Raw genomic sequence first — 72,089 nt, 5'->3', positions numbered from 1 at the left:
CGAACATCCAAGTAAGTATACACTTCTTCCTCGTCATCTATGACCAATTAAAGAAAGAGTGAAGTACTTGTTGAGTATCTCGCGGTTTTTTTTTTACAGTCAATGTTTGAACAGTCCCTAAAATCGATATCAGTTTTAATCCCTTGATGTTTAAATTGTCTCTTCAAGTATTGACGTTGGACACAGTCCATTGGGCTTGGTTTGTTTATCAAGAGGCTGATGACATGGGGCTGGCTGATGGGGACTAGCTTAATGAATGACAAACAGGCAGAAGGGGGAAGCAATGGGGGCCACACCGAGATTAACTACGGGTCGAGACTCTAAACAAAGGCATATACATCTTTGGTAATCACTTGATGTGTCCCAATATATGTATCAAGTAACAAATCTGCAAACATTTTGGACTCATTTGGTCGTCGAAGTTGCAAGAAAATCTCTCTCTCTCTATTCGACCGATGTCGGAATCATATTGAGATTTGCCCATTCTTGTATATCCCTCATTAGGTTGGGAAGATCGGCTATGGAAGCATTCTGATGTCCCTAGCAACTACATTCTGTATAGCTGAGCTTCAGGAGAATAGTGAAAGAATAGACACCCTTAGTTGCACAACATGTGAGTGCTTTTAAATGCCTCACGGGCCTCACGGTCCCCATTTTTTGAAAATTATCCCATTTTCAAAAACTATGTTACTTCAGGGGGAGCCGTTCTCCCAACCAACTTTTTGACACAAACCAGACCCAAATCTCACTAAAGAAAAAAAATGTTGTTTCTGTCTGCCTTTCAAAATGCCCATTTTAGACCCCTTCCTCCGAAAACCCCCAACCAGTTGCCCCTGATCTTTCGGTGCTTGAAAACTCAAAAACTAAAGTACAGGTCTAGTGGCGATCGACACCATCATCAAAACACGATATCATGATTTTTAATTAAATCTTCGGCTTCGTTTCTTGAATAACCCGGTATTCTTTAAACCTTTATTGGTAATAAACACCGAGCGTGGTATTGGAAAGTTGTTATGGGTTTGCGCTGAAGGAAACATTACACGCCTTCCTTGTTTGTTCAAAGTTCCTCACTTTGAAAGATTATTTCCCCAATGCTCGCCTACTACTTTAAAGGCACTGGACACTATTGGTCATTATAATTACTCAAACTAATTGTCGGTATAAAAGCTACTTGGTTACGAGCAATGGAGAGCTGTTGCTATAAAACTATATGCTGTAGTTTTTGAGGATTTCTCACTCAATTAATAATAAAATACTTCAGCTGAAGCCTTTTATTTATGCATCTGAAAGCACATACAATTTGTGCAATAAGTGTGTATTTTCTTTCATTGTAATGTTTTACAACTTCGATGACCTATTGAGCCCAAATTGTCTCACAGAGTGTTATTTTATGCATATGCTGGGATACACGAAGTGAGAATACTGGCCTTTACTTTTAACTGTTTACCAAACTTGTCCAGTGCCTTTAAAAGCACAAGCCCCACTTTCTGAGAGATTTTTGTTTCATTAATAGAAAGAAAGAGGTGAAAAGACCGGACTCCAGTTACACGTCTGTGTGTTTACTACCTGAGTGGCTTTGTCACCTGAGCCATTTGTGGTACAGAAGACACAATACCAGATTAAGTTAATGCGTAGCACCCCTCCGGTACTGTCAGAACCATGGTGTGTATATTTGGGTAGTCATAGCGCTCTGTGTCACTTGGTGAAATCAGTTCACTGTAAAGATGAGTGCATAGTGTAGCACACTGTCATTTCATCTGCTGAATGGATACGTTAAAAATGAGAGTGACGAGAAGATGAAATGGGTATCAAATAATTTGCAGATCTATGACTTCATTCTGTGAATTAATTGTAATGATGACGTCATTAAAATGAGAGAAATTTGTTCATTTGTTGGAAAGGCTGAAACCACGGGCATGTTCTATTGATGACAGAGTGCCAATGACAAGAGGTTTCACCCACATTGTGTAAGACATTGTTTTGAAAATGGCATCAAACATGTGGAAGGGTCTACCGGAGCTTCACGTTGCAATTCGCCGGGGACAATTCCACGATGCACGGCAGCTCGTCTCTGCCGGTGACGACGTGAACATCGGGGATGGGACCCATCGTACACCCCTCATCCTCTGCGCCTTACTTGAGCAAGCAACGTGGGGTGTCGGCATAGCTCGGATGCTGCTTGAGATGGGAGCCCTGGTGGGTCTCCCAGACAAACAAGGACGCAATGCCCTGATCTACGCCTGCATCTACCGCCGACTCGAGCTGGTTGAAATCTTCCTACGAGCTGTAGACTTTGACCTGAATCATCGGGACCGCTTCGGGAACACGGCCCTGTTCTACGCCGCGTCAAGTGGCAACATAGATATTGTGACGGAACTGGTGAAGAAATTCAAACACTTTGGTGAGCAGCTTGACAGGGGAAATAAATGTGGAATGACGCCACTTCTCGAAGCTTGCCGACTAGGGCACAAGACGGTTGGGAGGATATTGGTTGAGAACGGCGCAGATGAAGAGCACAGGGACAGTGTTCGACACTGGAACGCAATGGACTGGGAGCAGGAACACGAAAGACAAGTTGAGGCGGCTGATCGAACCAGGAATCGGTCTTATGACAAACCCTGGCTGGCGGATAAGAAGTCGGCGAGTAACTCGGTACCCGGGAAGCCTCGAAGGAGATCTGCCAGTCTATCAGGGGTCCCCGATGGCGGTCAGCAGGGTCTGAGTGACGACGGTGACTCCACGTCGACAGTGAGCACCGATGGAGGTTCGACACCACATCGTGCCCGTTGCGTGGGACTCAGGAGGCTTACTCGAGCGAAGACCATGTCGGCACTGCCGAACATCAACTCAGCTAAAGTAGTAGGACTAACCCGTACGTGGACGGAGGAAAGCAACATGAGCAAGGAGCTCATCACCGCTAAGTTCTACCCGTCTCCTGTGCCGTTTTCCAACCCAAACCTGACCACAGATGCCGAGAGGACTCACAATGCGTATGGTCAATGGAGAATGACACAGAACCTCCGACCGGTAGAATCGAGTGTTTCTTCAGGCGGTGAGCCTCATGATCGCGCAGCTTGGCAAGGAGAATTCAGACAGATATTCAAGCGCTACGAACATCAAGTGACGGAGTCATTCAGAAAGAAGGCCAAAGTGAACCCAGTCTTCTCCAATCATTTCAGATTACAGAGTCAAATTTCGGTGAATCCCTCTATCGCCATCGAGGAGGACAGAAAGGCCCCATCGAGTAGACTCAGTCGAAGACAATCGTTTCTCGATAACGGACAATCGTTGAAACGATTCCCGAGTGTGAATAGCATCGATACTGCTTCAAACACATCGCGGAGGACAAATGTTAACATTGGAGGGTTGAAAGGAAAGCGAGACATGGAATCGAATACATCGTCAGTCGATACTAATGCAGCTGCCAAGATGGTCATGAACGCGTTCCGGAGGAGAAAGTCGAATGCGTTCGTGGGATCCTCATCGACGATTGGGAAAGGCTCTGTGGATGACGATACCGAATCCCGATCGGGTACTAACGGTATCGATAAAGCAATTATAAACGGGAGTAAATGATAACAAAACTTATTCATAACATCTGAGAAACAATTACCCTTCAAAATAGCTGAAAATCAGATTCAATCTTACGTATTTTAAATTTATTTTTGCCCCAGCATGCATCACTCCTTGAGTGGTGACTTGATTTATTAACACACGACGAACAATGTTATACAAATACAAGTGTTAGAAGGACTCTCACAATCTGTAAGTATATGTTACAACAATGGCGTCAAAATACGAATTAGAAGCCCCGGCACTCCGGCTTAAAACCATTAGATTTTCAATGAGCCACCGGGGTAATTTGACAATAATGACGGCGGGATTATCCCGCTTAGTCCGGTCTATAGATTGGATCTCCGTGAGATTACCATCATCATTGAATTGTATACCTTTTTCCGGGTCATGCTCTAACTTAGAGTCTGAGAACATTGCCGCCATCAAACATATTGAAACATAAATTTACTTTGGTGTCCAGGGCCTTGGCCTGCATTTACAGGCAACTTGGAGGCAAGTAACTGCAATGCATGCTACACTGGTGGCACATGATAAATTTTCAACGATGTCTTACGATGTCTTATGATATTCTTATAAAATAAGAATATTATGTTAACATTATTCAAATATGAATGGATTCTCTTCTTGTAGATTGCTTTGAACTGGTTGCCTGTAAATTGCCTCTTGTGACAAAGTGACATGACCCGTAAACAATATATGGACACATACTAACTTTCGTGAATATGCATGACTTTTTTGTGTCAAACTGATCGAGAATAATAATAATAGTATTTCTTTGGGGTAAATCCCATTGAAGTTCCCAATACAGGTATTCATGATAGACCTACATTGGTGTTTAGATAAAAGGCACTATAGTCGGTTACACGGGCATATTCACTGTACAAGCTCAGCATCGATGTTATCATTGATGTTGAGGTTAAATTGATAAGAAATACAACAACGATTGCCACTGTGGTTTCCAGGTTGGGTGTGATTGGTTTGATGTGTTTTATTGTACATATCTGCACCGGCAGATAGGGGAAATATTTGGGTGAAATGTGCATTTTGAATTTGGCATACAGTCAGAGTATGGTCATGGATAGATATTTGACTATAAGGGCCATCGCAGGTTGAGTTTTGAAAGTAAAAATTTGTTTAGTTGTCGTCTTTCATTTCTTCCACTTCATGTTATTTATTTGAGTTTGCAGTGGTTTGCTTTGGACAGTTGTTTGTGTAAATTGTATAGATTTAAGTATAAATTTGCAATGTGCAATATGTCTTGACTTAAATTGTAAATAACGCTATAAAAAGAAGAAGCATTATTTTAAATTCTAAAAAACATAACTGATGTTGTGAAAGTCTTCTCTATGTGTTACAAATTATTTGTTTTGAGAAAAACATTTTCTGGATCCCCTTGCTCCAACTATCTATTTCTCACGAAGAATCAAGGCAATAGAATTTACCTTAAAGGCACTGGACACTATTGGTAAATACTCAAAATAATTGATAGCACGAAAACTTACTTGGTAACTAGCAATGAACAGCTGTTGTTAGTATACCAAATTGTGAGAAACAGCTCCCTCTGAAGTAGCGTTATTTAAAGGATTTGGGTACTTTTTGTAACACAAAACACAATGTCCACATATTTACATTAAACTTACATCGTTTGAAGATAATGATAGTAGAAATCATACCTTAAAATATTAGTTGCTGAGGTGCTGTAGTTTTTGAGAAATGAGTAAAACAATGTCATGAAAATACTTTTTTACATGCTAAAATAATTTTCATCTCATGATCGCTGAGACGAAAATTATTTTCATGACATTGTTTTACTCATTTTTTTCTCAAAAACTACAGCACCTCGTGCAACAATTGTGTTTTTTTCTTTCAATTTTCTCTCGCAACTTCGATGACCAATTGGGTCCGAACTTCCACAGATTTGTTATATTATGCATATGTTTATGTTAAGAGACACCAAGTTATACTAGTGGTCTTTGACAATTACCAAACGTATCCAGTGCCTACAGGCCTACATGCACTGAACAAAGTTTCCTTCTTAAAGGCAGTGGACACTATTGGTAATTACTCAAAATAATTTCTAGCATTAAACCTTTCTTGATGACAAGTAATGGGGAGAGGTTGATGGTATAAAACATTGTGAGAAACGGCTCCCTCTGAAGTGCCATAGTTTTTGAGAAAGAAGTAATTTTCCACGAATTTGATTTCGAGACCTCAGAGTTAGAACTTGAGGTCTCGAAATCGACCATCTTAAACGCACACAACTTCGTGTGACAAGGGTGTTTTTTTCTTTCATTATTATCTTGCAAGTTTGATGACCGATTGAGCTAAAATTTTCACAGGTTTGTTATTTTATGCATATGTTGAGATACACCCACTGTGAAGGCTAGTCTTTGACAATTACCAATAGTGTCCACTGCCTTTAGGTAACATAATATTGTCAATTTGTACCAAAATATTTGTACTGCAAACCTTCTGGGCGTTTTCACTGCGAAACGGAGAAGTTACTAATTATAAAAGTTCTATTTGACATCAAAGTTTGCCTTTATGGTATCTATAGTGAAGTCAGAAGTCAACTTTGTACTGACTGTCCAGAACTAAGGACGATTGTATAATGTGTACACAAAATGACATTTTATGGCACCTTAAAAGTATATAACATATTGGTGCCCCCCCCCCCCCCCCCCCCCCCCCCCCGTTATGTCAACTTAATCGGAGGCAAGTCTACTGCCTATTTGGTCTCCAAACACGGTGCATTATTTTATTTACATTAAGGATAATGAATGTTTGCTTGATTTGTGAAGACATCATAACATATTTATTTATAGAGCTTTGACGTATGGGGCACGATTTTTTGTTTCATGTAACCATAGGAGACACAGACCATGTTCAGCTGGAATGGTTTTGTGTTTGTAACAGTAATCAACACCGTTGTAACTGAAATGTATGCATGGACCAAATTCATAGAATAAGAATACTGTTTGTGACATGATATTATGTGCTTGTTTATTAGCTCTGTGGAATTGGGCGCCTGCATGGTTTGACAATAATGGCACAGTTAGATTTTATGTGCTATTATGGGCAATCAATTTCAAATTAATTACTTATAAATAAATTTTTAATGACAGATAATAAAAATCAATATATTATTTAAAGATTGTTAAAAACATTTCAGGATTGATTTTTTTAAAAATGTATTCTTGTTGTGACGCCAAGGAATCCCATGAAAGCTAACTCGATCATTGTATACATAGCTAGAACCCTGCTGGAGAGTACACAAGGCGTGTGAGGACAAACCCAAGTAAATTATTTCAGGGAAAACCCACGCAGTCAAGTAGGGACTGAAAACACCATCTACAAAGTTCCCCGGCGTGATTCGAACCGGTGTCCTAGTTGTGGAAGGCGAGGAAAGATACAGGTGCAGTACACGGACCTGACAGTTAAGGGGGAAGTTATCCATTGACTCTTGAATTTCCATCCTCTACTCAATTTGATATGAGGGGTGCTAAGGCCCGGCGAGTTATTCTCCCTCGAAGTAATTTTTTCTTTCTCCAAACTTCTGGGCACACCTCTCGGCAAATAAGACCATTTATTTCAGGGCCTATGTCGTCCAAAATACCTCAAGTTGGAAGTCAACAACCCCCAGGTCACAATTAGGCAACAATATTTTGTAAAGCCATTTGCCACTTTCGGTAAACAGTGTTGTCCAAAGGGCCCACACTTCGTGTATCACAACTTATATATAAAATAACAAATCTGTGAAAATTTAGGCTCAATCGGTCATCGGAGTTCGGGAGAAATCAACGGGGAAACCCACCCTTTGTTTCCGCACGTTTCGCCGTGTCATGACATGTGTTTTAAATAAATCCGTAATTCTCGATATCGAGAGTTGATAATTGTTTTAATGTTTTCTCAAAAAAGAAAAGCATTGCATGGGATAATATTTCAAGAGAAATCTTTCACCATTTTGTTTTCTCCAAAGTTGGGTGCACCCACATTGTTCGGATGCGCGCAAGAACCTGATCGGCTAAATAGCGTTTACTTCCGTTTGTACGGCAATTGGCAATAAATGTTACAGCGCAATTAATGAACAAAGAAATAAAATACTTGAATAACAAGCACGAAATAACCCATCTTCAGTCTAAAAGGCCGTACAATAAAGTTTAGTGGAAGTCCATCTTAAGAGTTGTTCAGTGTTTTTGCTCTGTTTGTTTTTGACCTGCATGATATTTGCTCGGTGCGAAGCGAAAACTTTCTCCGTATTTGCTCTCGGGTTCTTTCTTCAATCACGGAGTCTCAAATCAAAGAAATCCTTGAGCGAGAAGCCTTCGACTGTTGTATGCGTTTATTTACCAAGGCCTGCGGCTGTTATATGCATTGTTTGCTGAGCTCAGGGATGCTGATCTGACTTTACTTGGTGTTTACCACGCTGGTCTCAGTGTGTGTACACGGCAGATCAACTGATTTCATCCGCAAACTTCAAGAAAATTCATGCATTTTGTTCCGGGTGTTTAAATTGAGTAAATCTGTATTTTGTAGAACGGCCTTCAGAGGGGGCGTGTTGTGGATTAACCACATGAAATCGTATTGGGGACTCGGTATAAACATAGAGCAAGGAAGAGTAAAAAATTAGTCTGTGCAAATAGCCACAAGCGCCTGCATGGTACATCCAATTGGAGGAGATTAGCAATGCACGGCCTTTTTTAGGAACTCTTTGAGTTACGTTCGGTCGAAGTATTGTAGGACCTACATGAGTTGCATTATACATTGTAAGTTTTCAATAGAGGGCGGTATATAAGATTAATGGTATACTCTCAACACACCCTTCTCCTTCCATGGTGTAGAATGCTTACCCTGAACTCATTCCTGCTTTGAATTGCTGTGGGAGACAATATTATACAGATATCACATGGTTGAGGGTGAATAGCGACGGATTTACCTTCACCCTAATGCTGCTCTCACACTGTGGAAAATACGCTAGTGAATGCTTATGAATGGAAATATTTGACAATCGCTCAAACTTCGCAACAAACCATTCAGAAGCGTTGTTAGCAATTTATGGTTAACAAGTCATTTTCCACTCCTTACGAAGATCGTTTAATTTAGGAAGCGCTTCAGAAATTTCAGCGAATGATGTGAAGGTCATCCCATCTATCATAAGTATTGGTAAGCCATTGGAAATGTTGGTCAAGCGTTAGCAACGTTTGTTACAGTCTATTCGTAAGACAATGGAAAAGCATTGGTTAGCATTCAAATAGATATTCTCAAGATATTGGTAAGGAGAGGTCGAGGGACGACCGAGGATGACCAAGAAAATATTCTTTATCCAATCGCTCTTTTGGGGACCAATTCATCGCGGAGTTCAAATATTCATATTTGCAAGAATATTGGCCACAGTGTGAGAGCAGCATTACCAGCCCTCACTTCCCCCATCCTCCCCTTTGATTTGTCGTTATTAATTGTGTTTTAAAACATTGATGGACTACTGAGGCAACTACACAACAAAGACAAACAATATAAAATTCTTCTCAGACTGGATTTCACATTGGTATACTCTAATTTACCAAATACCAATGTCCTTGATATAAAAAAAAATCAATCACAAATTTTGATGATGCTTGTACAAAGCTTCCCCCCCCCCCCATTTCTACAAATAAATATCGAACCTACTCTTCTGTATGACTTAGTCTATGCCTTTTACGAGGTAACTTTCATAGAAATGTTTTTGTTTAAACTGTGAATTGAATGGAAGGAAACTCTACTACACGTACATCTTTATTCATACCAATAAAACTTAAAGGGAAGGTACACGTTTGGTAATTGTCAAAGACCAGTGTACTCACTTGGTGAATCCATCATAAGCATAAAATAAAAAGCCTGTGAAAATTTGGGCTCAATCGGTCATCGAAGCTGCGAGAAAATGATGAAAGAAAAACAACCTTGTTGGACGAATTTGTGTGCTTTCAGATAGGAATAACAGACTTCTAGCTAGAAGTCTTTTATTATTTTAAAGGTGTGTTTTATTAATTTTGTCATATTTGCTTCCTGGCGTTTCCAGGCATGTAACAAAACTCAGCTCGTCATAATTTGCTTCCTCGTATTTCCGAACGTACAACGAAAGTCGTGTGTTGGGGCGGGGGGGGGGGGGGTAACAAAAGATATGTAGATGCTGCGAGGTTTCAAATAAAGATTAATGTCCCACGTGTAAACTTTTATGGTGTGGTTTATTCAGTTTGTCATAATTTACTTGAGGATGGATGCATGTCCTAAACAATGGAGCTGCGTTAGTGGGTGCCGTTCCCCCGTCCCCTGCCCCTTCCTCTCCCCGTCCCACGTACTCTAATGACTGCCTCCGTTCTCCATGATCCCGTCACATAGCAACAGTTCTTTGCTTATACAATCTGAAAAATCAGTCGTGCCGGCAGCGCAGGGCAAATTTTCAGATTAAGGGTAAAAACAATTCGGTGATTTTATGGCTTTATGATACTATGATACAGAACATAACAATAGCGACAACTCATCAGTGCGGACCTAGTAAATCAACCAAAGTTCGAGATATATTGAGAATTTTAAGTCAAAAAGCTGAAGTATCTTCCATGCCGGTGTCGCATGCAATTGTGTCCTCTATGCAATACTATCCGAAGGACATTATTGCATATGCAGTTATGTCAGCCGGACGGTTTTGCATATGCAATCGTGTCCGCCCGGACGCTGCTGCATAAGGCAAATGTGTCCGCCCATACAAATTTGCATATGTAGGTGTGTCCGCCCCTGTGCAAAACCGTCCTTGCAGTAAATTAAACGCCCTTGGTCGACGGAACACGTTCGCCATTTTTTTTACAAGCAAAGTGCATGTCATGAATGACATGGGAAATGGTCGGCCGTTGGTTATTCGCTGCATGCCATCATAAAATTTGTGAATATTCATGCTGCTGATGCAAAGCTTCAGTGCATGCACGCTCGCTTACGCGCGCATATGTACATGTCTGTACACAGGAACACTGTAGTACAAAACCAAAGTGCAAGGCCGCCAGGGCTAATGTCCACCCGACTGTTTTTGCATAGCCCCGGACACGATTGCATATGCAAAAGTTTCCGGAGAGGACAGTATTGCAAGGCGGACACAACTGCATCTGACACCGTCATGGGCATATTTCCAAATTTGGGTCAAACAATTTTCGGTGATTTTAAGATTTCAAATGACACAGAACAAACTCCTGATAAGACATTTCATCAGTGCAGACTGCCATGCCGACAAGGGCAAATTTTAAGATTTGGGGGTAAAAAAAAGCTTTACGGTGATTTGCTAACATTGCTCATTAAGTGATTATTATTAAGTGTTTCTTTTTAAAACTTTATTCAAATATTTTTACCACACCATCCTCAACCAAATTTTATAAATCCTGTACATGTATAACTAAAATCTTGCTAAACATGAACAATTCTTAATTAACAGAAACAGGTTACCATCCAAACTTCTATAAAGTTAACATTGTTGCAACTGAGGCCCCACTAATTTTTAGGCTTTGCAAATACATTTGCTTAGCAGTCACCGATTCCCACTTGCCATTGTTTGGCAAAGCAATGATGGTGCCAAGACGTCATGTATAAGTGTTCCAGAGACTAAACATTCTTCAGACACAAAAAGCAAACAAAGCAAATGGATGGATGAAAACGTAAAAGCTTTTATTTTTTAAGAGACAGGCTTCTGACTGGCACCCAAAACAAAGATAGTGACACAATCGGGAGGCTGATAACATAGGACTTGATAGCTCAGTTGGTAGGATGCCTGCATATGGCAATCTGGAGGTCGCAGGCTAAGTCCTGCTCGATCATTAGTCTTTGTTCAATTAATCCAACAATTATTTTTTTTGTTTAATATGGCAGTGTAAGGCTTTAATCAACTTACTAAGGGGGGGGGGGGGGTGCATATATCAAAACTGTTATTATTTCACTACCGAGCCTATGTTGAATTTACATTTTAAATATACTTCCCTAGCAACTGGATGAGGTCACACCCTAGAATGCACAAGGCACACCCATAGTAAATATTAAGTGTCATGACCTATACATAAAGTAATGCTATGTAACCGACCTTTGACTCTTCAATATTCACAATGTGTCAAAGATCATCTTAATCTCACATCAACATTCACGTGATACATCCTCCACCTTGATTCTCAATTTTTACAATCATTTTAAATGAAATTAATAAAAAACAATTATTGCAATTATTGCAATTATTGCACTTTCAAGATCTAACAGGGAGTTCACCAACTGGATAAATTTCCCTACTGCGCCACCACTTTTTCGCTCATTTTTACAAAAAGCGATAGATATCTCATTGAGGTAAATTAGATGCTATATAATTTCATATCAAATGAAAAATTGGTAGCGCCATACAGAAACTTTTCCTACCCCCTTAAAGGTTTAATACAGGATAGGTAAGGATAAAATGTTTTGGTCTGAAAGCTTACTGATTATGAAGTTAATACTAAAACCATTTTTTGTAGCCACACTCAAGAAAACTATCTGAATGAAGAATTCAACAACTGATTTTGATTCTTACAACCCAAATTAAGGACAAAGTGTTTACATGCTCGACAAATGTGCATTTTCTCCCACTATTTTCTCCCGACTCGCACAACAGATTAAAGCCCGGTTCATACTTCCTGCGAATGCGATACGAATGTTGACGTCACAAATTTGCAATGAATAGGTTGCAACAGTTGAACGGTGCTCAACTCCTACGAAACATTTGCTGTGAAAACAGCCATGTGACGTCACAATTTGCTTTGCATTCGCTAGAAGTTTGAACCGGGCTTTAGTCTAAATTTTTACAGATGGTTAATCACACAAAACACAAACACTTTCTGTGATATTTAGTTAGCTCTACCAATCCTGTATAATACCTTTAACTAAATTGTTTTGAGATAAACAACCACTGTAACTGAATTGTTTGACCATTCACGCAAGAATTTGATTACCTTACCTAACAGCTCAGAGTTCAATTTTACAAACTCAATTAACATAAATATTTCACATTACGGGAAGCTTCATTAATGAAAGAGGCTATAATAAAACATCCTTTTCATCTGACAACTAACACCTGTTATCTCCATGTAAATCCTTTTCAAAAAAAGTGGACTTAATTGAATCAAGCACAAACCTGTGGTGCTGACTGCCAGGGCAGATTAACTACTCATCAATTCAAGACACCTTTGTCAAAGACCAGTCTTCTCACTTGGTGTATCTAAACGTATGCACAAAATAACAACCCTGTGAAAATTTGAACTCAATTGGTCGTCAAAGCTGCGAGATAATAATGCAAGAAAAAACACCTGTGTCACACGAAGTTGTGTGCTTTCAGATGCTCGATTTCGGGACCTAAAATCTAATTCTGAGGTCTCGATATTAAATTCAAATATTTTAGTGGAAAATTACTTCTTTCTCGTTAAACTATGTTACTTCAGAGGGAGCCGTTTCTCACAATGTTTTATACTATCAACAGCTCTCCGATGCTTGTTAACAAGTTAGTTTTTATGCTAACAATGATTTTGAGTAATTACCAATAGTGTCCAGTGCCTTTAAACACAGGACTCAAGTAATTTAATGGAAACACGCCAACTGGTGAAAAGGATTTATAATTTTCGAGTTTTGGTTATGAAACTTTAAATCTTTAATCAAGTTTTCCCGTAATGATTTTAAAGCAAAATAAATTATGCTTATTAAATGAATTCTCTTTCATAGAAAACAAATTTTTTAAATATGAGTGAAGTAGATAAAGACAGGCTAGTAGCATTTTGCCTCCAGGTTGTTTTGTTTTCTGTGTGAGCCATGATGACAAATGACACTTCCGTCACAGGTTGTTTTGTTTTCTGTGTGAGCCATGATGACAAATGACACTTCCGTCACAGGTTGTTTTGTTTTCTGTGTGAGCCATGATGACAAATGACACTTCCGTCACTGCACATTTGTTCCAATGCAATCAATGCATCCAAAGAAATCATTGTGCCTGTGAGGTCGGTGCCAGTATTTATCCTTACAGATAAAAACAAAAGACCAATCTAGTAGCAATATGTGTCCATAGTGCCCCTGTGAATAGAGCTTTATCACGCTGTCGCCATCTTGGTCATGTTTCCTGTTTCCAATAAGAGTAATGAATGCTAACATTCATTGCGCATGGCACCAGGCTATTATTTTGTCCAGCCTCAGTGTGGTTACAACATTCATGTCAGCTAGTGAATATGCATTAAAAACATAAATACAGGGTTTCTCTGTGACATGGAGTAAAATCAAGATGATAAAGGTCTATTTTTTTTCTGTGCAAGCCATGAACATGAAACCCAACGACTAACAGCACTTTAAGACATGCTGTTCTCTTCTTCATCTTCTTGGGAGTATTGCTCAAGGCGTTTCCTGAGTTGTCTGGATCGGTCCTTTAGACTTAGATCAGTGTCTGTCGACATTCCAATCAGAGCATCGTGTAGAGTCTCTAACATCTCTTCATTCAGTAAAACAAATTGGTTAATTTCTGCAGGAGTGAAAAAGAGAAAGAAATATTTGTGTATTTATTTATTTTCTTACACTTCACACTTGCAAAGCGCTATTAAGAATTAAAAGATACAATCCTACAAATAGAACAGACTGAGAAACTAAAAATAAATACAAATATTTGAAACTGAATAAAATACCAAGCTATTTGGTGGCAAGGAAGAACAGGAGACTAGGACCTCTACAAGGCTGTCCTTCCATACAAAATTGTCAACAAAAACCCTGCCCTCCTGATGATAAAAAAAAACCATAACAAAAATGTTCCGCCAAAAGCTGTGAAAAAAACAAAAACAGGAAAATCACTCGGATGGGATTCAAACCGAAGACCTGTGCATTACCAGAGCAGATGTCTTTATATACCACCAAGTAAGTCTAGTGGTTAGAGGCAGTTAAAAATTACCTTTTAGTTTAGTGACAAGTTTTTCCAGTATATTTAAAGCTTCTCTTCTTATTGCTATGTACTTGACGATACCTGTAAAAAATAAAATAAGAGATCAATTAAGAATGACACAAAACAGCATGATATAACTTCATGGTAAGGGAAATTTATCTCATCAACTAGGAACATTTTTAACCAAGCTTTATTTTCTACTGGAAAGCTTTCTGTTTTAGTTAGCATACAAACGTTCTGGTCTGGGAACAGGATCAGCTGGGCATAGCTCGGTGAAGCATATAGGCTGGAGACGGGACTAAACCTAAACTTCAGAACCATCACTACTTAAGACCGATACATATGGTGCTACTGCAAAACTCAACTATAACTCCCACCCTTTAAAGTTTCAAATCCTACTTAAAATGCCAAAATTGCTTTAATCATCTACTGTAGATGTTGAAAGCAAACTCAGTTCATAAGTCAGAGGAAAGATTGAAACTTGACTTACCTAAACATTTGCATAGATCGGGGATGATTCTTAGAAGGATACTGGACACAAACTTGCAGTCGATATCTGAGATATCAGGAACTAGGAACATCAACCTGTTAAAGAAAAAAACGCGACGACTGGATTATTCCTCAAACTTTCTCAACTCCCTGGGGAGCAAACATCCCCAAGCTGTTGTATATTACAGTGGTGAGAGTCACTGCTGACAAAATGTCTGATATTTGGATCTAGATTTAAAGACACTGGACACTATTGGTAATTGTCAAACTCCAGTTTTCTCACTTATTGTATCTCAACATATGCATAAAATAACAAACATGTGAAAATTTGAGCTTGATGGTCATCAGAGTTGCGAGATAACTATGAAAGGAAAAAACACCCTTGTCACATGAAGTTGTGTGCTATCAGATGCTTGATTTTGAGACCTCAAATTCTAAACTTGAGGTCTCGAAATCAAATTCGTGGAAAATTACTTCTTTCTCGAAAACTACTATTTTCTCGAAAACTACGTCACTTCAGAGGGAGCCGTTTGTTACAATGTTTTATACTATCATTCTCTCCCCCTACTCGTTACCAAGTGAGGTTTTATGATGACAATTATTTTGAGTAATTACCAATAGTGTCCACTGCCTTTAAGCAAATAAACATCGACGCTTACCTGTCCAAGAATAGACCTAGAGATTTGAGGATGGTTACTTGGACTTTAAAGGTGCTGTTCTGCAATCCATCCGACAGGTAACGGCAGAACTCTTGGTGGTAAAGATCTATGTGAGAAATATTGGAGGGGGAAATATACAATCAGTAGATTAAAATTTTTTGTAAAGAAAATCAAGCACTTGAAGATAACCAAATTATCATCTTTTAAATAAATGTCATCAGTGGTCGATTAGACAAGATAGTACAAACATAGCACTAGTCCAAGGAGTTATTGAACACGAAAGGCTAGTCCTCAAATAGGATGAGTAACTAGCCCTTACTTGAGAGAAAACTATTTTAACTTATTGTGAACTCCACTGGTGATGTCTTAAACATTTTATATATCGTGAAATATTAACATTCTAAGCCTAAATTAGGATGAATTTGAAATCTCTTACTAAAACAATTATATCTTGTTTTTGCCCTTATACTGATGCATAATCAGTACTTTCCCCGAGTTCTGTAAAAACAAAATCCACAGTGAGATTCGAATTCATGACCATTGCATTGCTAGAGCAGACATCTATTATTATTTCCAACATTTATATGTTATGTGCAAAGAAAACTGAGCATGAAAACTTCATCAGTATTGTACCGTTCGTAAGTCAGTATAGGAAGGGTAAATTCTGCATGGAATTGGGAAGACATGTCTTTCACAGTAATTCGGCAAAAAAATGATACTGTGATGCAATTTTTATTGTCTGGAGCCATTTTACTTCTTAAAAGCTTCTAATGTGTTACTAAAAGAAAGCACTATGTGTGCCTGGAAGACAAAGAGCATTCTGCCTTAATGCCCCCTTCCAGGAATATAACAACTAATGCAAGAAAGGCAACTGGTAAAGATGTACAATGTACAACTTTGTGGACTATTTTAACAATTTAAATCAAGATTCCAGATTCCAAGTATTTACTGTCATTATAGAATAATGCATGACATCTGTCTTTCCTGTGTACAAGGAGAACACATACTTGGTATAACATAAGACAACACTAGATCAAGACATAGAAAAAATAGACAACAGGAATACAAATATTACAGACAAATTATGAAAACTAGAAGAAGAAAAAATATTGAAGTTAACAGTTCAGAATCAAATGGATTACAGCATAGTAAATATCACAGTAATTTTGATACATGATAAAAATACAGAGTACAAAACATCTCAAACCAGAGGTTATTCTCATATAACCCTTACACTACATGTACTCGATATTACATTGTATGCACTCTAAAATAAATGAGAATTGAATTTAAAATATATTTGATGTGCGAAAAGAAGGGCGACTGTCATGCCCGCTGTAGCCATTGTATGCCAGAGCTAAATGGCAAAATTTGAGCACTGCGTAATAAAAAGAGAGGGGTCTGTCATAATCACCTTGGGTTAGTCGTTCACGCAGCCACGCTTTACCCAGACTCTCATATGCACATTCCTGAAGTTTGAGTTTTGCGTCTTGTCTCTCTCGATCATTCTCATCGTCAGAATCAGAGTCATCCTTCTTCTCCTGAAAATAAAAATGGTCTTTTTTTAACAAAATATTTCTAGTCCAACTCTTTTCCAATTTTTTTAATTTTTTATAAATGACAAAAATGATATGATTTCCTTTCTCAATTCTAGTTGTGAAGACTAGGAGCATCAGAAAAGCAAACCTAATTACTGTACTTGCCAAGAACCCAAAGGAGTGAAGACTAGGAGCATCAGAAAAGCAAACCTAATTACTGTACTTGCCAAGAACCCAAAGGAGTGAAGACTAGCAAGCAATTTTCAGTTTTAGATGTGGGAGGAAAAACCCCAGAGAATTATTCTGAGGGTAAAACCCACGCAGTCAGGTAGGGACTGAAAACCCAATCCACATGGTTTTGAAAAAAGGGAACTTCCATAACTTACCTTTGATAAGAGTGGGAAGAGGATGTCAGTGACATCTTTGAATCGATCAATGTTATGAGCCTGTAAGATGGAGGAGAGACATTGAAGAGCAACGATCTTATAATCAATCCGCTCCTTCTTGCTCTCTCTGAAGACTGCCGTGAGAACCGTCTCAATGGTGGGCTGCTCCGGGTAGGCATCATCGGGACTCTCAAGAGCATTCCTACATGATTCCGACAAAGAATAATAATAACATTAAGCACTCATAATGCGATGCGATCTTGTTCGTTATTTTGAGGCGCATAACGATTAAAGTAGTCTGGCAGGTACACTGTAAAAAATTACCGTAATTTTACAGTGAAAAGTACGTAAATAGCTACGGTGTTTTACCGTAACGAGATTTTTCCATGACTTTACGGTGCAACCCCGTAAATACCGGCTCGCAATGCACCATGGGATTGTTTAAAAATAATTACCGAAATTTTTACGGTGAAAAGTACGGAGGAACCCGTAAATAATGGCTCGCAATGCACCATGGGATTGTTAAATAAAATCACCGTAATTTTTACGGTGAAAAGTACGCAAACATCTTTGGTGTATTTTATACAAAAAATAATTTCCTTGACTTTACGGGTAACCCCGTTAATACTGGCTCGCAATGCACCATGGGATTGTCTAAAAGGAATGACCGTAATTTTACGGTGAGAAATGTGTATATTTCGACGGTGAATTACCATTCTCGCTTTTGCTCGCCAGCCTTTTACGGCCAAAATCCGTATCTGGGCACACCAAAAGAACTCTAGGGATCATCGCGCACGCGCAATGCTTATGAGGAAGTTCAGGCGGGGCGACTAGAGTAACTAGATTAACCCACTTTTTGTACTCTATTGTACAATCCCGTGCTCATGGTGTATTACTTAAAGGTATGATACATCATTGGTTTTGGTTCTGGAAACAATGAGTTCATTCCAATTCCAGTCGTCTAGTTTTCAAAATCCCCATCATTGGTAACCTGTTAAGGTTTCTATTTCATCAGTTATTCTGTGAGGATGTTTATATTTTGTTATGAAGACCACTAAATGCAGCGGCTGAATTCGAACAGTGCAAATCGAAAGCAGTTGTTGCCTTTTGATGGTGTTCAGAACTTTTCTCGAATATCAGCATTTAAGATAGAACTATTTTGAAGGGAGATTATTATCTCATTTGCAGTTTTATGATGAAAATTACTTAGAATTATATTTCTTGCCAAATTATTTTGATAATTACCAAAGCTGTATCGTACCTTTAACATATGGTTATTTTCCACTTTTTTAAATACATTACCATTGGAGTAATTGTACTATTGTAATAAGCCATTACAATTACGGTCAGTTTCCACTTTTTCAAATACGGTCCCATGGCAGTAATATCAACGTGTAATATACCGTACAACTCACGGCACTCTGTAACCTCGTGTACGGTTTCACACCGTAATCTGACAGCTTTCTCACCGTAAAAATCACGGCACACCGTAACTTCGTGTACGGTTTGCAACGTAAAATTTACGGGAATCGGTTGGCATCTCGCTGCACAACCGATTCCCGTAAATTTTACGAGAATTTTTTTACAGTGTAGGTGATGTTAATGTGATTGTGCCCTTGATGAAAATTTTTTTTTTAAATTGCACACATTAAGGGTGCGTTCGATAAGCTTCCCTGGGTCGACTCTGCAGTGCTCACTTGGGTGAGCCCCTGACAAGAGCTAATCGAACGATCACTCACCCTCTAGGGGTGACATCATGCACCTCAGGTCACCCCCAAGTGACCCACTCCACAAGCAGGGCACTGGGGGCTGACCCGAGTGAGCCCCGTCAAACATATTCGAACGTACTGGGGTCGACCCAGGGAAGCTAAACGAACCCACCCACTGAGTATGTCAAAAGAAGGGTTTTCTGCTATAGGGTCATCGCAGACTCAAAATTGTTTTTATAATAGTGTAAGTGGCTTCTTATGTAGCACTCAGGTTGTCACTCAGTGACGCTCATGGCATCAATATTATAACTCCTGGTCACTAAGCCATTTTATTTAATTCCTTAATCTATCTCAGCTCCCTGCGAGTATACAGCCTGTGCTGCCAAATATGTAGCGCACTAAACTATTAATCACAGGAACCATCTCTGCCTTCACAGATACCCATTTACCTCAAAAGTGAAGAGAAGCAATAATATTAAAGTGTCAAGCAATGGCAGCCCTTTTAAAAAAAAATTTAAAAATTTCCTGTTTTCTACCTATATCAAAAAGCGAATAATTGGGTTCGCATTCACATTCACAGATTACTTACCTGCATGATGTGCAGACCGTTGAAATAGATCTTAACAGCTCATCCTATAAAAATAAACAAATCAATAAATATATCAATGAAAATGAACAAAGTTTTTTTAATTTTTAATTTGACTATATTTAAAAGATGTTTAATAAACATTTTATAAATTTGCATGGTGGATAAAGAATGTTACTTGGTTTTACCCTTACACCTATGTGCAAGTACTGTATACTCAGTAATGTCCCAAGTTCTGTGATATTGTTATTACTCGGTGGGATACAACATCTGCTCTAGATTGGCAAAGTCCTGGGTTTGAGTCCCATCCAAGTAATATGCCTGTGATTTTTTTTCCAGAACTTGGGAAAGAACCTGTAAGCGCACAATTCCGCGGTCGGCAGAGCCATAGAATTAGGCCCTGGTTTGTTTGCCGTACTTACTTTTCCATTCCACGTCCTGCCAGAGAGTCCAGCGACCAGGGCCGCCAGTAACCGGCCAAGATGAGGCGGTTGGAGCCTGGAGCCGAGCTTCTTAGCCACGGTGCTCATTGCTCTGGCTGCCTGGGCTTTGCGAGGCCAGGATTGGGATCCCAATGCTTCCTTGGTCTGAGTGACGATCTCCGCTAAGTATAACTTGATTCCACCCTCAGTCCCTAAAATGAAAAGTAAAAATATAACCAGCAATAAATTTTTGTAGAAATGAAAACAAGGTTTTTGGTGTAGATATCTCCAAGTCAGCAATTTTGTTTTGCTTTGAAAGAATCACTACATAAACAAACACACACCATTAAAGGCTTCAAATCTGACTTCCAGTTTGTAGAAACAAAAACAAGGTTATTTGGTTTGTGGTTACACCATGTGGGTATCTACTGGGTAGTTTATGTTCTTTTGAGAACTTGTCTTGCTTTATATTCTACTATCTTTTGAGTAAGCAGCCTTTTTGCTTTCAAAGAATAATTTCGTAAATATGTCTTTGTACAAAGGTTTGATATACGTAAAGTGAATGTTGGTTCTAACGGTTAGCAAATTTGAAACAACCAACAATAATAAATTTTGAAAACTTATGACGTCATTTTGATAACATCATCATGCTGTAATTGATGCGGTTTTCATCTCCTAAAAAAATATCTTGCTAGATGTGAAATTTCAATGTTATATGGGCTTTGAAAATGTGTTTTTTTTGTTAGTGGAAAAGAAACGGGGAGAAGAAGATGAAGAAGAAGTATTAAGAAAGTAAAAAAAACACACCGAAAAACAGGTGTCCAAGCGGAATGCCGAGTGGAATGCCTAAATAAACTTAGTACTACTAAGCACAACTTTTTTAAGCAAAAAAGAGTAGACACTTTAAGGAGTTGGTCTCGTATCAAGCTGCAAGAAGGTTAGAAATGTACACACAGGTACAGGTAGATGTAGCTTGGTAAGTAACTTTACCTGGAGTGGAGTCTAGCCAGACCTCTTCCCATACACAATCTTTCTCCTCATTTCGTCCACTCACTGCATTAAGGAAATAAAACAAATACAGCAAAGTTTGTCAAACACCAACTTCAGAATAAGTTCTCTTGTTTCTATTGTGCTGAACTGCATCGTACAAAATACCTTTGGTTTTTGGAACGGTTTGATTGTTTTAATCATATAAATGTAGTTGTATACATTACAATAAAATTAACCTGAGAAAATTTTATTTCAAAAGGTGGGCGCCTTTTTAAGATATCGCTGAAACTTTTTTGGAACTATGTCCAAGTAGGAAGAAAAAAAACCTTGAGGAATACACAATCTGAGAAGCTCTACCACGTACAGTAATCTTCTTACATGTACATTCAAATTTGGGGAAATAAAAAATGACATCTCTTTCCAGAAACGCAGTATTTCAAAGTGAAATACAATGTAACAAAGTTTTAACATGGTTGATCACACAAAACATGAACACTCTCTGCGACTAATGTTGTCAGCTCAACCAATCCTGCATAATACCTTGAACAAAAATACTACCACTAGAGTCTTACCTTTTTCCTTCGTGGCGTGCATCGCAAGGAACACCAACGGCATGGCGAGGGCATTGTGTCTCTTAAAAGCATCTGAACTGTGCCTGGACATAGCTTGTAACGTCAACCCACAAGCCGTGTGTAACGCTTCATCTGAAATACAAAGCATACAATCACAAACTTATCAGGGCCATAGTTCATACCAGCCAAGATTTTCAGATTCGGGATCTAACATTTTTGGGTGGTTGTAAATGTTCAAATGTTCTAGTGTGGACTATTGAAGACATTTTATCAGTGTGGACTGGGTTTATAAATAAGCAAAATTTTAAAGGAACACGTTGCCTTGGATCGGTCGAGTTGGTCTCTGAAAAGCGTTTGTAACTGTTTGCTATAAAATGCATATGGTTAAAAAAATGATTTAAAAGTAGAATACAATGATCCACACAAATTTGCCTCGAAATTGCTTGGTTTTCCTTTCACTTTGCGAACTAACACGGTCGGCCATTTATGGGAGTAAAAAATTTGACTACCATAAATGGCCGACCGTGTTAGTCGACGAGGTATAAGGAAAACCACGCAATTTCGAGTGATACTTGTTTGGATCATTATATTCTACTTTTAAAATATCTTTCTAATCATATGCATTCTATAACAAACAGTTTCATACGCTTTTCAAAGACCAACTCGACCGATCCAAGGCAACATGTTCCTTTAAGATTTATTGAGAAATGTTTGAGTTTGGGTTTTTGGTCCAAAAATCTGCCATGCCGGCATGGTAAAATTTTCAGATTTGGGGTCAAATTACTTTCGGTGATTATATGGTATCAAATGATACAGAACGAGCCACGTAAGACATTTTTATCTGTGTGGATGGGGAAAAGACCCAAAGTTTGAAACTTACTGAGCAATTTGCAAATTTTTTGTTTTGGTCCGAAAAAACCCAAAATAACCTGTTATCACAAAACTTTCAGATTTTGGGTAAAAAAGGTTTGCTGATTTTATGGTTTCAAATGATAAAGAACTCAAGACATTTTATCTTTGTGGAATGGATAAATAAGCAAAAGTGTGAGATTCATTGAGAATTTTGTAAGTTTGCGTTTTTGGTGCAGAACAAAATAAAACCTGTCATGCCAGCATGGTTAAATTTTCAGATTTGGGATCAAAATATTTTCAATGATTTTTATGGTTTCAAATGATAGAGAACGGACTACTAAAGAAATGTTATCAGTGTAAATACACCATTATGTTTCTGGCTATCATGTACTCTTACCGTCTTTTTCTGTGTACCAATTCTTCAACTTTGTTATCAGTTTCTCCACACTGCTGTCTTTGGCAACCTGGGGGGGGGGGGGGGGATGAGAAACACGATAAAATCTTCAATGCCAAACTCAAACTATAGTCTTGAAAAAGACAACTGACAAGGTTAAAAAGAAGATGTAAAGTCGTTCTCAATATTAGTAGTGAAAACTTGGGGTGGATGGGTGGGTCAAAATAATCTCAAAAATTGTTTGTCCGAAATGTTATAACATTGCCTATTCTGAATGGTCGGTCCTTGGACAATCATTCCTTGGACATGTAACATAAGGTTCCATAAAATGTTAAAGTACATGTAGCTCTGATCATTGTTGTTCATATTCTTACCTTAATTAGATGACCGATTGCTGCTGCGTTTGTTTTCCTGACCGCCAAGCTCTTATCATTTAGACCCGTCAAAAGTGCACTAAGAAGCTTTCCTGAAACAATCAAGTGAACAGTTAAATCGATCAACTGGCCGTCTTGTGCCCTTTCTCAAACTTGGGCTTGGTTCCAGGCGCCGAAGTATGAGCCTGAAGACCGGGTCATAGTCAATGCCTTTTCACTGTGTAACACAGCGTGCAGAGCCCAAGACACAGACGGACGGACATAAGTCAGAATTTTCCAAATCGAATTCATGTTTATCTTTAGCCATGTTACCAATGGAGTTTTTCGATTAAAGTACCATGACTTTTCTGCAGAATGACAAAATTAAACTTACCTGCAAAGGGTGCCAGATCCAGAGGGCATTGATGACTCAGAAGAATAAGAAAGTTAGCGCAACCAGCCTGTAAAAAAAAGTTGACATGGGGAATTAATAATACAAATAATAAAAGCATTTAGTAAAGCGTCTTTTCCAGTGGTTACTAAGCACTACAATAAAACATACAAAAACCACAGAGGAAACACATTAAACAAATAAGTTAGTTTGTAGATGCTTTTTGAACTGGAAAATGGAATTCATATACGCTAAGCACGGGAAAGTCTTTGTTAGAATGTTTTTAATAAGGGTCACCTAATTCTACAATTTGTAATTCTACTTTTGTGCAAAAGTCGCTGTATTCAGTACAAAAAAGAAAAAGAGATTTTCACTGGCACAACTTTTTTAAATATCGTTTTCATTTTTGATGGGATAAAATCCAAATACATTACAAATTTAATAAAAGCAGATTAGTAGTACTCCTGCCACCTCTGCTGCCACCTAGAGTCCTCCGAAAGGTCACCCATCGGACCTACCTTAGTTCCCATGCCGATTCCACTGCGGATGAGATCACACACTCTGGGCACCAACTCCACCAAGACTTCAGAGTCTACATACTGCGCACACTGTAATCAAATCAACAATACAATGAGTTTATTTATATGAATCAAACAATAAGCAAAAGGTTGACACTATTTAAATTTACATTGTAAGTTTTTACAAAGTTAAAAAATTTAATAATAAACGGGTAAAAGCATACACACACTCAAAAGCATATTTACGAAAGTAGAAAGTAGTTTGTGTTTCAAAATTCTTCTTTTTGTGTATAAAGTTGTACATAATCCTGTCCCAGTATATCTCCAAGATCTCTTAGCCCTTCATCTTCACTATCATCAGCCTCCCAACGCCTTCGCTCTCCTTCTACCATTCTTTCCAGTTTTCCCAGGACCCTGCACCATGATAAGCTATAGGGATCATGCTTTTTTCAGTCATAGCTACGACACTTTGAAACAAGCTAACCACCCATGAGAAGCGACACCCCTTCATTGGATATTTCATTACTTAAAAGGACTTGTTGCCTTTGAGGGCCAGGAGAAGAGGAGAGAACCGACGCACAACTCTACTCTAGTTCATATTTTGCATGCTGTGATACAAATATCTGAGCTGCTTGAGCGATGATTGAGATGTTTAGTAACTCACCATGTTGATCATTTCCATCATTGGAGAACTCTTACTCACAGCTATCCGAGCATTATCCAACTATGAACAAAATTCAGAACAAAGAACAAATATTTATCAAACCATATCTTCTCTCTGTTTTAAAGGTAGGGTAATAAAATGATTTTGTTGTCACCATAATATCGTTTTGTGTTTCAAGGTTTTTTTGTCCGGATGCTCAAAGATTTTGTCCGGTCGGTACATTTTTGAAAGGGCGCATTTGGTAGTTTGAGATTTCTAAACCAATCAGCCACGACACCCTACAAATTATCCACTAACCTTTTCTTGACTGTCTTGGTTCTGACCGACGTGTAGGCTCATGTAGTTCATAGCCTGGTGTTCCAGACCGCTGAGTGACTCCAACTGTGCAGTTACCAGTACTGCCATATGGGGTTTTAACCTGCTGCCGGCCTTCTTGCTGATTTGGACCAAGGTATACAGGCTATCCAAGCAATAAAGAGAATACCAATAAATTACATGCTGAAATTGTACCTATTTTGTACTCAATTTCAAAACTTTAAGAATTTAATATTTTGTTCTCTCCACTTTTAGAAACATTTTTTTCCATATTTTAAAGCACAGAAGAGTAACAGGAACTTACAACAACGAAGGCTAAATACAAGAAATCAAAATTTGTAAATTGTCAGCCTTAAACAAAAAATAAATTAAATATAATGAAATATTAATCTACACATACATGGGTGGATTTCACAAAGAGTTAGGACTAGTCTTAACTTAGAACTAGCCTTAATTTTGTATATCTCCTAGGACTAGTCTTCAGTTAGGACTAGTCCTAACTCTTTGTGAATCAACCCCTGAATAAACAAAAAATGTTCAAGCAACATCCAAAGATCGGACTTTGCTGTGACGTACCTAATGTTTCGAACCTCCTCCACCCTGCTTGGGAGTCCATGCTCCAGTAAACACGGTAAGACCAATGCCAAGGCTTGCTCTCCCACCTTACCGTATTGTAGATCACACATCTTAATGCACACCTATTCATTAAGCAATTCATTATTTAATATCAAAATACTAAACCACAAGGGAAAATGGACCAGGTAAATTTTAGTTTATTCGGGGTAGAACAAAAACAAATTGAATAGAGCGGGATTTGAACTACGACCTTCAGTTTAACGTGCCATAGCCCTACCAAAAGAGCTATGGGATTAATACGCCAGCGCTCTACTGACTGAGCTACCTAACTGAGCTGACAAAGTGCAGGCATGTTATTATATAACAATAAGACATCTAAGCTTTCAGAAAAAAATAACAAGTTTACCTGCAATAAAACCTGTATGAAGAAGAAAAAAATCACTTACCTTACTGAGTGATCTACAGGCAGCCTCTGCCGACTTCCGAACAGATTCCTGAAGAAGAAAAAAATGCACCATTGGCATATTATTTCAAACCCTAAACCTTTGCCATTCTAGAGCAGAAAGGCTATAAGCAGTCCGTATTCTATACTTAAGCTAATGGTTTTCAGTATCACTGATGCAAATTTACCATCCATTTAATTTTTTTTACAAAAATAGTCTACATCAATAACTGTCATCTGTTTAACCTCCACCAAGCTGCTCTGGGCAGCTGGTGAACACCAAACTTAATCCAAAAGTCAACATGTTAAGCCACGTTTGCATTGGACTTTTTGGGTCTGATAACTTACAGGCCCGATAAGTTTAAAGCTGTTCGCACTTGGATTAACTCATGTCTGGTAATTTACCAGGGGCTTTTCTCAAACCTCGGCTTTGGCTCCGAGCGCTGCATACTAAGAAGAAACACAGCTATGCATTTAACGGGATTTTTTGGAGCAGTGCGTATTGCATGCATTGGTTCAAACATCAGCAGACCTTTTAGACATGTTAGATAGCAGTCATGTTACAGTATTGTTAAGTTATCGAATTGGTGTGTTCGCATTGGACTTCTTGTCCCTGTAAAGTTAACATTGTTAAGTCACCGGGGCTCCAATCGGCCTGTTAAGTTAACAGCGCCGTGGCGGTAACTTACCACTTACCGGCTGTTCGCACTTCCGACTTAAAGGAACACGTTGCCTTGGATTGGACGAGTTGGTCTATAAAAAGATTTTGTAACTGTTTGTTATGAAATGCATATGGGTAGAAAGATGTGGTAAAAGTAGAATACAATAAAACCCTACACAAATATGCCTCGAAATTGCGTGGTTTTCCTTTTACCTCGTCGACTAACACGGTCGGCCATTTATGGGAGTAAAGTTTTTGACTCCCATAAATGGCCGACCCTGTTATTTCACAAAGTAAAAGAAAAACCACGCAATTTTGAGGCAAACTTGTGTGGATCATTGTATTCTACTTTTAACACATCTTTCTAATCATATGCATTTTTTAACAAACGGTTACAAACGCATTTTTATAGACCAACCCGTCCGATCCAAGGCAATGTGTTCCTTAAATAAACTTGCGGCGGTAAATTAACCATTTTAAGTCCAATGTAAAAATCGCTTTAGTTGTATACCTTGATATCATCCAATACTTTGAGACAACTCTCCCATAATGCTGGCATGAAATCCACGATACCGTCAACATTCCTTCCGCGTAGTAAATCACTCAACGCCAAACAACTGTCAACAAAGCAATCACCACATGTAGTGAGCATTGAACTGTTTCTGTATTAAAGATCTTACTGACAAAATTGTTGGTCAATCAATATATTATTTGTCAATGCAAACAGTCAACAAATGTATTATTAGCAAAATATCCAACTGTTTCCCTTGAGAACTTAAAGACAAATTGTTGATAAATCAATATGTTTAACTGATTATTAGCAAAAAATATCAAACAGTTTCTCCATTTATTACATCTTTTTGCCTGGTGCATGTTTTCCTCCATCCTACAATCTAGACTGTTTCTGAGCTATTTTCATCTTAAATGTAGCCCCTTGCCAGGGGTCGCCGCCCCCTTACCAAGAGTGCTTTTTAGCCTTGTTTGGGGTGAACTTGTAAACAAAAAAGAAAGAACAAAAAACCCAATCCTACATTGAAAGAAAGCGGCATGTACAAATATTGAATTTACTGGAAATTCTGGACAAAGCTGTTGTTTTCGTACCTTGATTCTCTATTCCTCCAGGCATGATGGGTAAGATGATGCAACAGATCCTCCACAATCTCCTTCAGATACGTATCCACCTGAGAGAGTGATTTTAGGGAAAAAAAAGAAGAAAAACTAGGAATTGAGTGTTTGTACCAATGTCTCCTTCAGATACATATCCATCTGAGAGAATGACAATAAAAGAAAACAAAAAGTAAAAATAAGAGTGTTGTTTGTTTAGATGATCTTCCTGTCAAGCGAACTCGGCAAAATCAAACAAGGGGAAATAAACACTACGCTGGCAACAGCTAATCTCTCTTATACAACAATTAGTTTAAAGTCTATGTTTATGAATTGCACTAATCAAGAAGATCTGATTCAGTAACTAGACGACAATACTTATTCTAGTCATTGTGATATCAGCGGGTAGCTTGGATCTGATTCAGTAACTAGACGACAATACTTATTCTAGTTATTGTGATATCAGCGGGTAGCTTGGATCTGATTCAGTAACTAGACGACAATACTTATTCTAGTTATTGTGATATCAGCGGGTAGCTTGGATCTCATTCAGTAACTAGACGACAATACTTATTCTAGTCATTGTGATATCAGCGGGTAACTTGGATCTGATTCAGTAACTAGACGACAACACTTATTCTAGTCATTGCGATATCAGCGGGTAGCTTGGATCTGATTCAGTAACTAGACGACAATACTGATTCTAGTCATTGTGATATCAGCGGGTAGCTTGGATCTGATTCAGTAACTAGACGACAATACTTATTCTCGTCATTGTGATATCAGCGGGTAGCTTGGATCTGATTCAGTAACTAGACGACAATACTTATTCTAGTCATTGTGATATCAGCGGGTAGCTTGAAATCTGATTGCGTAACTAGATGACAATATTTATTCTAGTCATTGTGATATCAGCGGGTAGCTTGCTACTTTTCTCTAGTCACCGTCATAATGTTGGACGTATTGTGGGAAGTTAAACGTTTAACTTACCACATTCTTATTGTCTTTGACTAGTGCGCTCCAGATGCTGGACATGGCTTGGCGAACGGGACCACTCGGATCGTACTGATACCTATAGAGCCTGGGTACCAGTTTAGGTAAATAGGGAGCTAACTGGTCCCCTGCATGAGCAGCGATTGAGCTGAAACCAAATGCAGCACCCTGCGGGAAACAAAAGAACGGAAAATATTTTCTTCAAACCTTGGACTTATTTTCAAAACCATTAGTTTCACTATGGTACACAACCCTTATTATAACAGCTCACAAACATTCTGCTATTTGATTGGTTCAGAGCATACCACATGGTTTGTCTTCTTCTAGGCACAATATGTGTATTTGGTGTTATCTTTTACTCGTGCTATGGTGATCCCCGGAGCTTTCTTTTTTACTTTGGATTTGCCTCGGAAAAATAGAAAGCGCCGACGATCACCTCGAACGTCGTAGTTTTAACCATAGCACTCAAAGCAATCACTGTTTGTATATTAGCACATTGCTAACCTAAATGCTAGCATAATTCCTTTAATACTTGTTTAATTTTTTTTTTTCAATTACTTTTTTAACTTTTAACATTTTTAAAGTATCTTCTTTCTTACCTTTCGTGAATTCCACATTGCGTTGTGATTGGCTAAATGCATAAATTTATAGATGAGATCTGGTTGGTTGAGATCACTGGCCAATGAGCACAGCTCCTTGTATGTCGAAAGACTCCCACTGCAAATAAAAAAATTATGACAATTCAATTTGTTTCCACAATTTTTGAAATATATGGTGGGTTGCCATGTAAACCTCATTTATTCTTAAAATGTAACACATCATAGATAAGTATTGTTTGAAGCTTTGCATGGTGTGGAGAAATAAAAAGAAACTATAAATAAATAGTAAACTTGCGGGAACAACCATGTGTAAATTCTCCTGAAGACGAGCAGAGTATACTGATCGAAACGTCGAGACCCAACCGGTTCTTTTCAGAGCCAACACTCACCCTAAGAGATTTACACATGGTTGTACCCGCAAGTTTACTATTTAGTTATAGTTTCTTCTTACATCATAGATAGATTCAGTTTTGTCATTGGTTTATAGCATGTCACATGATATCTCATTTTACAAAGCATGTAAATGTTACAATTTATACCCATAGTAAAAATATAGCATACTATACCCTTAGCAACCATAGCACCTAAAGAAGTCAATATTTGTATAACTCTTGGGGCCTCCCCAGGGCTGTGATCCCTGGGGATAAGTGATACAGTGTGAAAAGGGTTGATGTTTTCACTTACCCTGATGGATTGCTCCCTAATGATCCATCAGAAAACAGCTTTGTGTCTTCAGTAACTGTCTGTTTAGCTCTGAAAATAGAAAAGTATCAAGTACTCGGTAACATACAAACACTTGCATTTATATGTGACTTGCACAAGAGAAAGTATACTATAAGTCATCACACAAGTGCGAGTGGAATACGGAAAAATATAGCGCTTCTGCGTCCCATATCCAACGAGGCCGAAGCAAACTTGGCGCGTGACATAGAACACACAAGACGCAGGTAGTGTTATTAGCCGTGCAATAAAGGTTTTTATCACCACTCCATTCTGCGAATCTGATTGGAGGATTAGGGCGTACTTGAAGATAAAGTTGGTAACCACTCATCAAATTCATGGCAATAAAAAATTGGTTAGAAGTACAGCAGCTTTGGATATTATAAAAGATGTTGAGAATCATTTCACTTCCAAGTAATGGGATTAAGAAGATATTATCTTTTATACCCCAAATTTGAACTTGAGAAACGTATCTGCCAGAAAGGTTTGAAGTCAATTCTAAGTTATTAGCAAACATTCTCTCAGATATTTCAAGTGCAAAATGAAGGTACGAAGCCTGCTTACATACATTTATCTTTGGTTTTAAAGGCCCTACTCTGCACACTGGGGTGTTCCATGTGGTTTTATCTTCATTTTCTTACAAATTTGATCCAAGTTATAAAATATATTAATAACAAAAACAAACAATTTGGTGGGATCTAAAAAAAAAACCAGAATTCCGGTTCAAAATAAAGAAAACACATCCCTGCTAAATTAAAAACATATTGGCAGAACCCACCTTTTTCCTGTCATGAGTGCCTCTACCAAGACGGATACAAGCGCTGTCCTCCGATCTGGTGTACTCTGCTCATATACAAGGCTCAGACCTTTAGACGCAACGTCTTGAGTCAGTTCTAAACAAAATTAAAACAAATAATACAAAATTGAGATTCATCTTCTATGATGTTTTTATTTAAAAAGAAATCTGACTGGACACCATCTCCAAAGATTGTTCTCTGCTTAAAGATTATACAAATATTAACAATAACTAGTTCTTATCCAGTGCATTTTACAATAACGTATCAATGCGCTTTACACTAGTAGTACCCTGGTCATTAGGCCAATAACATTCCTGTAATTTTTTTCTCAGCTCCCTGGAAAGTATACAGCCAAGGGCTGTCGTGGCCATTCAAAGGTTTTTGTTAAACACAATATCAACTCTGTATATTTGGTTTGCAGTAACACACAATGTGTGTATCTACTGGCCAGGTAGAGTTTGTTCTTAGAGAACTGTCTTGCTTTATTCTACTACCGCGGAGTAGATTGTTCTGGGTTCGGGTTCGGGAGACTTCTCAGTTCTGAAAAGAACTATTACCTGGGTGGATGGTATAGAAAATAGGCTGGGACTACTACTTAAGCTTATAGGATCGTGATTAACTGTACTACCGCGGAGTCAGTTCTTAATGTTTCGACTAGCCTGCTCTAGTCATCGTCAGCAGACTCTATTTATACCCCCTGGGTGAAGAGAAGCAATTATCGTAAAGCATCATCCGCAAGGACACAAGTATTATAACCAGGATTCAAACTCACACTCTGATGACTTAACAACCAGAACTTAGATTGATGCTCTAAACCACTCAGCCATGACATCCAACCAGACATTTTCGCAGAGCAACATAATCAAATACCATCCTCAAATTAAAGTCAAATGCACAAATGGCTTATTGACCGCAAGAACTTCCAAGTACATCCTCCTTACCTTCTCGTTCAGACAGAAAGTTGACAAACGCCTGCTGAATGTCCTGCATCCTCTTCTGTGTCGCCAGCGAACTGCCGCATTGCTGGACGATAGACAGCAGCCAGATGCAAACAGCCTAAGGAAAGAATATGTTTAAAAAAAATAAAAATGTTTTAAACAGGCAGACTTCAGCCGTGGTATTTCTAATCAGCAGCATGTGTCCTCAAGAAAGACATTTTTGCACAACCATTATTGCTACATCCTTTTGGTTGGACCAGGGGTTAATGATAAGAGGTTTTGATACGAGCTGAGCCCAATTTCATAGAGCTGCTTAAGCACAAAATTTTGCCTAAGCAAAAAAATCCTTGCTTAGTAAAATCAGATAACCGGCCAAGACTCCACTCAATTGTTATGCTAAGTAAACAACAGGTAAATACCAGTCACAAGCAATGTATATGGCATGAAGTTTTGGTCAGTAACATGTGTAAAATAAGCGAGCTATTTTCATGCTTTTTTTTTGCTTAAGCAGCTCTGTGAAATTGGCCCTAGCCCACAGTAGCAAGGCGGATACAGTGGTGCAATTCACCATTTGTTTCTCCCTCTCAAATCCCAAAGTCCTAACCTGTCTTCTGTGGGGGTTCTGATTGGTCACTTCCTCCTGGAGGATCCTGGTCAGTAACCACTCCAGCCAATCACGTCTCTCTCCTGATGCCCCCTCAGGAGATTGCACAGCCTCTGTACCATTGTTCTGCTCTTGAGTCCAGATGTCTCGACTCACTGGGGAAGCCGGGCCTAGGGCAGCGTGGCTGAGAGCGTTACCCACACTGAAGTGAAGCTCTACTTCTTTGATCTGTCAAGATTTTTTTTTTCCAATGTAATATATTAATTTTTTTCTGTACAAATATTTCTACAGTTGTAAACTAAGAGAGGTTTGCAGTAGTACTATGTGAAATCAAAATTAATAACAAGCAGACCCAAGCTGTGGTATTTTTAGCAGCAGCATGTGTCCTCAAAAAAGACATTTTTTAATAACAATTATTGCTTCGTCCTTTGGGTTGGCAGTGAAGTCGGGTGAGAATATGTTTTTTTGATACTGAATATTGAAAAAAGTATTTTTTATATTATTTTTTATATTGTAATATTATGACTTACACTGGCTGATTTAAGAAGTCCTTCTAAGACGTCTTGGGTGAATGGGAAGTCCCTCTCACCAATGGGAAGATGACCTAGACACGAAGCAGCTTGCTCTTTTACCTAGTCAACAACAACAACAACAACAACAACAAACATCAGTATTTTCAGTAGAGAAAATTAATTACAATCCTCTTGTTTCAGGCATGATGCTTGTAAACATAGTATAGCTTTCATAGCTTATTTCAGGCTATTGAAAAAAAAAAACATTTGCTGTATATTCCGTGGGTGAAAAAAATTGGAAACCAGATTAAAATAGGAATAATATCATGGCTGTCCATAATTTATTATGAAAAAATTCAAAAACGGCTTCCTACTTTTGTGGCCACTTTGGAAGACTGAAGCTTCTCCACAAGTTTTTGGACGACCAGTCTCTTTGTGAATGGCCCATCCTTGCTTGCAGACTTCCCTTTCTTGTCCTCTTTGGTATCATCCATCCCATTCGCAGCAGCACTCTGCTGGACCGTATCACCGTCAGGAAGAGGGAGAGCACCATTGCGAGTGATCTCACCGATGGCAATGCAAGCCGCAGTGCTGAGTAGAGGGTTGGTGTTATCTAAAGAGGAAGCTGTCAAGAGAGGTCACAAGAAAAAGAGCTTTAAAAAAAAACTCAAGCTTGCTGTTCAAAAACTTGACAATGTCTCTAGAAAGTTTTTAAAACTTCCAAAGTAATTTTTGTTGTTGCTCAAAATATGTCTGTCAAACTGAAATCCTGACTAGATAAAGTACAGACTACAAACATTTTCAATGGAAATGTCTATACAGGCAAACTGTCATGAAGCCATTAAGATAAGGACCTGTAAAAATACATGTCACATAGACTAATGAAATGACAAGCTGAGTAGTGTCGCTAGCAGGTCACTGAAATAGTTAAATGGCAAACCCTGGCAAAATCTTCAAACACTGATTAGTTTTCCTGATTTGTATCTTTTAAAGCACAATATGCATAACTTGTCAAGTTCCTAAAAAACAACCAGTGAGGGAAAAAAAAAACATTTTGAATTTAAACAAAAAATAAACAAAAGAAAAGAAAAAAGGAAGCAAAAGGAGTGCGTCTGGGAAAACAAATGTTTATGTATTTTGAAAGGTTTACCAATGATTTTGACAGCCTCTTCGATGGCAATGTGGAGTTGTACGACTGCTTTATCCTTGCTCTTCCCTGATACTCTGCCCGTGATCATTGCTTCGTCTTGTCTCTTGTCACGTGACAAGTATCGACCAACGATGAATCCCAATCCGAGCAAGCAGCCGTGCTTGTATTCAAACGACTGGACCTGGGACTGACAAAGTAAAATGACCAAATCAAAACCAAATTTTGAAGAAAATCTACAGGCCAGGTATAGAATATTCATTGGTGACTAACAAGGGTAAAGAACATAATTTGTTTAGGAACAAGTTGCCTTGGATCGGTCAAGTTGGTCTTTGAAAAGTGTTTGTAACCGTTTGTTATGAAATGCATTGGTTAGAAAGATGTTGTAAAAGTAGAATACAATGATCCACACAAATATGCCTTGAAATTGCACAGTTTTCCTTTTACATCAATGACTAACACGGTCGACTGTGTTAGTTCCCAAAGTAAAAGGAAAACCACGCAATTTCAAGGCAAGTTTGTTTGGGTCATTGTATTCTACTTTTAAATTAAACATCTTTCTAACCAATGCATTTTATAACGAACGATTACAAATGCTTTTCAAAGACCAACTCGACCAATCCAAGGCAACGTGTTCCTTTAACCTTTATGAAGCACTGTATGAAGCACTGTATTCAATTCAATATGACGTTTATTCCACACTCTTGTTAAAACAGTACATAGAAAGGTAACAAAATCAAGCACATAAATGATACCATATATATAATGTATTCTCAGTACTTTCCCCAAGCTCTTCAATCCCAAGGGATTCAATCCCACAAGCTTTGCACAGCTAGAGAAGCCTACAGCAGCTTTCTAAAGTACAAAGCATTTTACTTCAAAGTAATTGGTTATTTGAAAGGTAATTAATTTTTATGCCCCAAAATTTGTATATTCTTTTAAAAAGAAGCGTTAATGTGAGCAACTTTATATTCAGATTGTGCATTCCAATTACAAATCTTTCTTCTTGCGTGGACATAATCGCTCCGGATTTTGGGGGATACCTAAAAAAACACAAACACCTTTTGAAATGAAATTTCCCCATGTTAGTTCTATTAAATACACCTACATTATTTACATAAGATCAAAACAATTGAACGGTTGAAAAAAAACTAAAGGTATACTTTGTCTTTAAGATTTTCTATTAAACTTTCTCACCTGATCTTTGACTATTTTTGAGCATTCCTTGATGTTTTCAATCAGCGTCTCTGTACTGCAAGCGTCGCACACGATACCATACAGCTGGGCAGCACTGGTTCGAAGATCCTCACGGTTACCATTCACAAAGTTCTAGTTCAAAATAAGTAACAAATCGTCGGCTAAGTGTCATAAGGCTGTAAATTGCAATTTCATATCAAAAATTATCAAAAGGGCATTAACGGATGTGCATAACATTGTTAAGAGTAAAAATATTAATGCGAATGATGTTATACATGGTATTAAGATGTCAGGGTGGGAAACTTCCTGAAAGGCAATAGCTTTCGAGAAAATTAGTAGAACTTTTAAGTTCTTAAAAGAACCAATTCTGAAAATTGTTCAAAAAACCAAGAGGCCGATAGTTTTGTGGACAGCATCATGGACATACCTTGATCCACGTGAGTTTATCCTCAAACTGTTTGGCAAGTCTTCCTGTCGCTATGGCAACAACTTCCAGGAGACATTTCATGACATCACATGATGCCACCGTGTTAAGAAGCTCCTGTATGAGACGGATGTAGACCAATAATGGACTCGCAATGCTCATTCCTGATTGGTTCAGTAGCTGGTTGACATGGCGACTAGCCATTGGCGCCTTGGGGCCGAGGTCAAAGAGTGCCTCTGGATTGACGTGTATACCGGCATCATAAAGCAAACAAGATCGTAGGTACAATATCACCTTCAAAGAGAGTCACATATTTTTATTTTGTTTAACAACATTAATAATAATACTAATTATAATAGAGGCTTCTAATAAAGCTGGCATAAATCCATCAGGCAGTGAAGCTCATGGTATACAATCGAGCACAATTGATCTAGCCAATAAGCCTTTTTGAGGTATGGCAGACACAATGCTACAACACTGTAAAGTTGTGGTAAATTTGTGCATATTGACCATAGAAATAGAATGTATGTTATTCAGTGAAGTGCGCATTTTAGGCGACGCGGCGTTTACACAGAAACCTAATGACCACCAACATGGTGAATGTGGCATCAGTCGCGGCGTGTGACGCGCGCGTATCACGTCCGCCATACGTCAAAAAGGCTTATGGTATTACATTGAACACTTTTATTTAGTTAATGACATACATACCATTGATAACCATTCAATACCGTTGATCACATCAATGACCAGTATACCATGCAATACTATTTGTTTAGTCAGGGGTATACCATTTAACACCACTTGTGCCAATGGTATACCATTGAACACCATTGGTCTAGCCAATGGTATACCATTGAACACCATTGGTCTAGCCAATGGTATACCATTGAACACCATTGGTCTAGCCAATGGTATACCATTGAACACCATTGGTCTAGCCAATGGTATGCCATTGAACACCATTGGTCTAGCCAATGGTATACCATTGAACACCATTGGTCTAGCCAATGGTATACCATTGAACACCATTGGTCTAGCCAATGGTATACCATTGAACACCATTGGTCTAGCCAATGGTATACCATTGAACACCATTGGTCTAGCCAATGGTATGCCATTGAACACCATTGGTCTAGCCAATGGTATACCATTGAACACCATAGGTCTAGCCAATGGTATACCATTGAACACCATTGGTCTAGCCAATGGTATACCATTGAACACCATTGGTCTAGCCAATGGTATTGCATTGAACACCATTGGTCTAGCCAATGGTATGCCATTGAACACCATTGGTCTAGCCAATGGTATACCATTGAACACCATTGGTCTAGCCAATGGTATACCATTGAACACCATTGGTCTAGCCATTGGTATACCATTGAACACCATTGGTCTAGCCAATGGTATACCATTGAACACCATTGGTCTAGCCAATGGTACATGCATGCCATTGAACACCATTGGTCTAGCCAATGGTATACCATTGAACACCAGTTATTTAGTTAATGGTTTACCATTCAGTACCATTGATAACATCAATGGTAAGCCATTCAACTCCATTGGTTTAGTCAATGGTATACCATTCAATTCCATTGGTTTAGTCAATGGTATACCATTCAATTTCATTGGCTCTGCCATTGGTACACGTATATACGTGTACCAATGGCAGAGCCAATGGAATTGCCCTGGAAGTGGTATTTTGTCAAAATAAAGCTTTTGTCACTATTGTGTTTTGATGAGTGGAATGTGAATAAACAGTTAACTAAGGTTCTAAAAAATTAGTTCTTATCTTATTTACAAATTAATTTTAAGAGTAGGCCCCGACCCGAGAGGGCGCTGTTCGTGACGTCAATCGAGTCGCGATATTTTTGAAGAGAAAATGCTGCACAGCGCTGAAAAAGACGTCAGACTGGACCACTAGGCACTATTACTCTTGTGAGTCTGACCAGCCATGCAGACTGACCCCATCTTTAGCATACAGCAGCAATACACTTGGTGGGAATTGCCGGAAAAATGCAAGAAAACAACTTTTTCGAAACGTACAAACTCAATGACTTGGACTTGCATGTACTTTGCACGTGTGTTTACTCTACGCATCAAAGCAAAGTCTGCCTCGATTGCTAAAGGGGTAGGCGGAGTCAACCCCCAAACAACTTTAACTATTTTTTTAACATATAAATCGTGACAAACAATTACTAAAACAGTTGTTTTATTGTTACTTAACATATACTCTTATGTTTGAAAAACAAATCTATTTCCAGGTGACTTTAACCTCTACCAATGCAGGAACCCATTTATACTCCCGGGTGAAGGGAGTCAATTATAGTAAAGCATCTAGCTCAAGGATACAAGTGTTTGGACAAATGAGAAGGATCGAGTGTTATTGGGTTGAAGCTGAGAATTAATCTGCAACAAATTTGTATCTCCCGCCCTATATTTATTTTGGTATCTGACGGTTACAATGGTCAACTGTTGTGGCAACAAATACATAGTAAAATCAAGGATGCCACAGAACGCTTTCTTAACTAATCTATTGACAAGGACAAATATGTGAGTTATATCAACGCATTTAATAGATGTACGGGGATACAGAATATTAATTTTGATTAAAACCAAAAATAATACATCAATGCAAATGAGTTATTAAATGTTCAAGTAATTACCTGATTGAACGTAGATGGCTTGAAGGGCATGTGGGTGTTCCCTGATACATAACGCGAGGAACTTTTCACTCTCTTGGATGCCTGAAAACAAAAAGGGGAGAAAATAGGAGCAGTGAACGATAAAGTCTACACAGTTCAAAATCACCCCTCCTACTGTCTGACCATTCAACACCATCCATACAGTTTTGAATGATAGTATCTATACATTATGCCAGCCTGCAATACAATCTCACCATTTCACTGATGTAGAGTACCATCTCAGGGAAAGCAGGAACTAGTGCCTTACTGTTACTAGCTCCACTCATAGGTTCCTCACTAGCATCATCTGACTGTTCCCTCAGAGACTCCTCACTAGGTATTCTCAGCCCTTTCACTGCCTCGTTCTGAATATCTTCCTTCCTGAAATACAAATATTAAAGGGTTCATTACATCAATGGTTTTCTACTCCGCGGAAGTAGAATTTTAAGCAAGACACGTTTTTAAAAGAACATAATCTACCTGGCAAGTAGATACACACATGGTGTTACTGCAAACCAAATATATATTGATACCTCACCATGCAATGCCTCAATATTATTTAATAAAAAAAGCTGTAAAATTGTTTTCTTCTTTTTTCGTCTTATTAAAAATACATATTGGTTTGCGGTAACACTGTGTGTGTATCTACTTGCCAGGTAGAGTTTGTTCTTTGAGAACTGTCTTGCTTTATTCTACTGCCGCGGAGTTCAGGGGTTCAGGAGACTTCTCAGTTCTGAAAAAAACTGTCCTGCTTTTTAACTATTAACAGGGCGGATGGTATAGAAAATAGACTGGGACTACTACTTTAGCTTATAGGATCGTGATTAACACAAAATATATATTGATACCTCACCATGCAATGCCTCAAATCCTTTTTAATGTGTTACTTACTCATCTCCAGAAGCTAGCAGCAATGCATAGCGTGATGCTATGTGGTTGCCAGGAAACACTATACTCGCATACTGAACAGCTACAAGACGAGCCTGGGGTTCAGACTGTGAACATAAATACAATGCATTGTAAGTTGAGAATGGTGCCCCATACAAAGAATTGCATCCAAATATCAAACAGTACATTGTTATCATTGCAAGTACATGGAGAAGCCTCCTCAAATTGCGTATTTTATCAATTATGCTAAAATGATGGGGAGAGCTGAATTTTATATTGCCAACAAAAGATATAAACTAGATGTATTTTGTGCTTTTCCTTGGTTTGACACACTTCTTCCCTTTTGTTATATCTCACAATTATTATTATTGTGAAATGGTTTATTATTAATGTTTTATTGTCAAATGTAAAATAAAATTGTACAGTGAAATGCATTTTGGTTTTGCGTGTCTGAAAATATGTTGTATAAAAATACACACTGAAAATTTACCATTTATACAAAAATACATCGAATATATAAGTATTATGAAAAGTATAATAATATACAAGCGAAATACGAACGATAAAAACAGCACGATTGAATTCCAATCAGAAAAAGACATTTGATTAAGAGTACAGACAGCTGTGGGATAAAAACTCTACAAAGTGCAATTAGAACATTATGGCTATTTATTTCGTTTCATGTTGATTTCTAATTCTTATTTAAATTGTCACTGCTTTGATGCATAAAAATAAAATAAAAGGAAACAAATATCAACGCCCTTTCAATCCTAACTCTTAGGTAGCGTCTCTTAACTCTTAAGTCAGAAAGTCAAATTGTAGCTAACCAGAATACTTAGTATTCTAGTTGGCGTACAAAGACTGGTCCTTTCATTTGTTTTCATTATTTATCAATTTCACAGGTAAAAATTCAAGTACAGACAATAAGAACAGTAAAGAAAACAAAAACATGCACATACAATTAGGAGAGAAAAAAAAAAACCCAAAAAACAAAAACTGCACCAATGGTTGAGTATTCAAGTCAAATAAGATGCAATTTGTTTTCCATACTTCCATAAAAAAAATCATGATATCATGATAAGCGTAATATGTTCTCTCTAAGCCAGTGCTTACTGGAACAGCATCCCCTCTCTCAGTGGGTCTGGTACCTTACCTTCTCAATGTTACTCATGATGAGGCTCTGCATGATTTGTACATTTGGTCCTTCCAGGTTCCTGAATGCCTGCGCCATCATAGAGAGAGACTCCTGCACATGCATTCGAATATTCGCATCTTCCTGAATTAAGAGAACAAAAATATTCGCTATTAAAGGATTTGGGTACTTTTTGTAACACAAAACACGATGTCCACAGATTTATATTAAACTTTACACCGCTTGAAGTTAATGATAGTAGACAGCTTACCTTAAAATAAGACTTGCTGAGGTGCTGTAGTTTTTGAGAAATGACTAAAACAATGTCACACAAAAAAGTTTCACATGCTTTAATAATTTTCGCCTCCTGAGACGAAAATTATTTTTGGTGTCTTGTTTTACTCATTTCTAAAAAACTACGGCACCTCAGCTAGTAATAATTCAAGGAAAGCTTTCTACCATCATTATCTTCAAACTGTGTGAGTTTAATGTAAATCTGTGAGCATTGTGTTTTGTGTCCTACAAAAAGTTCCCAGACCCTTTAAAACCACAATACTTCTCAACACTTTCCCTGGATAACTTGTGGATAGACTACTCAACAGTTGACTATCCAACCTGCAAGATATCCCTAAGGAGTTCAAATAAGCCCCTTTCACACTACTGTATTCCCCGGGTTTGCCCCCTAGGAATAACGGCTGGCCTTCTCACACTTTGATCGCTTTACTCAGGGGAAGTAGAAAATAAAGCGAGACAAGTTCTCAAAAGAACATAATCTACCCAGCAAGTAGATATACACATGGTGTAACCATAAACAAAATATACATTGAATTACTCAAACTTACAGTAGACAAGGCGTCAAAGAACTGTTGCAAAAGTGCCATGTCAAACTTGTTTGACAGCTGTGGTAGACGTCTGGAGAAAAAAAGGGAAAGACATTTGAATGTCTGCTAAATATGAGTTATATTTTAGTGGTTCATGATTTGAACAAAAAATATGACGGGAACACCAAAAAGGGTACCAGTTTAGGTTCAAGGGCACCAGTTCACAAAGTCAAAGTTAAAAGTCACAGATTTTAAATGCCTGTTTATAGAGGTGAGTTTTGAGCTGTCGCTTGAAGACTGAAGGATTGTTCTGTTTTCCGAGGTCAAGCGGCAGTGAGTTCGATAGACGAGGTGCAATAGGGTCTTACATATCTACCAATAAGGTACTCAAGGCACTAGGGCAAAGATTTCTCCACCATTTTCTTAATGGACCATTTTATTCCAAAGTTATCCTTTAACTTACCTTGATAATTTTCCAACCGCAACGTAAGCCAGACCTCGTAACTGGGCGCTCTGAGTACAAAACGAAAAACAAATGCAATAATATTAAAAAAACGTAGCTGGAAAAAAAAAACATCTTCCATATTATCTGGAGGTTTTATTGAAGTTAAGGTTATTTACATCATTGGTTTTTGAAACAGTAAATTCGTTTCACTCCTGTTGTTTTCAATAAACCACTGATACAAGTTGCTGCTGACAAAAGTCGCCAATTTCACTGACTTGTGACTGGACTTGACTTGAGGAAAAATTACTGGAGACTTGACTTGACTTGCGCCAAAATGACTTTTAAATAAGTTGGATCAAACGTTAATAGGTATATTGAAGTGATGGCATGTTCACCTTTTGGTAATTCCTGAAAATATAAATTTCAAGGAGCTTCTGGTAACAGTATCTTCAGCTGCGACATACTACAGTCGCTTTGTCAAACTACTGTCTTCCCTAGTCAAGTTTTGAATAATTCACTAGATTGCGGTGTCATGGCAAAGTTGTCTGTGCAAGTTCTGATGGCCGACAACAAAAATGATTCTAATTTGGACTACGTACATCTTTAGCTTCGGAGATGAGTTTCCCCATACCGGAGAGTAGAATAGGGCCCATAGGCTGCATGCGTGATGTGCTGCACGTATCACAGAGATGATGAACGAACTGAACGGCAAACGTCTTCAGCTTAGCATTGGTGTTATTGCCGTAGAGACAGTCAAAGATAACCTGTAACACAACGAAGGTCAAACAAATGACATGAAAATAACAAGGAAATATTTATAGAGCGCCTTATGCCAAGGCATCACGGCACCTCACAGATGATTAGCAGTAGCAAAAGTTTAACGTAAACAGCAAAAGTTAAGCCCCTCCCCCTAAGAAAAATAAGTCACAAGGGACAAGTCAGTTAAAATCTAACAGTAAAAAATACACAAAGCCTAAAGAGACAGTACTTGATGTAGATTTTTTGTTTTTAAACTCAGCCAAGACTCAGTTAGCTGCAAAAGAAAATTGAAGACTGCTACTTTGTGTTAAAGTGTGATAAAGGGTGCTGGTCCTAACGAGAAACTACTAGTATTATACCTTGTGAAAGTATGTGGTTTCAGCAAATAGGAGGGCGAGTCCCAAGCTTACCTGGATACAAGCTGGAAACTGCTCTGCTGCTTCCCTAGACTTGAGGAAGAATGGGAAGATCTTGAGACGAACTCTGGTGCTAACCGGTAGACGACGGTCGTCTTGCTTGATGGCAGGCTGAAAATGTTAAGACAATGAGGAGACATCAATATAAACCACAAGGGAAACTGACTAGGTAAATTTTCAAATGATTTTGGGGGTTAAACAAAGAATTGAAAAAAAAGGGACGACGCCAACAAAGGGCTAGATAGATTAGGTGGTAGAGCAATGGCAAGCTAATCCAGAGGTCGTTGGTCCGAATCCCACTCTAGTCAATCCCACTCTGTTCAACCCAAAAAACCCAATGAGGAGACAGTACTGAACTGAAACTGGAGTGGATATTATTATTAAGACATGTCATTGCCAAAAGGCTCAAGCCAATATGGGTCATCAGGACGGTGTTTATGTCCAGTCTCATTGGCAGTAATCGACCGAGATTATTTCTATTCCCCCTGGACAGGATGCTAGTCCATCGCAGGTAACTTCCCAGCTCTCGCCGATACCCCTTTTGTACTCCTGCATGAAGACCAAGCAATTATGATAAAGAGCCTTGCTAAAGGATACAAGTGTCTCGACTGACCTGGCCAGAGTTCGAAGCAGGATGCGAACCCATATCTTTTTTTAAATCAGAACTTGAGTCCACCGCTCAAGACCGTTCGTAAGCAAGAAAATTGTCAGTAATATTTACCCCCCCACCCAATCATCCTCATCATCATCATTCTCTTGATCCATCAAGGTGGACGTAGAGCCGCCCAACCAATGCGTTCTGCTGCTGATTGCCACAGCTGCCCAGCCCAGGACTCGAAGTCCGCTTCCAGTTGGCCCACCCAGTTGCTGCGAGGTCGACCTCCTTGCCTCTTCCAGGCTGGGCAGGTGCGGAATCCTCCCCGTGCTGCGATGCACCCAATGCTAACCCACAATGTATGGCACATTGCGCATATTAGGAATGTGATAGGCTGTTTAAAAAATACCTGAACTGTGAGCTAAAAGCACGAAAGCTTGAGAGAGTTCGAAAATTTGTGAGGGCAAAGCCTACTTACATACACTTACCTTTGGTTTTAAAAACCCTACTCTCCAATTTTTGGTATTTTATATGGTTTTATCTTCATGTTTTTATGAGAGAAAAAAAATATTAACAAAAAATCATAAAAATAGGGGGAGGGGCAAAAAACAGAGAAATCACATCCCTGGTATATGAGTTTTTACCTGGCCTTTAATCACCACAGTTCCCTTGAATAAGCTGTAGAGTTTATTGACGATGGCTATATTATTCCAATTGACAACACCTTGCATCTTCCTGAGCTCAATGTCCGCAGCCGTGGCAACACTGAATGGAAACAAACAACAAGAAACATTTTTTAGAAAAGATAAAGTTCAGGGCATATTGTCTTGGTGCAACAAGGCTGTCAACGAGTCAATATTCTTCATTTAAAGGCATTGGACAGTATTGGTAATTACTCAAAAATAGCTCTGAAGTAATGGAGTTTTTGAGAAAGAGGTTATTTCTCACTCAGATACAAATTTGTGCAACAAGGGCGTTTTTTTTCTTTCATTATTCTTTTGCAATTGCAATGACCAATTGAGTACAATTTTTTACAGATTTGTTATTTTATGCGCATGTTGGGATACACTAAGTGGGAATACTGGTCCTTGACAATTACTAACGGTGTACAGTGCTGTAAACCAGCTCCAAGAAATTGGGCCTTAGTAAAATACACAAGTATTTGTCATTTAAGCGAAAAAATTACCTGTATCTGGTATCTGAGCAGGCCACGATGAGATGACACACAACGTCTTCTTCAGACAACACATCAGCAGCAAGGAAGTTAACAATACCCACTTTGCACTGCAAAAAGGATAAACACATCATTGCAATATGGTATATAACAGGGCTCTAATTCGGCAATAAGCAGAGCCATCAAACTGGGCCCTGTGCAGTTGAATGTTTCAAACGGTTGGTCAACTCGTTTGAAAAGAGTTGGAGGGTTTGATAGTTTGACTCACCTCTTCAATCGTGCTTGCTTCCAGAACCCCTTCTCCCAATACCCTTTTCAGTGCAGTGGCACTCAAACCCGGTGGTGTTGTCCAACCCGAAGCTGTGGCTGCAGCAGCACCAGCCCCACCTGCAGGTGCAGTTGTAGGTCTTGACGATGATGATGAGGCAGTCTGCTGCCCTCCAGTGGCAGTAGTGGGGCGTTCCTCAGCCTTGGATGTACTGGGTGGAAAAAAGAAATCCATAGTTGTTTAAAATCTGGACCAAACTTATTGGGGCTGCTTAAGCATGAACTGCACACACAATATGCTTACCTAAATAAGGTTACCAGCCAAAATACCATATCGCATGTACTACCTGTGGATGGTATCCTAATATCCTTTATTTTTGCTAAGCAGAAATGCAAGCATTATTTTCTGCTCCTAGCGACTTCATGAAACTGGAGCCCGGAGGAAATGTTTAACTTCTTAAAAAAAAAAAAATATTTGGGCTTAGGGAGTTCTGTGGGGAAAAAAAATCTTAACAAAGCACAGGTCCCAATTTCATGAAACCTTTAAGCACAAAAACTTGCTAAGCTCAGACAAATATTGCTTGGCAGAAACTGGTAACCAGCCAAAAGTCCATTTAGTTTGAACTATTGTGGCCGGTGCCCCACCCTTTATTTCCTTATCAAAGAAATTTGCTTAGCAGGATTTTCTGCTTAACAGCTTTATGGATTAGGGCCCGAGCCTGTCACAACACACTAATCCAAGCTCACCTGAACGTGTATGGTAAGAGTAGGTAGTCCAGCATGAAATCCAGTAGCATTTGTACTGTGATAGGCTTCTCGCTTAGACCAAAAACCACTTTTCTCTGAACTGGGTCCTTCGGGAGTTTCAGATGCGGCAGGGTCGGGATCAGCATCTGCAGCAGACTAAACGAGGAGGAGGCAAAAGAGTAAATTTTTGAGTTGGAAACAAGAAAGGTTGTGGATGGTGTTATAAAGGTGCACGCTTCATAAAGTGTTGTTGACTCAAGTTCATGACTTTGACTTGACTTGAGTTGCCAATTTCATTGAATTGCGACTTTACTTGAATTGGGGGAAAAATTACTGGCGACTTGACTTGGGGAAAAATGACTTGTGACTTGATTAGCGTAAAAATTACATGAGAGTTGAGAGCAGCCTGTAATAATAAATTTATGATATTATTGTTTAAAATAAATTGGGAAATATTGTAGTCTCAGGCGACGATGCTGCTGCCCGCGATCCCAATGTTTTTGAGTGCTCTTGTCGTAAGGTCAAACAATTAATCTGCACAGATATGTGGGTGCATGATTCATTGATTGAATTGATTAAAAAGCCATTAACAGATTTGTTTTATTGTATTAAAGTTTGTCACAACAGCATGGGAGTGGGCATATTTCATGATATTATATGACTTGACTTGACTTGCAAAAGTTTGACTTGTGACTTGACTTGAGCAACAATTACATTCTATTTGACTTGACTTGACTTTAAGCAAAGGTGAGTAGTGCTTTGACTTGACAATGACTATGATTACAACACTGCTTTCATACCATTTATCCAATGTGGAAATATTAATAACTTTGGACAGCTAGCTACTCACCATTCTTGCTGCAATATCGGTTTGCCTTCTATGCATTGAATAAGAGAGGGTGCCAACTCGGCCTGTTTCTCCAATGAAAGCCTAGGGTAGCCCATTTTCAGGTACAGTATGGTGAAGTTCTGCAAATATCAAAACCCAAGGAATTAACAATGTCATCAGATAAAATATTTTTTTTTACAGGGAAAAAAGACCGCCAACATATGGCTAGATAGCTTATTTGGTAGAACACGTAACTCCAAAGGTCGTTGGTTCAAATCCCGCTCTGGTTAAAGTTGCCTTTGTTCAACCCTAAATAGTTTTAAAGGAATATAAATAGACACCTTTCCTCTCTTTAAATATTCTTTATTTTTCTTGTGGCCTTTATAGCCTCATTTTTTTTAAAGGAAGAACAGGAAAGTGACTGATTTTCTGTCCAGGATCTTTTGCAAGCTCATTTGAGGGTTATTTTGATTGCGGCAAATGAAATGAGCAAAGCGTTACTTGTCACAATTTCAATGCTAGACATGTTCAGGCCTGGAATTACATGGATGTCATAATGGCGATAATGTTAGCCTTGGTGTTCCATCAAAAGTTTCCCATTGACTTTAACATGTTCCAATGAAAATTCCCTTTGCAAATTAATAATGGCCTTGCCCTCTCAAAGATAAAACAAGGAATAAAGTAGTAGCACTTAGATTAGTGGCAAGATGCAAGTAGTTAATTGAAGTGGTAGCTGTTGCTACGAAAGAGAAATTCAATTTTTATGTATAAGTTAGTTTTTTAAGGCATAGGAACTCTTTGGTAATTGTCAAAGACCAGTATTCTCACTTGGTGTATCCAAACATATGCATACAATAACAAATCTGTAACAATTTTGACTCAATTGATCATCAAAGTTGCAGGAGAATAACGAGAAAAAAACCCACCAATGTTGGACAAAGTGTATGTGTATTCAGATGCCTAATAAAAAGGGTCCAGGCCTGAAGTCTTTTAATGTTTGACTCTCAAAAACTATGTTACTTCAGAGGGAGCCGCTTCTTACAATGTTTTATACTATCAACAGCTCTCCATTGCTTGTCACCAAGAAAGTTTCTATGCTCACAACTATTTTTAGTAATTACCAGTAGTGTCCAGTGCTTTTAAGTGCTACAACTACCTTCCTTGTTTTTTCTTTCAGACTATACTAGCCTATTTTTTTATTTTTCTCTATAAGATAAAATTCTAGGCCTGGACGGTGATTCTATGATACTAACTGTAACAAACGTGACATTGGCAGGGTCTTGGTACTGCAGGAGTAGAACGTCCACAGGGATCTGCACCTTGGGTCGACTCTTAAGCCTCTTATTAATATGGACCAATAGCTCCAACACCTGGTGTGACAAAGTAAACATATAAAATCAGAACAATCCTTTGACAAAATTATAAACCAGGGCCTATTTCATAGAGATGCTCAGGCAGACAATATTGCTTAGTAATTTTCTGCTAAGCAAAAAAAAGCAGGAGACCAGTCGTAAATTGTACGTGTGATATGGTCGATTTCACAAAGAGTTAGGACTACTCCTAACTTTGGACTAGTCCCAGGAGATGTAAAAAACGTATGGCTAGACTCGAGATAAGACTAGTTTGATCTCTTTGTCACAGCTGTCCACAATACCAAACTCTTCCAAACTTAGGTTTAATCTTATTCATACGATTAAACCTAAGTTTGGAAGAGTTTGCTCGTCCTAAGTCATGACTTAGGACGAGTTAAGTTCTGTATCAAAAGCGCAGGACGCACTGAACCCATCTTAATCCTACTGTTTGTGAAATTGGCTGCTGGTAACCTTATTCTAGTGAGTGATGTTGTTATTCTTAGCTACTTTTTGTGCTTAAGCAGCTCTGTAAAATTGGGCCCTGAACTTTCGGGTCTGAAAGTAGAACCTCCAGAACTTTCGACATATTTTGTTGCTGAGAATGTACAGACTTGAGAATACTACAAAGTAATGTGAAACTAGAAGTTTATTTTTCTTTACTTATTTTTTTACTGACTATATCATTCTGGAATCTACAGATTGTTCACATCCGGTTTCAGATACAAATGATAACGTTGTAAAAAATAAACACGTGAAAAAGCTGGCAGAACAGTGTATTGACAATTTACACCAATCCCACTGGCTAGTCACTGACGAATGACAAACTTAAGTTTTAATCTTGACATGGTTACACTATTTAAAATGCCAGAAGTGAAACTGGGGAAAAAAATTGCCAAAAAGAATGAGATGGAGACGTTTTATGTAGCGGACCTTTTTTCGAACTCCTTCCTGGTTGCTACATAGTTTGAGAAGCACAGGAGGTAAAAATCGTGATGTTACATTCTGCAATTGCTCATCAGTCTCCGCTGAACCTACTCGAAGAAACACCCTCTCCAGCAGCTCTGTAAATTCAACGAGGAAATTGTCAGTCAATCAACTAAACATTTGTATTGCCCCTTAATCCAACGCTCATTGCTCATGGCGCCCACAGTAAGCTCTTGTAAACCGTAAACCGGTGAGATTTGAGTGATGTCTTAAAAGTATGTATTGTCTATTGAATTGACTATTGACATTGTAGTGTACTGAAGTGATTGTTTGATGTTGTTCAAAAATGTTATTGTTAGGAAGACTGTTCCATATCAATCCTGAGGGCCACAACAGCAAGAAGGTCGTACATTTGGGGCCTTTTTGTAACTGTATTGTTAAATTATTAAGTTAAATCAGTTTTTGGAAAAACTATCCAAACTGTTTATTAAAAGGTTGACATGCCTCGCATCACACTTGAAGATTTTGAAAGACAAGGGCAGTTTGCTACGATGAGCTGTGCACTGCAACAACTTAACAAAACATACAAAGCTTCTTACGGATGAAGGGATTGAACTTTGATTTTGAAGGGGATTCATAATTTTGTGCACATTTTTGATTAGTCAAGAGCTCACTGAGATTGAGAATCAAGAACACATTTAAGGTACCCACATTAATACGTTTACACCGTAGCAAATTTGTCTGCAACAGTAAGCATGGTAAGTAAGGACTTTAAAATACAATACAAAATTGCAATACAACTTACAAGCAGCGGTGCCAGCGATAGTGCTTTCTGAGATTTTTGTTTAGAAGACTGAGTTAGTCTACTCCATTGACTATATCAATCATTCATTCAATTGTCTTTGATCTATCGACTCGAGATAGAGTTTGATTTTAAATGCGCTAAAAAGCCTAATGCTAGGATAAGGCTGGTTATTGCACACGCCTAATTTCCAAATAAACAATATCACAGTCATTTCCTAAAAAATTAACAACATGGCCATTTAAAATAACTCAAAAGAATATGATTTTCTAAGTTCTTACCAAGTTCATCTTGAGCAGCCATCGTGCAAATTGAATAACGTGTGTAGAACCTATGCGGTGAAATATGCACCGTAATTTCGCTGGTGTTTGCAGATTGTGCAACACAATGATGATGCAGCATTTTCACTGGTTTCCAACTTTCTCCCTCCGAGAGTGTCAACGTCGTTTTCATCGACAGTTAGAGCTGTATCGTCCCCATACGTATAAGTAACAAACTGTCTTACACTCGTGAAAACAAGGTTATCAATACCTCCTCCTAAATACACATAGAAAACATGCAACACAGGGAGGTCCGGACCTGCAAGGGTATCGAGGTCGAGGGCGGTCCTACTACTTGCCGTCAACTCGCCGACTTGCCGTCAACTCGTCGTCAACTCATTTTCGTGCCGTCAACTCATTAAATTGACATGAATTTTTTGTCAATGGGGCACGGAAGTGTTTAGTCTGGGCTAAACTACATATTTCTCATGGTTTTTGGTAAAAATTCATTCACAAAAACGACTTTGTGTTGATAAAAAATAGACCAATCATTGACATCTTGGGCCAAGACTAATCAATGTGAAAAAGCAAGATTGAGTGTGGTGGGTGGGGAGCTGGAGCTCCCAGCCCCCACCACTGGCGGCGATTGGAGATCGTCGAAACAGTCAGGAAAAGAAGCAATATTGTTTATATATATATATATATAGTCAGTTTTCTTTGTTCAATCCAAAATCATTTAAAACAAATGTTCCCAGTCAGTTTCCCTTGTGGTTTATTATTTGATATCTGATATAAAAAAGTCGCATCCCCTTAAGGTGATCCCCTGTCTGCCGCTTCCCAGGTTGTATCGTTACCCGGGTGTGATCCCTGGCTACACGGCAGTTTGCGGTTTAATGGCTTCTGACAGGCACCCCCGAACAAAGATATTGACAAAATTGGGAGACCACCAACATAGGGCTAGATAGCTCAGTTGGTAGAGCGCCGGCACGTTAAACCGGAGGTCGTTGGTTCAAATCCCGCTCTAGTCAATTTTCTTTGTTCAATCCAAAATCATTTAAAACAAATGTTCCCAGTCAGTTTCCCTTGTGGTTTATTATTTGATATCTGATATAAAAAAGTCGCATCCCCTTAAGGTGATCCCCTGTCTGCCGCTTCCCAGGTTGTATCGTTACCCGGGTGTGATCCCTGGCTACACGGCAGTTTGCGGTTTAATGGCTTCTGACAGGCACCCCCGAACAAAGATATTGACAAAATTGGGAGACCACCAACATAGGGCTAGATAGCTCAGTTGGTAGAGCGCCGGCACGTTAAACCGGAGGTCGTTGGTTCAAATCCCGCTCTAGTCAATTTTCTTTGTTCAATCCAAAATCATTTAAAACAAATGTTCCCAGTCAGTTTCCCTTGTGGTTTATTATTTGATATCTGATATAAAAAAGTCGCATCCCCTTAAGGTGATCCCCTGTCTGCCGCTTCCCAGGTTGTATCGTTACCCGGATGTGATCCCTGGCTACACGGCAGTTTGCGGTTTAATGGCTTCTGACAGGCACCCCCGAACAAAGATATTGACAAAATTGGGAGACCACCAACATAGGGCTAGATAGCTCAGTTGGTAGAGCGCCGGCACGTTAAACCGGAGGTCGTTGGTTCAAATCCCGCTCTAGTCAATTTTTCTTTGTTGAATCCAAAATCATTTAAAAATGTACCCAGTCAGTTTCCCTTGTGGTTTATTATTTGATATCTCCGGATTGGACCGAAAGCTAAGGCCATCTACCCTATTCATTATATATATACATATATATATATATACTTTGTTTTACCAGTCATATCCCACACCCGGCCCGCCGATTATAATTGTTTCTCAGGTAGTCGATCTGTGCTGCTGTGTATTTTTATTTTTTTAATTAAACAGTGTTGGATTTCTTCCTCCATTGCTCTATGGTTCCCATCCCGCTTTAAATTCTAGCGTCAGAAAACAATAACGGCTTAGCTGTTATTTGGCATTGAAAGTTTTCACCGGCACCCGGCTCATCTCCCACCCTCACAGTGAAACAAGTGTTTTTTGTAAAGCCTTATTGTTTTAAATTGGCCTTTTACTAGCCCCATAAATCGGTCCAATCCACGGAGTGGATTGGACCGATTTATGGGGCTAGCCTTTTACTAATAGACACACATGAACACACGCACCACACAAGCGCCTCGGATTATGACAAACTTGAAAGAGCTTCGTCGGGTCGGCGCCATTTCGAAATCAATGTATTTCCCGCTGGAAGAAAACAATGACATTTTGGCGAGACCAAAAAAGCCCCAAACTATAGGTGTTTTTTTAAGAAGAAAAAGTCTCCTGCTCTATGTCGCCATCCAACCTCCAACTTCCTTTTTCCATGCGGGGTTCTGTAAATGTGCGCCCTCTATGTCCGTCAACAAAGTTTGAAACGTCTGTAAGTTTTTTATAAGGAGCCAAGAAGCCTCTGTCTTCTGTAGTTTTTTTTTGCAAGTACAATGTATATCGTAGGACGTCTTGTATTCAAAAGGCGACTCTGAAATCGATAAAAATCTGTTACCTCTTTCTTGCGCGCGATGAAAACTGTCCCATGGTTTGTTGCCAAGCAAACAAATCTCGATCCTCTCCTTTCTCCACTGCACTGGTCTTAGTTGCACTTGTAAATCCAAAAAGTGGTGGTGTTTTTAGGGTTACTGTTTATAACCAGTAGTGTTGTTGATCCGCGTTTGTGCGTGAAACCAGGCTTCCTGATTGTTCTCATAATTGTCCCACCCATATCGTTGACTCTCTCACTTGATTAACCCAGTAATAACTTGGGCTCGGTCGAAGTGTAACGTCGAAGATGCAAAATGTCACATTATTGTTTAAAATGTTCTGGGTCTATCTCTCAATCAGTTTTTTTTAGAATCGGAAAAAACAACTGGAAGCTTTTGAAAACTCCAGTGAACTGTTCCAAAAATGTGGTTTTCCCTCTAAATAAGAAAATAAGGATCTTAATTTGCAATACACCGTTTGTCAGGCTTTATATAAAACAAAGGAACTTGACACCGAGTCAAGTGCCCAGGTACTGCACGTCTATGGAACTCCTTGTTTTAGTATAAATTCATACATTCATATCCCCCAATTTGTTGTACTTTTTTACAGGATTCAAAATGTTTATTGTGTACTCTTTAACAAGACACATGAGTGGCTTTGACTTTTTATAGCCCTGTGTGGGACGAACTTATTCAACAGTGTTTTCAAATACACTTTGATTCAAATGTTTATCAAATCATAAAGTCACCTCATCAAGCATTAATATTTGTTACACATCTGTATTGTATTGTAAACAAAAATGAGTTTAATTACAAGGTCTGTTTAGGTTTTGATATACAACAAAAATATACAGTTTATTTTAAGATTAAAACCTGAATAAATATATGGATTAACATACAAATCAATTCACATTTACCGTAGGCAAAATTGATCTGTTCTGAACTTTACTGTTTCATTTTTAGTTAAAAATTTTCACAAAAACCAATACCAAATACATGTAATTCTGCGAGTAAAAAAAGTGTGAACTTAATTGTTAATGATAACTGTTCTAGTGCTTTTCAGAGGAACATTATGTTTATAACTTATTTGTGTAGATTTTGTTGTTGATTATAGGAGTAACATATTCAAAGATTTCATACCAATTTACATAAAATATTTACAATCCTTTTTACCTGAGGATACAGTCTAAAGAAAATGTACATCACAGAAAGTCTGCGACAGTGTTTTGAAGTGGATCATCATGAAATAACAACTGTTCATCAACTAGCTCAAAGGGACTGAGCAAATTTCTTGTCCATTTTGATCAAGCAATTTCTTTTAAACAGGCATCTCTTCTCTAGTAGTAATTTGTTTTGCGATTGTGGTCAGTCAACGATCAAAACTAGCTCTTGTTGGTCGGGGATGCATGCAAACTCTTGATGATGAACATTACCTTTAAATCTGATAAATTTCATAAAAACGAATGTTAACAAACCTGACCATAATCTTACATTAAATATTTAAGCTCAATGATCCTACAAAAAAAAATTGATCTAAAAGATTAATACCAGGGTTTCTTAACGAGTACATGTATATTCAATGCATATCTAGATATCAAAAATTGTTTACAAAAATAGGGTACAAATATTGACAGTTATCTTGGCCTCTACTGGTAAAAAAAAAGAAGTTACCCTCATTCTTTTACATATTCATCAAGGTGTAAGGTAGTTTTCAGGACTCAAATATTACACTTGACGACAGGCCAAAGGCCAGTGATTTTAGCATAAGGACAGTAAACTCACAACACGGCAAGTCTGACTGTCTTGTGTTTGTGCTTAAATGAACATGAAGATCAAATACAGAAAGTGCAATGAGTGTTTAACTGCGACAGGTATTCTTTCTTATTTCAAGTTTACACAAAATTCTGGTCGACAGACGGTGCTCCCAACTAAAGACTGAAAGTGGGCACTGTTGTTTTTACAATAAAACAAATAAAATGTCTTAATTAACAACACAAGTTCAAAGTAAGCATTTAAACCCTAGGTTGGCCTACAGCAAAAACAAAAAATGACCCACAATGACTTTAATACTCCCTTCAAAAGCTATACAGTGTATAAAGGTCACACACTTCTTATTTAACCCATTATTGACCATTCAACTGAATAATCATCACCAATGGTGATGATTACTCTGGTGATGATTACTCATTCACCATACACACAGACTTGTATTTTTGTAGATTTGTTTAAATGATTTATTCTGTTGGAACAAACTAAACTAGAAATTTTGCTTCGTTGTAATACAGAGATACTATGTTAACATTGGAAAATTTAACAATTAAAATCTCAATTCAAGTCCTGATCTTTACTTTGACCATTTTGGTTGAATGGAAGTAGGTTTAGTTTTGCAGCCGTTGGCGGCCACTTTATGAGATACTAGCCCTTTTTGCGGCTGTTATGGTCACTAAAGGGTTAAATTACTTTCTCTCCATGAGTACAACCTTTTAGATGAGATGACGAACCTTCAATTAAAAAAATAAAAAGAGATTTTTCCTCAAAGTTGTACAACTCCCCTGATGTCCCCTTTGTGATACATACTGGAACTTCAAAAAAAGATAACAAGTTAAAATCGGTGGTGACAATCTTACCAGGATTGACCAATAATTTAAGGTCAGTATCGGCAAGTATCAAGTAGTATATAAACATTGCTATTACCACCACTACCTAAACCAAACACATTATATATAAAAAGAAGTAAAGAAACAAACAAAAAATAAAAAGAGATTTTTCCTCAAAGTTGTACAACTCCCCTGATGTCCCCTTTGTGATACATACTGGAACTTCAAAAAAAGATAACAAGTTGATAATCGGTGGTGACAATCTTACCAGGATTTACCAATAATTTAAGGTTAGTATCGGCAAGTATCAAGTAGTATATAAACATTGCTATTACCACCACTACCTAAACCAAACACATTATATATAAAAAGAAGTAAAGAAACAAAAAAAGGTACAACCTTCATAATAAAAATAAGAAATTCATGAAATCATTAAAAATATTTAACGTGTAACACATTTCAGTGAATGGAAAGCTATTTTCACACTAAATTAAACAAATATGTATAATTAAAACAAAAGAGTTTATATATTGAACTCATTCAGCCAAAGTGACAAGGTCCAAGGAGTTCCTGGCAACTTCAGCCTCGCCTAAACCTGATCATCCAGAATTGCGGGTGAACCTCCGCTGCCATTGCTGTTTTTATCGGCCGTTTTTCTCCGAGTGTACAGAATCAACGAAGTGACGAGGGAAACCAGTAGGAGGACAACTAAGATGACGGCCGCTGTAATTATCCAAAAGAACGGGTCGAAAGAGTTCAGCTGGCCTCGATCAGGTACCGGGTCCATTAAGTCTGCAAAGAAATTAGTATAAAAGTAAGTTTATTATAACAATTAACAGTTAAGATTCGCAATAAACACACACTTACATAATAATTAGTTAACATTAGAGACAAACCAACTGCGGCCATTAAAAATTATAATAAAAAGCACAGGAACATACAACTTCATTCTCTTTGTAAACAAGTCCTATACAGTGTGAAAAGGCCAGCTGTTAGTTCCCGGAGAATAGAGTAGTGGAAAGGGGCTTAAGAAGTACTCACTTCTCGACAAGGTCTTGACTGGTTTCTGGAACGAGAACGCTGCTGGGTTAGCGGACCTGTCCACAGCAATCAATCTCAGGAAGTAAAGCGTGTTCTCCCCAAGTCCAGTCAGCTTGAATAGACGCGAGGAAGGCAGTATGAGTGACGAGTTGGTCCACTCATCAACGCCGACCTCCCGGTACTGAAGGATGAACCCTTGGATGAACGGCTCGTCTTCTGGATCGAAACTCCAGAAGACGGTGACTTCGTCGCTGAAGACGCCGTTTACTTCAATGATGGTTGCATCGCCTGAGAAATTAAGAGAAACATTTAAAAGAAAAATTAGAATCTTGAAGAAATTTCTTGTGCGAGACATGAATTTAGTTGATGAGGCAAGGGAATTTTTAGAACTCGGAAGATGTTTTTTCTTCATTTTTTTAGTCATCACAAAGTGTTTTATTTTCTAGTAACTGTCATTTACTTTCTCTACTAAGAATTTAGCATTTTCTTTAAAATTGTTGCATAGATTTGCATATCTATAAGTTAACTTTGAGGTTTTCATAACAAGTTTAAATGAACATCTGTTTTGGTGGATATTGTATCAGAACATATCCATTAACCAAAGTTGACGAGGAATCAAAAATGGTTGATATTGACTCATGACAAATGTTTTTTAGTCAAAATTGGAGGAAAGGAGAACTAGTGCATTGCAATAGTTGATTCCTGAAGACAAAATGAGGCACCGTAGGAACTAGTCAATGGAAACTATAATGAAAAACTATGATTTATATAAAAGGGAGTAACTATAACTAGTACAGTATCTTATTTGGGAGGAGTTTTGGTTCTGAAAAGGGCCATTGTGGTCTAAACTGTATAATCCACTTTATATATCATCATATATCATGCATATACAAAAAGTACAAAAGTCAAGTTTTACAATCACAGGGGATTAGTAATGCACTCTAATTAGTTATAAGAAAATGTTAAAACAAAAAATGAAATGTAATAACAGAGAATTACATTTGACAACATCATCTATGTCTACACAATAAGGAGATTATGATTATGTATTAAAACAAGCCTCAAAATGCTTGTCTAAATCTAGGTTCTGCAAACTCAACCTTGAAAAGGTTTTTTTCCAACTCAAAGTCTATCATTGGTGATTACAATTAGTCATGAGAAATTGTTATTTTGTTGTATTTGATTGTACAGATGAAATTAGAATCCTTAAACTGTAAGTTAATGTTTCAATCAAGTTTGAAGGTCCATGGATTTTATACAAATCTGAAAATTGGGACATTTAAAGTGAACTTGAGTTTTGATAATTGACAGAATGTGCATGATTTAAGTTTAAAAAAATCCCAAGAATTGTGGGTTTAATTAAGCAAGGTAAACATTTGTATAAAATTGTCTAACAGTGTAGAAGCTCAAACTTGTGTAAAGTTACGTCAAGTTTACTGTGTCATTTGCAGAAATACACGGTCTCCCCATTCTTTCAACTGATGTGTTCTTACCCTAAATCTGGCGTTGTATTAATTGTTAAAAATGTAAAAATTATTACTAAAATCATTATAATTATGATATATTTCTGGTAAAGAAACCAAGGATGCCTCATGTGTAAACTTAATCACTGTAGCTCATAAGCTCGAAGAAAACTATAAAAAAGAGTGCTTGTATGTGAACCAAAACAACAAGGTTAACCCCTAGTCTTCCATGATAAGTGTTAAGGGAAACAACAAGGTTAACCCCTAGTCTTCCATGATAAGTGTTAAGGGAAACAACAAGGTTAACCCCTAGTCTTCCATGATAAGTGTTAAGGGAAACAACAAGGTTAACCCCTAGTCTTCCATGATAAGTGTTAAGGGAAACAACAAGGTTAACCCCTAGTCTTCCATGATAAGTGTTAAGGATTCTTTAACGTGCACTACCAATCCTACACGAGACCTGAAGTACAAAGCAATGATGGTAAAGTATCTTGACCAAGGATGAAGTGCCATGACTGGGACTCCAACCCGCACTCTGCCTATCAGAAGCACAAGAGCTTGAGTCTGGTGCTCAGCCACAACATGCCATTAAACGCCGAAAACGTCACTGTTATTGATTAGTTTGTGTAATTGTAGTTTGGAAAGAGATTCGTAACTTCTTTTCTCTCCAAAATAAGCAAGAGCCCCTCTAAGTAGAGTCAAACACAGCCCACTTTCCTTGTTACATGTGGTATGATTAGACTGAAAAATCTGTAACTCCGTTTTTTTTGCACATACATACAAAACTTGATCAAGTTCAAAAAATGCAAAACTTGATCATCAGCCTGTACAAAGTTACATGGGTTTCACAATGGTGGCTGAACCATTTCGATGATGTTAACTGTTAAACATGGGTCAAAATTAGGTTATATAAATCCAATTACCACTCACACACAAATATTACCAAGTTGAATTAATAACAATTAGAAAGGTGCAGTTTCCTATCTAAGTGCAGATCACTCATGAGTTTTAAATGGAGATGGATTAGCAAACACTGTGCTCTTCCTGAAGATGAATGACAAGATAAATTAAAGTGGTAAAGTCCATGGATGACATCATGAACGTGAAGTCAAGGGTCAGATGGGGTCAGATGAGGTCAGTTATGTGAAAGATGAAGAACAGAGAAGAATGCTGGATGGTACATGTAGGGTGACATCATGTTACACAGTAGTGACCTACCTCGGGTTCTAGTCGTTGTCATGACAACAGAAGTAACAAGAGGTTGAAGGGTGGAGCTCACTTCATCTTGTATCAAGATGACAGCAGACGATGGGTTCAGTGAGGACACTATTGTCTCAATCAGAGCAGCATTGCTGGTCGTGATGTAAAGAGTAATGTTTGTTGGGACTGCTGTGGTAATTTGAAGCACGCTAGACCCAAGCATATGGAAAGTATCCGTTTCCACAGACCCAATAGGATCTGCTGCTATGCTGATCTCAGCGGATGCATTGACGATAAGATAGATGGTGGAAGGTTCAAGGGTCTGGACGGAGACTAATGTTGTTACACCACCTGATGTAGACGTCGTCCTACTGACATTTGAGAACTGCATTGACGTTGTCATGTCTTGCAAGGCTTCAGTCGAGAACCGTACAGATGAAGTATCTTCTGCATCTGCCGTGTCGACACTTACATTGATTGATGCTGACTTCAAGGTTGTCACATAGAAGGAGATGTTGGTTGCTTCCGATGCTGTTGCCACAAGAACATAGCTGGTCAGACTGACTGTAGATTCTGCTATTGTTACATCAGGTGTAGATTCAGCTGACACTTCTACTGTCTCATTGGGATTGCTGGTACTAACGATGATAGTATAAGTTGCTGGGTTAGTAGTTGAAATATCTATAACGGTAACTGATGGCTCTTCCGGAGTTAAGATTTCGACGTAGCTGGTCCTACCGGTGTCTGTCATGCCTCCTGGAGTTGTAGGAGTCATCTCTGAAAGATTCTGCAGAGAGACTTGACTGACCTCATCATCACTAGTAAGAGTGAAGGAGACATTGGCCAGCTCATTGAACGTCAAAGTGACCAATGTCTGCGTTTCTGTTGAATCCAAGACCTTAAATCTTACAAGCATCTTGTTCCCATCAACGGAGTTCTCAAAGTTGACCGCACGACCACTTGGAGTAGTCTGCACGTTAGTAAATACAGTATCTCTTGGGTTTGGTGTGTAAATCTCAAACAGGAACTCTGCAGGTCTGAAAGTTACAGCCGACGCCTGAACAACGGAACCCCTGCTGAGAGTCCTCAACGACCTGACAGCTGTGCCAGGACTAACTGGGTCTTGGGTCATCGCCACTGGAAATTCTGCGTAAAACAAAAAAGAGAATGGTTTTGAGAAATATATTCAGTACATATTTGAACAATAACAATGTTTGCAATCAAATGGTTTTGAAACAGTAACTCGAAGCATTAACTGAAACTCACCAGTAGTACTGCTGCTTCCCTCCGTGCTTGCTTGGGTGGGCTGTAGAGTGGAGGTGCTGAAGCTCTCCGTTAGTAAAGTAACCACAGCTGCATCCGATGTCATACTCATCACTGTGGTGACAATCTCAACATCACTTGTTGTGCCTACTGTCACAGTGATGTTGACTGGCCTGGATATGATGAGTCGCATAAAGGAGCCTAGCTCAGGAAGGCTGAATTGTTCAACTTGGAAAGCATCTTCTTCCTCCGATGTCCAGGTATATGCTGCAGACCCATTTACATCAATTAAGACAGAAGCAGGTGATTTCGCATTGATGAAGATAGTACTTTGTGAAGGTCCTGTGGGGAAGATAGACTGTGATGTGTTCATTACTACCAATGGTGTCATTTCTGTAGTTGGGGGTGGAATTGTTGAATCTCCCACAAGCATGAGTGTCACCTGATTGGAAGCACTTCCTCGGCTTGCTGTCTCAACGGTGAAAGAGGTATTTGCAGCTTCCAATAAATTAAGATAAACAAATGTTTGCGCTGCAGCAACTGTTTTGAATGTCATTGTGAATTTATCTGGATTCTGGCTTGCTTGTACCATAAAGTCAGTTGCCTGGCCCTGTGGGTCAGTTAAAACACTTATTCCTGTGGTCTGACTAGGATTGTTAGTGTAGATCTCTACCTTCAAGTCAGCAGGCCTATCTAGAGAAGCAAAAGCCTGCACATCAACATTGGCCATTGTCATAAGTGTCCTAGTAATAGAGAGAGGAGCAAGAGGTCCCATCGATGGCGTAGCAGTACTAGCATCTGTCACCACATCAGTCAAGGTCGACATCACACTACTTGTCATAGTAAGTACTTTGGTGGTGGATGGTTGCTCAGTAGTGCGAGGAGTCTCCGCTACAGGTGTTGTTGCCGCTGATGAGCTCCCACCTTCACCTCCTGGTGTAGTTCCTGGTGTAACTAACAGGTGAGTCATGTCAAGCAGATCGACAAGAGCTTCAGAATCAGCTGTCTCTACACTAAAGGATATGTTCGCTGATTTCAACAGAGTCATTGAGATTAACGTGTAGGCTGGTTCTCTTACTTGAAATCTGACAGTCATCCTCTTTGGGTTATTGTCCTCAATAATGTTCAAATCACTCACCAGGCCCTGGGGATTCGTCAGTATGCCGATATCTGTGTTCTCATTTGGGTCTGGGATGACCACAACAACTTCATAGAATGCAGGCTCTAATGTGGTCGACACAGCATGGATTAAAGACGCACCTTCTGTCTCCAGATTTCTGTTGAACCTAACAGGCCCAGATGGAGTCCTGCTTGTGAGTGTGGACAGGTCTATTGTAGTTGCTGATGTCATATCTGTTGCCATGGTGCTTCGAGGTGTTGATGGCTGAGAGCCAGAAATCAAATCTGCTGTGCTTGACGACCCCACTGTCTCGACGGTGAAGGTGGAAAAAGCATCTTCCAGTGTGGTCAGAAAGATGATAACATCCGATTCCTGGGATGTCATAAACTGCAATGTGATTGCGTCCTGACCCGGAGAGGCCGACACTTGGAAGTTGGAAGCCACACCATTGGGTTCCACCAAGACATTGATTTGGGTATTTTGTGATGGATTTGGGACGTTAACAGTGAGGCTATAATTAGCAGGGCCGCGTGTTGATGCCCTTGCTTCCACTTGAGTCACTCCAGTGGTGCTCAAAGTCCTGATAATTGTTACAGGTTGCAAGAATGTAGGGGTAGTCGGCAATGCTGCTGTGGTGTCTGTGTTTTGGAGGCAAATAACAAAATTTAAAATCTTCACAAGAGAATATAAAAAAAAGACACAACAAAATGTTCTGAGCCTCGACAGTTTAAGTTTGCAGTAAAGGACAAAAAACGTGTTGTGGAAGTTTGTGGAGTAATCAACATGTACTAAATAGCCTTAAAGACACTGGACACTATTGGTCAATTGGTGTATCTCAACATATGCATAAAATAACAAACATGTAAATATTTGAGCTCAATTGCTCGTTTAAGGTTGAAAGATAATAATGAAGGAAAAACACCCTTGTCACACGAAGTTGTGTGCTTTCAGATGCTTCATTTCGGGACCTCAAAATCTAATTCTGAGGTCTCAAAATCACATTCAGGGAAAATTACTTCTTTCTCGAAACTATGTAACTTCAGAGGGAGCCATTTCTCACAGTGTTTTATACTATCAACAGCTCTCCATTGCTTGTTACCAAGTAAGTTTTTATGCTAACAATTATTTTGAGTAATTACCAATAGTCTCAATCATGTCATATAAAGGGTCCTGTAATAAATCTATGGTAATGACAGAGTATTATAATGATCAACAACTTTGTTTTACATTTTAACACCAAATTGTTTAACTTCTTCAACTGTCTAAAGCAACAACATTTTTGTGGTCCATTATTTAACTTTGAGGAAACCAAATGTTACAATAAAAGTTGAGATCAGAGTATAGACATGTTGAATAAAGCGAGAAGAGCATTCACACTTTCTTGATCCGTTGTATAAAAAAGCAGATTAGATTCAGCTTTTTCCCACGAAACATAAACCCACTATTAAAGTAGGATTTGAAACTTTGCATGGTGGGAGTAAAATCAGGTGAGGTTTGAGGTAGTACCATGTGTAAATCTCTTTTGAGCAGTGTTGGGTCTGCAAATAACTGGTGGTTGACCAGCTCTTTTTGTATTGTGTGTTGTGTATGGCGGGCTGTATTCGTCAGCATAGCAAAAAAATAGTTTACAGAGGTATAAACTTAAAAAAAGGCACTTTCTCTGAACCTACATGTATATGAGACACCATGTAGTAAATATCTGTGAAATTGTTAACTTACCAAACAAATGCGGCGTGGTACCTACATCTGGTTCGTCTGTCGGTTTTAACATTGTTTCTATGACAACATCAACATCGTTTGCATTGATGGCTTCAACTGTTGTCATTATGAGCGCTGCATCATCTGCACTCAAGACAAAAGTGACATTGGATGGTGTCAAGGACGTGAGAATATAGAGGCTGTTTCCATCTTCAAAGATGCTCTCCAACTGGACTGCATCTTCTGGTACACTCGTCAATCCACCCTCTGATGATGCATTGAGCATAATGTAGATGGTTGCTGGTTTCACTAGGTCGAACGTAAACGAAACATTTGCTGGACCTGAGATTGTAAAATTACTTGATACAATCTGTACAACAGCAGATTCTGTTGTGGATGGTAGGGTAGGCATCGATGTGGAAAGATCCATTGTTGTTGGGATTTCTCTACTCGTTGACTCCAATTCTTCAAGTAAGACAAGAAGCTCGCTATCAGACTCCACATTCAAGATGATACGTGATGCGTTCATCACAGTAATTCTCAAGGTAGTATTGGCCGGTTCAACAACTGTAAATAAGACAGCCACAGCCTGCTCAGTGTCTTGAAAGAGATATTTAACATCAGATGTAAGATTCGCTGGTTGGGTTTCGATGGCTACAACAACATTTTCACTGGGATTCATTGTGTACACAAAAAGATTAAAGTTTGCTGGACCACTGGTGGAGGCAAACGCTTCGATGAAGGCACTGCTACTTGTATTCAGTTCAACTTGAAAGTCATGGACCACAGTGTTAGGGGATGTCATGGTTGGAGTTTCTCTACTTGTAGACTCCATTTCTTCAAGTAAGACAACCAGCTCACTATCAGACTCCACATTCAAGATAATCTGTGCTGCATCCATCACAGTGATTCTCAAGGTAGTGTTGCTCGGTTCCAAAACTGAAAATAAGACAGCTAAAGCCTGCTCATCATCTTTAAAGAGATATTTAACATCAGATGTGAGATTTGCCGGTTGGGTTTCAATAGCAACAACAACATTTTCACTGGGATTCATTGTGTACACAAAGAGAGAAAAGTTTGCTGGACCACTGGTGGAGACAAATGCTTCAATGAGGGCACTGCTACTTGTATTCAGTTCAACTTGAGAGTCATGGACCACAGCGGTAGGTGAAGTCATGGTTGGTGGTTGCACTGTAGTTCCAACATCAAGAAGTGACACAGTGCTAAATTGATCAAAGGAGTCTACTTGAATAGTGATATTAGCAGGTTCCACCAGGCTGATGAAGATAGTTGTGTTTACTGCTTCCAATGTCTTGAAAACCATGGCAACTGCTTCTTCACCTTCCTCAATGAATACAGTAGTACCAATAGCAAGATCAACAGGGTCCGTCTCTACTCTTAAACTAACAGTTTCTCTTGGATTCCTAGAGTGAACAATCACAGTGTAATTTGCAGGGCCACTGGTGGCTACCAAACCTGTTACAGTTGTACTTTCTACAGTCAGTAACTCCTCGATGAAACGATGAACAGCTACTGGAGAAAGTGTGGTATCCGGACGCTCAGTGACAACCTCAGTTACTTCAGCAAGGCTAACAAAAGTGGAGGCATCTGTCGAATCGACCTTTAGTGTTACAATAGCGGGACCATTTAGGTCAACAAACATTTTCAAACTAGTTGGCTCAAAGGTACTGAATGTTGTTATTAATGCTTCAGAGCTTTCCTCAGAACTAACATCCATGGCAAGACCCTCGGGGAGGGTCTGAACATCAATCACTGCATCAAGTGCAAATACAACAAGAGTATACATTGTCACACCAGTTGTGTCCACGGAGGCTACTGCAGTCTTATCTCCCATGGCGAACAAGGCCTTCCTGAAAGTAAACATCTCAGCTGGTCTAGTGGTAGTGGTAGGCGGAGTCGGACCTGTTGTAGAAGGCAAAGTTGGACTTGGCGTTGATTCAACAAACACATCAAATAGGTCAACTAAACTGTCTGAATCAAGTGTTTCAACTTTGAAAGAAATGTTAGCAGGAGCTTGGAGTTCAATGAAGAGAGTTGTATTGACTTTTCCTAAAGTTCTGAAGGATAAAGTTAAGGCTTCTGGCTCATTACTTATCACCGGTGTCACATCAATAGCAACATTTGCAGGGACAGTAACGACACTAATATCAGCAATGTCACCTGGATTACTTGTGTAGATGACTACATAAACGTTTGCAGGGCTTTTTGATGAGACAAAAGCTCTAACAGCACTACTTCCCTGGGTGCTCAATGTTTTTGTCAACACAATGTACTCTGCAAGCTCAACAATGGCCACTTGGTCATCTGAATCAATCTCAAAGGAGATGTTGGCAGATTCTTGAAGGGTAATCAGCAAAGTGGAATTCACACTGCCTGAAGTCCTGTATGTCATAATCAATGCTTTAATGTCACCTGTAATCATAGATCTTATATCATAGGATGCATTTCCAGGAGATGTTTCAAGAGCCACTTCTACACTTTCATTGGGATTTCTGGTGTAGATAATCAGGGTATAGTTTGCTGGACTTCTTGCAGTTGCAAACGCTTTAACGGTACTTTCTCCGTCTGTGCTCAAGGATCTAAACATCTGTGGTGGGTCAGTAGGTGACACTGTTGACTCCATTTCATCATCTTCCTCTTCAAGTTCTACTTCACTAGACTGGTCATCTGATTCAATCTCAAAGGAGATGTTGGCAGATTCTTGAAGGGTAATCAGCAAAGTGGAATTCGCGTTACCTGAAGTCCTGTATGTCATAATCAATGCTTTCATGTCATCTGTAATAATAGATCTTACATCATAGGATGCATTTCCAGGAGATGTTTCAAGAGCCACTTCTACACTTTCATTGGGATTTCTGGTGTAGATAATCAGGGTATAGTTTGCTGGACTTCTTGCAGTTGCAAACGCTTTAACGGTACTTTCTCCATCTGTGCTCAAGGATCTAAACATCTGTGGTGGGTCAGTAGGTGACACTGTTGACTCCATTTCATCATCTTCCTCTTCAAGTTGTACTTCACTAGACTGGTCATCTGATTCAATCTCAAAGGAGATGTTGGCAGATTCTTGGAGGGTAATCAGCAAAGTGGAATTCGCGTTACCTGAAGTCCTGTATGTCATAATCAATGCTTTCAAGTCACCTGTAATCATATATCTTACATCATAAGATGCATTTCCAGGAGATGTTTCAAGAGCCACTTCTACACTTTCATTGGGATTTCTGGTGTAGATAATCAGGGTATAGTTTGCTGGACTTCTTGCAGTTGCAAACGCTTTAACGGTACTTTCTGCGTCTGTGCTCAAGGATCTAAACATCTGTGGTGGGTCAGTAGGCGACACTGTTGACTCCATTTCATCATCTTCCTCTTCAAGTTCTACTTCACTAGACTGGTCATCTGATTCAATCTCAAAGGAGATGTTGGCAGATTCTTGGAGGGTAATCAGCAAAGTGGAATTCGCGTTACCTGAAGTCCTGTATGTCATAATCAATGCTTTCATGTCACCTGTAATCATAGATCTTACATCATAAGATGAATTTCCAGGAGATGTTTCAAGAGCCACTTCTACACTTTCATTGGGATTTCTGGTGTAGATAATCAGGGTATAGTTTGCTGGACTTTTTGCAGTTGCAAAAGCTTTAACGATACTTTCTCCGTCTGTGCTCAAGGATCTAAACATCTGTGGTGGGTTAGTAGGTGACACTGTTGACTCCATTTCATCATCTTCCTCTTCAAGTTGTACTTCGCTAGTCTGGTCATCTGATTCAATCTCAAAGGAGATGTTGGCAGATTCTTGGAGGGTAATTAGCAAAGTGGAATTCGCGTTACCTGAAGTCCTGTATGTCATAATCAATGCTTTCATGTCACCTGTAATCATAGATCTTACATCATAAGATGCATTTCCAGGAGATGTTTCAAGAGCCACTTCTACACTTTCATTGGGATTTCTGGTGTAGATAATCAGGGTATAGTTTGCTGGACTTCTTGCAGTTGCAAAAGCTTTAACGATACTTTCTCCGTGTGTGCTCAAGGATCTAAACATCTGTGGTGGGTCAGTAGGTGACACTGTTGACTCCATTTCATCATCTTCCTCTTCAAGTTGTACTTCACTAGACTGGTCATCTGATTCAATCTCAAAGGAGATGTTGGCAGATTCTTGGAGGGTAATCAGCAAAGTGGAATTCGCGTTACCTGAAGTCCTGTATGTCATAATCAATGCTTTCATGTCACCTGTAATCATAGATCTTACATCATAAGATGCATTTCCAGGAGATGTTTCAAGAGCCACTTCTACACTTTCATTGGGATTTCTGGTGTAGATAATCAGGGTATAGTTTGCTGGACTTCTTGCAGTTGCAAAAGCTTTAACGATACTTTCTCTGTCTGTGCTCAAGGATCTAAACATCTGTGGTGGGTCAGTAGGTGACACTGTTGACTCCATTTCATCATCTTCCTCTTCAAGTTGTACTTCACTAGACTGGTCATCTGATTCAATCTCAAAGGAGATGTTGGCAGATTCTTGGAGGGTAATCAGCAAAGTGGAATTCGCGTTACCTGAAGTCCTGTATGTCATAATCAATGCTTTCATGTCACCTGTAATCATAGATCTTACATAATAAGATGCATTTCCAGGAGATGTTTCAAGAGCCACTTCTACACTTTCATTGGGATTTCTGGTGTAGATAATCAGGGTATAGTTTGCTGGACTTCTTGCAGTTGCAAAAGCTTTAACGATACTTTCTCCGTCTGTGCTCAAGGATCTAAACATCTGTGGTGGGTCAGTAGGCGACACTGTTGACTCCATTTCATCATCTTCCTCTTCAAGTTCTACTTCACTAGACTGGTCATCTGATTCAATCTCAAAGGAGATGTTGGCAGATTCTTGGAGGGTAATCAGCAAAGTGGAATTCGCGTTACCTGAAGTCCTGTATGTTATAATCAATGCTTTCATGTCATCTGTAATAACAGATCTTACATCATAGGATGCATTTCCAGGAGATGTTTCAAAAGCCACTTCTACACTTTCATTGGGATTTCTGGTGTAGATAATCAGGGTATAGTTTGCTGGACTTCTTGCAGTTGCAAACGCTTTAACGGTACTTTCTCCGTCTGTGCTCAAGGATCTAAACATCTGTGGTGGATCAGTAGGTGACACTGTTGACTCCATTTCATCATCTTCCTCTTCAAGTTGTACTTCACTAGACTGGTCATCTGATTCAATCTCAAAGGAGATGTTGGCAGATTCTTGGAGGGTAATCAGCAAAGTGGAATTCGCGTTACCTGAAGTCCTGTATGTCATAATCAATGCTTTCATGTCACCTGTAATCATAGATCTTACATCATAAGATGCATTTCCAGGAGATGTTTCAAGAGCCACTTCTACACTTTCATTGGGATTTCTGGTGTAGATAATCAGGGTATAGTTTGCTGAACTTCTTGCAGTTGCAAAAGCTTTAACGATATTTTCTCCGTCTGTGCTCAAGGATCTAAACATCTGTGGTGGGTCAGTAGGTGACACTGTTGACTCCATTTCATCATCTTCCTCTTCAAGTTGTACTTCACTAGACTGGTCATCTGATTCAATCTCAAAGGAGATGTTGGCAGATTCTTGGAGGGTAATCAGCAAAGTGGAATTCGCGTTACCTGAAGTCCTGTATGTCATAATCAATGCTTTCATGTCACCTGTAATCATAGATCTTACATCATAAGATGCATTTCCAGGAGATGTTTCAAGAGCCACTTCTACACTTTCATTGGGATTTCTGGTGTAGATAATCAGGGTATAGTTTGCTGTACTTCTTGCAGTTGCAAAAGCTTTAACGATACTTTCTCCGTCTGTGCTCAAGGATCTAAACATCTGTGGTGGGTCAGTAGGCGACACTGTTGACTCCATTTCATCATCTTCCTCTTCAAGTTGTACTTCACTAGACTGGTCATCTGATTCAATCTCAAAGGAGATGTTGGCAGATTCTTGGAGGGTAATCAGCAAAGTGGAATTCGCGTTACCTGAAGTCCTGTATGTCATAATCAATGCTTTCATGTTATCTGTAATCATAGATCTTACATCATAGGATGCATTTCCAGGAGATGTTTCAAGAGCCACTTCTACACTTTCATTGGGATTTCTGGTGTAGATAATCAGGGTATAGTTTGCTGGACTTCTTGCAGTTGCAAACGCTTTAACGGTACTTTCTCCGTCTGTGCTCAAGGATCTAAACATCTGTGGTGGGTCAGTAGGTGACACTGTTGACTCCATTTCATCATCTTCCTTTTCAAGTTGTACTTCACTAGACTGGTCATCTGATTCAATCTCAAAGGAGATGTTGGCAGATTCTTGAAGGGTAATCAGCAAAGTGGAATTCGCGTTACCTGAAGTCCTGTATGTCATAATCAATGCTTTCATGTCATCTGTGATAATAGATCTTACATCATAGGATGCATTTCCAGGAGATGTTTCAAGAGCCACTTCTACACTTTCATTGGGATTTCTGGTGTAGATAATCAGGGTATAGTTTGCTGGACTTCTTGCAGTTGCAAAAGCTTTAACGATACTTTCTCCGTCTGTGCTCAAGGATCTAAACATCTGTGGTGGGTCAGTAGGTGACACTGTTGACTCCATTTCATCATCTTCCTCTTCAAGTTGTACTTCACTAGACTGGTCATCTGATTCAATCTCAAAGGAGATGTTGGCAGATTCTTGGAGGGTAATCAGCAAAGTGGAATTCGCGTTACCTGAAGTCCTGTATGTCATAATCAATGCTTTCATGTCGCCTGTAATCATAGATCTTACATCATAAGATGCATTTCCAGGAGATGTTTCAAGAGCCACTTCTACACTTTCATTGGGATTTCTGGTGTAGATAATCAGGGTATAGTTTGCTGGACTTCTTGCAGTTGCAAACGCTTTAACGGTACTTTCTCCGTCTGTGCTCAAGGATCTAAACATCTGTGGTGGGTCAGTAGGTGACACTGTTGACTCCATTTCATCATCTTCCTCTTCAAGTTGTACTTCACTAGACTGGTCATCTGATTCAATCTCAAAGGAGATGTTGGCAGATTCTTGGAGGGTAATCAGCAAAGTGGAATTCGCGTTACCTGAAGTCCTGTATGTCATAATCAACGCTTTCATGTCACCTGTAATCATAGATCTTACATCATAAGATGCATTTCCAGGAGATGTTTCAAGAGCCACTTCTACACTTTCATTGGGATTTCTGGTGTAGATAATCAGGGTATAGTTTGCTGGACTTCTTGCAGTTGCAAACGCTTTAACGGTACTTTCTCCGTCTGTGCTCAAGGATCTAAACATCTGTGGTGGGTCAGTAGGTGACACTGTTGACTCCATTTCATCATCTTCCTCTTCAAGTTGTACTTCACTAGACTGGTCATCTGATTCAATCTCAAAGGAGATGTTGGCAGATTCTTGGAGGGTAATCAGCAAAGTGGAATTCGCGTTACCTGAAGTCCTGTATGTCATAATCAATGCTTTCATGTCACCTGTAATCATAGATCTTACATCATAAGATGCATTTCCAGGAGATGTTTCAAGAGCCACTTCTACACTTTCATTGGGATTTCTGGTGTAGATAATCAGGGTATAGTTTGCTGGACTTCTTGCAGTTGCAAACGCTTTAACGATACTTTCTCTGTCTGTGCTCAAGGATCTAAACATCTGTGGTGGGTCAGTAGGTGACACTGTTGACTCCATTTCATCATCTTCCTCTTCAAGTTGTACTTCACTAGACTGGTCATCTGATTCAATCTCAAAGGAGATGTTGGCAGATTCTTGGAGGGTAATCAGCAAAGTGGAATTCGCGTTACCTGAAGTCCTGTATGTCATAATCAATGCTTTCATGTCACCTGTAATCATAGATCTTACATCATAAGATGCATTTCCAGGAGATGTTTCAAGAGCCACTTCTACACTTTCATTGGGATTTCTGGTGTAGATAATCAGGGTATAGTTTGCTGGACTTCTTGCAGTTGCAAAAGCTTTAACGGTACTTTCTCCGTCTGTGCTCAAGGATCTAAACATCTGTGGTGGGTCAGTAGGCGACACTGTTGACTCCATTTCATCATCTTCATCTTCAAGTTGTACTTCACTAGACTGGTCATCTGATTCAATCTCAAAGGAGATGTTGGCAGATTCTTGGAGGGTAATCAGCAAAGTGGAATTCGCGTTACCTGAAGTCCTGTATGTCATAATCAATGCTTTCATGTCACCTGTAATCATAGATCTTACATCATAAGATGCATTTCCAGGAGATGTTTCAAGAGCCACTTCTACACTTTCATTGGGATTTCTGGTGTAGATAATCAGGGTATAGTTTGCTGGACTTCTTGCAGTTGCAAAAGCTTTAACAATACTTTCTCCGTCTGTGCTCAAGGATCTAAACATCTGTGGTGGGTCAGTAGGTGACACTGTTGACTCCATTTCATCATCTTCCTCTTCAAGTTGTACCTTGCTAGTCTGGTCATCTGATTCAATCTCAAAGGAGATGTTGGCAGATTCTTGGAGGGTAATCAGCAAAGTGGAATTCGCGTTACCTGAAGTCCTGTATGTCATAATCAACGCTTTCATGTCACCTGTAATCATAGATCTTACATCATAAGATGCATTTCCAGGAGATGTTTCAAGAGCCACTTCTACACTTTCATTGGGATTTCTGGTGTAGATAATCAGGGTATAGTTTGCTGGACTTCTTGCAGTTGCAAACGCTTTAACGGTACTTTCTCCGTCTGTGCTCAAGGATCTAAACATCTGTGGTGGGTCAGTAGGTGACACTGTTGACTCCATTTCATCATCTTCCTCTTCAAGTTGTACTTCACTAGACTGGTCATCTGATTCAATCTCAAAGGAGATGTTGGCAGATTCTTGGAGGGTAATCAGCAAAGTGGAATTCGCGTTACCTGAAGTCCTGTATGTCATAATCAATGCTTTCATGTCACCTGTAATCATAGATCTTACATCATAAGATGCATTTCCAGG

At 38.9% G+C, this 72,089-nt stretch overlaps 3 protein-coding genes across 3 annotated transcripts in view; 1 reads left to right on the top strand and 2 right to left on the bottom strand.

Annotated features, from left to right (window-relative positions):
- Positions 1-1,998: 1,998 nt before the first annotated feature.
- On the top strand, positions 1,999-3,576 carry LOC117297726 (ankyrin repeat domain-containing protein 63-like). The gene has a single exon (XM_033780874.1). The coding sequence runs from the start codon at positions 1,999-2,001 to the stop codon at positions 3,574-3,576; it is 1,578 nt and encodes a 525-aa protein (XP_033636765.1).
- A 10,337-nt stretch (positions 3,577-13,913) lies between these two features.
- On the bottom strand, positions 13,914-50,220 carry LOC117297640 (proteasome adapter and scaffold protein ECM29-like). Its single transcript, XM_033780778.1, has 47 exons — positions 50,187-50,220; positions 49,110-49,240; positions 48,081-48,197; positions 46,849-46,967; positions 45,999-46,154; positions 45,253-45,463; positions 44,997-45,094; positions 44,455-44,575; positions 43,210-43,326; positions 42,640-42,804; positions 42,059-42,108; positions 41,617-41,686; positions 40,796-40,918; positions 39,646-39,749; positions 38,970-39,135; positions 38,737-38,817; positions 36,074-36,364; positions 35,647-35,778; positions 34,453-34,639; positions 33,677-33,927; positions 33,321-33,422; positions 32,791-33,018; positions 32,190-32,304; positions 31,230-31,344; positions 30,416-30,484; positions 29,732-29,849; positions 29,130-29,300; positions 28,137-28,216; positions 27,547-27,652; positions 26,379-26,426; positions 25,933-26,054; positions 25,339-25,501; positions 25,042-25,101; positions 24,378-24,467; positions 23,863-23,929; positions 23,490-23,581; positions 23,119-23,185; positions 21,870-22,001; positions 21,298-21,360; positions 20,308-20,519; positions 19,889-19,932; positions 17,591-17,792; positions 17,081-17,207; positions 15,667-15,772; positions 15,009-15,103; positions 14,528-14,599; positions 13,914-14,107 (listed from the first exon to the last, which is right to left on the bottom strand). Exons 1-47 carry the CDS (start codon positions 50,206-50,208, stop codon positions 13,938-13,940), a joined length of 5,748 nt encoding a protein of 1,915 aa, XP_033636669.1. The 5' UTR covers positions 50,209-50,220; the 3' UTR covers positions 13,914-13,937.
- A 5,517-nt stretch (positions 50,221-55,737) lies between these two features.
- LOC117297725 overlaps positions 55,738-72,089 on the bottom strand; it is a 17,381-nt gene continuing 1,029 nt past the window's right edge. Inside the window, exons 2-9 of the mRNA XM_033780873.1 lie at positions 71,934-72,089; positions 70,671-70,880; positions 68,787-69,791; positions 63,104-67,142; positions 60,268-62,022; positions 59,020-60,147; positions 56,339-56,626; positions 55,738-56,089 (exon numbers count right to left, since the gene is read on the bottom strand). The exon at positions 71,934-72,089 is cut by the window's right edge and continues 123 nt beyond it. Coding sequence (XP_033636764.1) covers positions 55,887-56,089; positions 56,339-56,626; positions 59,020-60,147; positions 60,268-62,022; positions 63,104-67,142; positions 68,787-69,791; positions 70,671-70,880; positions 71,934-72,089 — 8,784 coding nt within the window. The 3' untranslated portion in view covers positions 55,738-55,886. The remainder of the gene's footprint in view (positions 56,090-56,338; positions 56,627-59,019; positions 60,148-60,267; positions 62,023-63,103; positions 67,143-68,786; positions 69,792-70,670; positions 70,881-71,933) is intronic.

The sequence above is a fragment of the Asterias rubens genome, chromosome 12 (assembly GCF_902459465.1).
Source record: "Asterias rubens chromosome 12, eAstRub1.3, whole genome shotgun sequence".
Taxonomy (NCBI): Eukaryota; Metazoa; Echinodermata; class Asteroidea; order Forcipulatida; family Asteriidae; genus Asterias; species Asterias rubens.
Note: the sequence above shows the minus strand (reverse complement) of the source record. Positions and strands in the feature narration are given on the sequence as shown.

Coding starts and splice junctions, on each gene's coding strand:
- LOC117297726 (XM_033780874.1), top strand. CDS start 1,999: ATGTGGAAGGGTCTACCGGAGCTTCACGTTGCAATTCGCCGGGGACAA.
- LOC117297640 (XM_033780778.1), bottom strand. CDS start 50,208: ATGGCTGCTCAAGATGAACTTG. Junction 24,468..25,041: donor TGATGGAAATGATCAACATG/GTGAGTTACTAA, acceptor ATTTGATTACAG/TGTGCGCAGTATGTAGACTC. Junction 14,108..14,527: donor ACTTGTCACTAAACTAAAAG/GTAATTTTTAAC, acceptor TCACTCCTGCAG/AAATTAACCAATTTGTTTTA.